At 47.1% G+C, this 70770-nt stretch overlaps 5 protein-coding genes across 7 annotated transcripts; 3 read left to right on the top strand and 2 right to left on the bottom strand.

Annotated features, from left to right (window-relative positions):
- Positions 1-13117: 13117 nt before the first annotated feature.
- On the top strand, positions 13118-14855 carry LOC120703277 (WD repeat-containing protein LWD1-like). Its single transcript, XM_039987305.1, has one exon. The coding sequence runs from the start codon at positions 13206-13208 to the stop codon at positions 14451-14453; it is 1248 nt and encodes a 415-aa protein (XP_039843239.1). The 5' UTR covers positions 13118-13205; the 3' UTR covers positions 14454-14855.
- Positions 14856-21632: 6777 nt separating this feature from the next.
- Positions 21633-23501, bottom strand: LOC120703260 (probable BOI-related E3 ubiquitin-protein ligase 2). 2 transcript variants are annotated; one of them, XM_039987292.1, is made up of 2 exons: positions 23297-23501; positions 21633-23148 (listed from the first exon to the last, which is right to left on the bottom strand). In XM_039987292.1, exons 1-2 carry the CDS (start codon positions 23356-23358, stop codon positions 22200-22202), a joined length of 1011 nt encoding a protein of 336 aa, XP_039843226.1. In that variant the 5' UTR covers positions 23359-23501; the 3' UTR covers positions 21633-22199. The 2 variants fall into 2 exon arrangements, with proteins under 2 accessions (XP_039843226.1, XP_039843232.1); XM_039987298.1 differs by having other exon boundaries at positions 21633-23145.
- A 4092-nt stretch (positions 23502-27593) lies between these two features.
- LOC120703243 (beta-1,2-xylosyltransferase XYXT1-like) lies at positions 27594-31684 on the top strand. Of its 2 annotated transcripts, none has more exons than XM_039987274.1 (5): positions 27594-27907; positions 28036-28089; positions 28175-28255; positions 28353-28445; positions 30240-31684. In XM_039987274.1, exons 1-5 carry the CDS (start codon positions 27766-27768, stop codon positions 31418-31420), a joined length of 1551 nt encoding a protein of 516 aa, XP_039843208.1. In that variant the 5' UTR covers positions 27594-27765; the 3' UTR covers positions 31421-31684. The 2 variants fall into 2 exon arrangements, with proteins under 2 accessions (XP_039843208.1, XP_039843217.1); XM_039987283.1 differs by having other exon boundaries at positions 27596-27907; positions 28181-28255.
- A 6819-nt stretch (positions 31685-38503) lies between these two features.
- Positions 38504-40483, bottom strand: LOC120703234 (probable BOI-related E3 ubiquitin-protein ligase 2). Its single transcript, XM_039987266.1, has 3 exons — positions 40212-40483; positions 39661-40093; positions 38504-39554 (listed from the first exon to the last, which is right to left on the bottom strand). Exons 1-3 carry the CDS (start codon positions 40472-40474, stop codon positions 39012-39014), a joined length of 1239 nt encoding a protein of 412 aa, XP_039843200.1. The 5' UTR covers positions 40475-40483; the 3' UTR covers positions 38504-39011.
- Positions 40484-47168: 6685 nt separating this feature from the next.
- On the top strand, positions 47169-50663 carry LOC120703228. The gene is made up of 4 exons (XM_039987252.1): positions 47169-47685; positions 47835-49034; positions 49119-49207; positions 50233-50663. Exons 1-4 carry the CDS (start codon positions 47425-47427, stop codon positions 50486-50488), a joined length of 1806 nt encoding a protein of 601 aa, XP_039843186.1. The 5' UTR covers positions 47169-47424; the 3' UTR covers positions 50489-50663.
- Positions 50664-70770: the final 20107 nt, after the last annotated feature.

Below are 70770 nucleotides of genomic sequence, written 5' to 3'. Positions count from 1 at the left end.
ACAGGAAAACTTGTTTTGAAAATCCTTTCTTTCAAATGAACCCCTGCATCAAAATTAGCTTTCCGCAAATTAAACCCTAGCCTTATCCTTGATTTACCCTGTGCATTATATTCTATTTATACCCCCTCCGTGGGTGTGGTTGGACTTGATGAGTACGTTTGTACTCACCCCATTCTTAATTTTTACAGAGGAAGATCCAGACTTCGTCCCCGAAGACGTTGAGTAGAGGTTCCGTCCTGCACCCAACCTTGCCTATGGATAGGGTCACCCGCAGGAAGTCCCGTATGGCGCAAGACTCTGATGACCCCCTCTTCGTAGTTAATATCGTTGTGTGGGTGTTAGTTGTTATCCTCGCGATAGTGGCGCTTCACTGCCCACTTCCGCGTAGAATTGTACGGTGATGTACCATCTGATGTAATAAAAGTGTTATCAACCTCCTAGGACTGATATTGTATCACTTTTAAGTCTTCTCTTATGAGGGGACGCTTCACCAACCTTTTACAATTTTTAGTTAATGATTTGCACACGGGGTGGTGCAACTCTCCTATTAGGTAGGCGGCCCCCTCCTTTTTTCTCATGCATTTTTTCGCCTGGTTTTATAATGCAGCAGCGAGACATTTGAAAGGGGATGCCCCTACTTTTGTTGCAGTAAAAAATTTCAGCTAGTTGCAATTTTAGTTAATGATGCGTTGCATTTGTGGTCACGCAGTGGTTGCAATTTGCCTCTGGTCTGGGCAGAGGGGATGCCCCTACTTTTGGCAGTTTGTGCCATTTTTTGATATTTATTTTATTCGTATGATGCATTTTGTTGTTTTTTGGTTGATGAAAAGAGGGATGCCATCCTGTCGGGCACTGCATTACTGTAAAATAGTTCATTCATGCCAACAATGTGTTGCATTTTTTAGCTAACGGTGTGTTGCATTTACACTTAAGCACTGGTTGCAATTTGTATATCCAAAGGTTTCTCATGGCTTTTTTTTGCTTTTTTTTGTGTTTTTTTTGTTGCAGTGTTTACAATGGATGCAGCTCCAGATTCTCAGGGTGGCGACAATCGAGGTGAAGATTGGGGTACAGAGAATAGCAATGACAGAATGAAGTTCAAGAACAGAAGGAAAGCATTAAGGCTCAACAGTCCCACCCTGCAAAACAGAGGCAGCGATGTGAGCAATGGACATGACTCAGATTATGTGCCACCTTCTCCTGGTCAGGCTGGTGATGCAGCAGAGGGCAGCAATAGGAAGAGGCAACGCAAACAGTCTCGCCGTGATGCCCGCCGCCGTGCTGCAGGCCCTCGCGGTGCTGTTGGTGGGCAAGATGTGCCGAAGAGGAGGCCTGTTTCCATTCGATGCTCTCCCATGAAATTCAAAGAAATTGTCGCAGCTCTCGGCGATACTCTGAAAGGTCAAGTTGTGGCAAAGAATTTTGGGGGCTTGCTGTAGTTCAAGCCTCATGAACTTGATAGGCATTTGCTTAGCTGGCTTATGCGGAAGCTGAACCCAGAAATAATGAAATTAGAGATTGGTGGTGGCAAAGAGATAGCAATCACCGAGCACAGTGTATGGTGTGTGTTCTAGATCCCCAATGCTGGAAGTGACCGACCCCATATGACGGACGATGAAGCTCGTATTATTCGGAGGGAGTTGGGATTCCAAATTTGTGGTAATGCGTATAACCCAAGGCGGGGGTTCAGTGCTGGAGACATTTTGGAGGGTCTGAACAAAAAGACGCTCAAAGGAAGTTTGGGGCTTAGGGCGTTCTTCATGTGCGCATTCCAGTCGCTGCTATTTTCCAACACTGACTCCTAAATCAGGCTGGAGGATGTAAAGTACACCGAAGATTTGGAGAACATTGGCAATAGGAACTGGTGCAAAGCAGTAGTTGATCATCTTCGGAAAGCTGCTCGTTTGTATAGAAAGGATTTCCAAGATAAAAGTATTATGGCACCGATAAGTGGTTGTGGGATCTTCCTAATGATTAGTGTTTCTCCCATACTTTTTTCTTCTTTTTTTCTGTTTTTGTGTAACTGTGTCCATTTACTGATCATGTTGCAATCAGAGTAGTTATCATGTTGCAATCAGAGTAGTTATCATATTGCAAGCAGAGTAGCTATAATGTTTGTGCCCCATTTTAACCTTCCCATAATGTCTGTGTTTGCAACCAGAGTAGCTATCATATTGCAACCAGAGTAGCTATCATGTTGTGCCCATTTTAATCTTCTATAATGTCTGTGCTCGTAACCAGAGTATCTATCATGTTGCAACCACAGTAGCTATGATGTTGCAACTAGAGTAGTTATAATATTTTGTGCCATTTTAGTCTATAATGTCTGTGTTTGCAACCAGAGTAGGTATCATGTTGCAAACAGAGTAGCTATAATGTTGCAACTCGAGTAGTTATCATGTTTGTGCCTCATTTTTAACCTCCCATAATGCATGTGTCTGCAACCAGAGTAGCTATCATGTTGCAACTGCTGTCACCTTTTTAGTTTGCAACTGGCACATTTTTTTCATGCTTTCTTCAATGATAGCCAATACTTTTTTTCTAACTTTTTTGTTTTTGGTTTTTTCATTTTTTTTGCAGATGCTCTATGTTGACAACCTGCAGCATGGAAGAAAATCCAGCAGGGGGATGTTTTGCAATTCAGATATGGTGGGAAAAAACCTGCAGCACCTACATGTTTTTTATGTCCTTCTCTGTAAAACCCCACATATGCCTACCATCATACAGATCTGCCATCACATTTAATGCTGCTTGATGCGGAACACCATTTCTTGTCATTATATTGAATATGTCACACATGCCTTCTTCCATGTTCTTGTGCGCATGCATGTATCTGGTCATCCTAGGAGACGGTTCCAGTTTGTGGTTGTGGGTTTGCTGTACATGATCAAAGTACCACAGCCCCCGGTTCTTGTCATGCTTTACTTTGACATATGTAGGGCATCCGCGTCTTTTCGATCCCTTTTCAGTTTTGTTGGGTTCCTCTCCCTTCTTGTCTTCATGTCACCCCTCCCTGAAACACACCCAATGATTGATTTTTTTGCTAGTCCTTGCTGTCCTTAGACTGGACCCAGCTAGCCTTGCATAGTCTCTATAAAACATGTAAGCATCATTTTCTGTAGGGAACACCTGCCTCACTATTGGCACAAACACAGGGGCTATATTTGGATCCTGCCGGGGGGGGCACAAAATTGAGTTTGCAATCCATATCATTCTAAGTTGCAATTACCTAGTATCACATTACCAGACAAAATTAAATCACATTATGCAACTCGAATCACATTTTTTTTACAGACAAAAATTGAGTTTGCAATCCATATAAACCTAAGTTGCAATTACCAAGTATCTAAACTTGCAACTCGAATCACACCTTTTTTGTCTCAACTTGCATGGGCCAGCATAACTTTTTTCATTTGCAGAGTGCTTACCGGGTAGACAACCTGCGCAGCTAGGGATGTAAACGGATCGGATACGGACGGATATTACTGATATCGTATTTGTTTTCATATTTTTGTTTGAATACGGAGTCAAATATGGATAGTGCTAGTTTTTTACCGGATAAGAATGCAATGGATGTCGACATCATAAAAATATAACTTTTGAGTATTCGGATACGGATCGGTTACGGATATTGAATACTCGGAATCGGATACGGACGAACAAAACCCTTTCAGACCGAATCGAATTCTAATACAGTCAGGAAATATCCGTACCATTTACATCCCTATGCGCAGCGTCTGGAGTCTGCAGCGATCCTGGAGGCAGGGCGGCGAGTGGCGTCAATGTTGTCACATGATGAAGCGGATCAGCAGATTCAGCTCCAGAGTTTTGCGCAGGAGCTTGTGTAGCAGCAGGGGTTGTTGTTGGGGCGGCGACAGTGGACAATGACACCATTGACAACGGCGTATTTGCTTCTCCATCTGAGGAGCATCGAGTTCTGAACGCCGTCGTATAATCCCCAAGCGCAACAAGCACCTGGGAATCGCGGTGGGGCGCTGGGGACGGCGACGGAGGTTGGATCAGCGATGGTGGCGTCATGCTCCCGGGTGGATCCTCACCCTCACCCTCACCCGCACAACCAGAATCGGGGGGCGATCTCATTGGAGGTGGCGGAGGCGGCAGCAGCGGCGGCATCCACCCCCCCTCGTGACCCTGTTGTTCCTCGATCTATTCAAAAAATTTGCCCCCCACCTCATTTATTTTTTCCGGACGCATCTTTTTCTAAGTCATCGCTCAATGTTGCAACTGAATAGCTGTAATCGGTGCAACTGGTAACACAAAATGTTGCAATTTGTCAATCAATCACGGTGGGCCACGCCAGGCGGACCCAGATGCTGGGGAGCGGGGTGGGGGGGCTCGGGTTTGGCCCACGTGCGGGCGGGTGGGACGTGTCTAGCCGGGGCGCGCAGGCCGGGAGGCGCGCGGGGGGCGCGTAGGCCAGGACCGGAGGGGGTCCGGGCATTTGCTATAGCAAATGCAACAAGATGCATTTTAGCCTCGCTATATATATATATATATATATATATATATGTGTGTGTGTGTGTGTATATGTATATATATATATATGTATATATATATATATGTGTATATATATGTATATATATGTGTGTATATATATGTATATATATGTGTGTATATATATATGTATATATACACATATGTATATATATACACACATATACATATATACACATATGTATATATATACACATATATATATATATATGACCGGTCTATTTAGCATTCCGGGTGTTGAATAATATTCAACGCCCACGGCGGAGCGCTGCCCCACATCCGGCGAACTGAATTTACTCCATGACACAGTCCGGGTAGTAAAATCTGGCTACGAGATGTTTTAATGCAGACTTGACCAGTGGCATTACGGATGTATTTTAATGCACATTTGACCAGCTCCAGCTCGCACAGTCATAAACATTTTTTAATTGGGGTAAGGATGAGTCACGGGTCTCCCATGGAAGTTCTGGATCGCTGGCGGCGTACCCACCGGACCTCCAGCGAGCTGGATGTTTACTACGTGGGGCCTGTTTGGCAGGATTCCGGCTCCTCCAAAAACAGCTCTGGCTCCGTTGGTGGAGTGGCTTTTATGGTGGAGCTAAAGCTGTTTTGGAAAAACATTTGGCAAAACAGCTCCATCTACCTTTTAAAATATAAAGGAAATATGAAATGATCATAATACCCTCTTCTCCTTTTTTCCATTTTCTTCCTATTTTTCTCCTTCCTTTCTCTCTCCACCTTATCCTTCTTCACGGGCTCACAGTCACCTCCTGATTCCCTGCACCCCTGCCTCCCGAACTCGCCGCACCAGCCTCCATGCTCGTCTCCGGCCTCCTCGGAGCCCGCAAGCCGCCACCACGGCAGCTGCCCCGCGCGCCTCCCGTACGGGCCGCAGCTGGCCTCGCCATCCGCCGCGCGGCCTCGGCAGCCGGCCGCGCCATCCGCCGCCCGCAGCTGGCCTCGCCCGCCGCGCACGCCTCCCGCAGCTCGCCCCGCCCGCCGCCACGCGGCCTCCGGCAGCCGGCCGCGCCATCCGCCACCCGGCTTGCCGCAGCCGCATCGCCTTGAGGAAGCGGATCGTGCGAAGTGACCGGGGTAACGCTGGAGGAGACGAGCGCAGCGAAACCGGGGGCAAAGATGACAGTCGCGATGAAGCAGCCAGAGGAGCCGCGCGGAGCTACGTTTTGGGGCTCCTCCTCGCGTGTGGAAGCCGCGAGGGGCTCCAGGGGCAGCTCCACGCTGGGAGCTGGTGCAAAATACACCGTTTGGCAGAGCTCCGGCTGGAGCCCGTTTTGGAGGCGGAGCTCTGACAAAGAGGGCCGTGGTGTTGTAGAGGGAGTAAAAGGACGTAAAGGCTTAACATTACTAGTACGTTGGAGTTCTGGGAAGTAAAAAGCTACGGTTCCGTCGCCTTGCATGGTTTGGAGAAGTAAAAAAACTAGAAGGTAGACGTAAAAGTTAAATATTACTACTCTTCCAGCTCCCTACGCTGAATTGTTATCTGCTTTTATGGGATTTTTTTTAAAAAAGTGGACGTTCCACGGCGGATTAGTGGCAAATTTGTATGATCCAAACATTGCATGAGGGTAGCTAGAAAAAGGTGGCCGGAATTTTTTATATTTTGCGCTGTGAATGCAGATCCTTGTGCGCCGATCTATATGCACTTGGTCTTGACAGCACTCCGGAAGTAAATTTTCAACACATGGAAAGTTAATTTCTCAATAAGTAAATACACGGAATATTCAGAGAGTAAGATTGGATGTTTTTTTACTGCTGCATGTCCATTCATATTTTAAAAATTGAATAAGCAATGTCAAATTATAGAAATCATTTTTTTCAAAATTGAAATGAAATTTCTCACTGTTTGTGTAGAAGTAATTTCCTGCATGCATTATAGCTGTGTGGTCGGACACTCGGACTCACGCTGGCCTGCAAAATGCGCGGTCAAGATGTTTGCATGCGAGCTTGCGGCCTACATGGAGGCTTTATGAATTTAATTTAAAATTGCACAAAGAGACATTCCAGGGTGTATTTATTAGCTACTAGTCGCTAATGTGAGAGAGATTTTAGGAAGAATATACGGATGTGTAATGTGTTTGGAATTAAGTCAATAGAGAACTAATTTCCACTAATTATCTCAATATGTATTATTGCAGTTCAAATAATTTTCAAAATAAAGAAGTAAATATTAAATATTAGAATGGTATTTTCATAATGACTTGACAGTAATATTCTTTCAATTGTGTTGGTCTCCGCCATCAATTAGGGTGTGTTTAGTTGGTGAAAAAGTTTGGGTTTTGGTACTGTAACATATTTTATTATTACTTAACAAATAATATTCAATCATGGACTAATTAGGCTTAAAAAATTCATCTCGTGCTAATCAGTTAGACTGTGTAATTAGTTATTTTTTTAATTATATTTAATGCTCTATGCATGTGCCCAAAGATTCGATGTGATGGAAACTGTAGAAATTTTTTTAGAAACTAAACGGGGCCTTACTCAATTGTTCCATTACAATGGGTTGTGGCCAAGCCCACCACCGGACATGTTCTCTATGTTCCAACGATCTGACACAGATTACAGTTAGTAAATAAGTGTAGGAGTTAGGTTACTGCAGAGGGTGGGACCTCGACTGTTGTATTCGAGTAATATAATCACTCCATTTTAATTTTTTGTTATTTCAAATAACATTAATTCAGAAGTAATTTCTAAAACTTAGTTAAATAATTTTCTAGAAGAAATTAAACTCACAATTATACAAGTCCGCGAAATAGGAAAAAGACTTGGACAAGTAATTTATTGGAGTAATTTTCCAAAAGTCGAGAAGTAAAATTAATGACGACATCAACTCAATGATAGAAAAGCTATCTCTGTTACTATTATTCCTCTAATTCTATGATAATACTCTTTAAGATTAATAACATTACTACTTGGCATCAATACTTAGTTACTGGGTTTTGGAAATCGAAGTTAGGTTACACTGCACAAACTGATTTGATTACTCAATCAACTCCCACTCGTCTGCTTACATCTTTTCATTCCTGCAAGCAGATCTCAACAAAAATAAAATGAACAAATTCTAGTAAAATAGATCACAAGGGAAATCTCTCACATCCGCATGCGTGGGCAGAGCTGCGTGGAATGAATTTCTGTTGGGAATAAAAGCTTCTCTACCACCGCATCTGCAATAGGAGATTGATTTTTAATACAGTAAACTACATGATGGGCATGTGACTAAAGAACACCATTGTGCCAAGTACTCAGCAGTGCTGGAGTGTCCCCAACAGGATCTTGGAGGAAGAAGATTGCTCAGATCGAGAGGGCACCTAACCTGTATAGTGGCAAATTAGTACACCGTCAAGGACATCATGAAGGGAGGGCAGATTCAAGGAATCAAGGTTGCAGGCATGGAAGTAACCGTGGACACTAGACAACAAGCCATGTGTGGCCGCTGGACAGCAAGCCGCTGCACCGCAAGGCCTGTTGACCTCCTTGGATCAGGACAGCAGCAGAAGGATCTCGCTTTAGCCGCCGAGGATCCTGGTCAACAGTGCCGCTGATGGGGAGGGAAATAGAGCTGTGGCCGCCGCCTACGGCCGCTTAGGGGCTCCACCGCCCACACACCACCGTGCTGCCGGTCTCAACGCAAATCCACGCTAACATATTATAGATGAGCAGAAAATATGAAACATTAGCAAATTAATTGACGAGGCCGGACCAGCGATGGGATTCGTGGGGTGGGGGCCGGGGCTTGCGAGAAGCCGCCACCGGCGAGACAAGGATGGCGAGGCGCCGCGTAGGGGATGTCTGGCGGTGTGGTGGTCTGGCGTCGAACTCCGCTGGTGGTTCCGGCGGAATCGCCTGGGCGGTGGGCGAGTGGGTAGGAGCGGGGCCGGGGATTAGATTTGGGGAGGGGAAGGCGTAGCAATCAATGGCGTGATTTCTAAGATTTTAATCAGGTATATTTTATCCATAAACCACTCCCACCACGCCACCGTAAAAGCTAGTATTTGGACCGTAAATTGTTTGCATTTGTTGAATGTTCACGGTGTTTGTTTTTAATAACGTTGAATGCGGTGTGCACTAGTGAGTAGTAAATATTGGATGCCGTGGGTTATGAATTTTACTCGCCGGAGTAGGGTCAGCGCCGTCGGGGTGTTGAATTATATTCAACACCCTGTGAGTTGAATAGTATATATATATATATGGCCAGATTCAATCCCTACTATTTGAGCCCATATCCTCCGCGCGCACCTGGACATCCCGCACGGCTCAAGCAGAACGGCTCGGCTCTCTAGGTCGAGCCCACCACCCTTGACTCCTGCACTGATCAATAATTACAGAAAAAAAACAAAAAGTCGATCCCCAATTTTCATCCTACAGTAACACCGCTTCCCTGATTCTCCGTCGAGGAGGAAGCTCGATGCGCAACCCACCGGAGATGCCGCCGCTCTGTCATTGTTGGCTGAGATCCCCTGATAGTGATTGCTGCAGCTTCCTCAATGGCTACCCAATTTCACCGAACAAAACCCAGATTCGTTCCCCACCATCTACTCCCTGGAGGAACCTCTCATCGTTGCCGTTGGAGTCGGTCCAATCCTCCACCGGCGACGATGCTGGCGAATTCCAACTGCATCCCCGCAGCCCCCACCACCAACGCTGGCTTCTGCAATTCGTCCAGAGATTGCACCGGCGTGCCTGCTAGAGCTGTTGGTGTTTAGGACTGACCCGCCGATCCAAATCCAAGCCAGCAGAGGGACCCTGAGGTAAGCATTCACGCCATTCAGCCTCGCTCATTCCATCTGACGAATGATGCCTTTTTTTTAGGGATTTCCACACAGTACGTCCATGTGTTTTTAGCCTTTTTTTAATTCTCTCATTAGCCGTGTGTCATCCTGGATTTATTTTAGTTACACACGTTCTCTACTTTTCAATGATCGATCAATCTTATAAAAAAAATGGCAGCCTGCATATTTCATAATTTATTGTACTAGACCTTCAATTCACTATGCTTACCGTCAATCTTGGATCATGATTTTTTCCCCTCACGGAGTCCCCGGAAAGGTGAGAGAGGAAGGAGAGGTGGACAAGGAAGAAGATGGCTGGGTTCCACTAGTTATAGAGACGGAACAACCAGCAATGTGATACGGCAGGGGCAATGTGGTCTTTTCGTGTGCCCCTTCCATGCTGACTGGGTGGCTTGGCGTGCCACGTCGGCAAAAATGATAAATAATTAGTTTCTCATGAAAATGGGTGGCAAAAATGTAATTGCCAAAATAAGGATGACAAACGAGCAAGTACCATCATTAATAACCTAATGGATCTTGAACTGCTCCGTTTTCTCTCTTCTGAAAAAGAAAACAGAGAGTAAAAACAAAAGACTGTGCCTAATTCGAAAATGACTTTTGATATCTACTAGCAGAGCCCATGTGCACGCACATGTTTTAACAACGCCCGCGCGTGATACTATTTTTTATATGATAATAATTAAAACTTTAATATAATAGAACAATCCTTTTTTTACTCTTAAAATATACAAAAATTAATAACCTTAGATTCAAAGAAACATAAGACCTACATAGATTCGAGATATGCAAGCAAATAAAATAAATAAAAACACGGAGAATTACTCATGGGGATCCTGAGGTCAGCAATGGGAAGCGTGAGAGCGTAAGTGGTGGAGAGGGATCAGGAGAGGCGATGCGACGTCACACGGGGAGGGTTCCCATGATCAACACAATTCTATTATTTATAAACTATTTACTAAGCATTAAAAAAGTTAAATCATTAATACAGGCATGCATATACCAATAAATTTGAAACTTTGACCAAATTAAATGAATCTCATGAATAGTCTACCATAAACATTTCACAGCAAAAGGAGCAACATAACTACAGATATGAATTTATCTCTAAAAAGCCTAGGTAAACATCTAGAGCAATATTTTTCTACTAAAAGATACAAGATTATACCTCTATTGCATATATCTACTCATCGTGATTCCAAAATAACTTCACTTTCCTTTCTATGATTTTTTTTTAAGATTGCAATGAAAGTTGTAGATTTCAGAACAAGGAATCCAACGAATTTTATTTTGTATTTTTCTGATTTCTCTACGATTTTATGTTGATTTTGCTAGTTCACAGATTCAAACCACATTATAAATCTTAAGTCTTATGAACAGGCCCCTATGTTTTGCACTACAGACCCTAAAAAGAGCTCTAGATTTGCAATATGGCCCCTCGGTAAGGCTGTGGCGGGGGAGGCTAAAATTCGGAGAGGGGAAGGTTCGCCAGTGGGGTGGGAGCGGGGGAGCACGAGGGGTTCACCTACGACCGATTTGATGCGGGAGTTGGAGCCAAGGCTGGTCGGAGTAGGGGCGCCGGCGGTGCAGCACATCGGGTGGCGGTGTCGAGCCTCGTTCTGGCGTGGGGGTGGCTGGTGGAGATCAGTGAAGGGGCTGAGGAGGATGAGGTGGTTGAGGGGATATCACTGAGGGCTCGACTCAGCAGGGAGTTGGTCGGAGGAAGGACCGCGATGGCGGTCTCCCTCGCGATGCTGATGGCAACGATCTTGGGACAACGGCAACACGATGCATCCGGCGACAATGGTGAAGGGACCTACGTTAGGAAGGATCGTGCGATCAACATGCGATGATGGTGGGTGCGTCGGGTGGGTACGCAAGCGCATAGTGTCAAAATTTTTTGAGATTCGACGAAAACATTAGGGTTGGACAAGTAGGGTTGTTGTGAGGGGTACAACAGGGTGCTTTGCGTAGGTACATGCTAATTTCAATTGTTTTCGTTCTTTATAGTATACAGATATAGATAGATAGATACTACAATAAAAAGAACGAAGTTCAGTCTACCGCTCGCGTGGGTATACCTTCTCGTGGATCTGCCTCCCCATGGTTCTACCACTGCTAGAAAACGTGGGTCTCCCCTATCCCTTCTTCCTGAGTCATTTATTTGTGTGCCATTATAAAGATGCAAATGGCCTACATACAATCAAAAATTTAAAAAATTCCTCTGTACCCATGTTCAATGTTTGTTTTACATGTGTGCCACTTCCATCACATGTACTGTTAAATTCTAACAGAGATGCTTTCAACTTATCCTAAAATTACTCTTTTGCCCATCGCATCACTTCTCCGGTCATTTTCCCATCCACTTCTCCGGTTTGTTCTCCATTCTCCACCTAAAGGCAAACCCTACATACATGCAGCTCGCCCTGCCCCGGCTGTCACACATCCTTTCCCCCGCCATCTGTGTCACATTGCGTAAGAGATCCAGCGGTGGCCAGCGAATCCAAGTCCACCCACTCGTGCGAGCATCGGTGAGAGTGCCTCGTGCGGTAGCGCAGTAGTGGCATGGGCGCCCTAGCACGGGAGCGGCCAAGGGCGCCTAGCGCGGGGGAGGCAGGTCATTTGCATCTTTTATAATGCCGCATAGGTAAAAGACTCCTTCCCCACCCGCCCCACGCAGCCACGCCTCTCGACTGTTCTGCCCACCACACCAAGCCCCGACGCGAGCCGACCTCCCCTCCACCGCAGACCTGCGCCTCCCTCTTCCACCGAGCGCCGACCCGCGCCCCTCTCTCAATGCTAGTTGAGGCTGTCGCCCGCTCATCTCCGCCTTCCACCCATCCACGTGCTCTACCTCTCACGCCGTCGCCGCCGACGTCGCCCTCCGCAACGCTCCCACATGCCAGTCTCGCCGGGGTAACCCAGACCCCGGCCGTGCGCCCCCTTGATGTACCTCCACGTGCTGAGCCCAAGGGCACGCAACGAGAGGATAGGGTACAGTACAACCAACCGCGACCCGTAGAAGGTGACATCGTCGCCCCGCTCCGTGCGGTGGAGCTCGGCGCCCAGGGCGCGGAGCTCAGCCTCCGGGGTGAGCAGGTTTTGCTCGGCCCTCTCATGGTGCTTGCCGAGGGTATAGGTCGGCGGGTGCTGCAGCGACAGATGTCGTTGACGCCATGCTCCCTCCCCTCACACCAGCGTCACCTCCGGTCTCTGCGGGCTTCTTCGCGCCCGCATACGACGTCCATCCATGGCTACCACCATCTCCGCCGCACTCGACGCCCTCGCGCCGGCTAGCGATGCCCGGCCACCGGCTCACCCCCTCTCCCTCGTGCCGCTCCCTCCCCTTCGCCCTCGCCCTCATGCCTTGCTGAGGGCCCACCCTCCCCTTAATCATGATAGCATTGTGTAGACCCAGGCTGCTATGTGTAAACCAGTCAAGGAGATCATTTTTCGATATCACTAGTCCAAGGAGCCAAATACCCGATTTTTAAGTTCAGAAACGTAAATTCGGCCCATAGTTCAATAAAATAAATAAGATTTTTTTTCTTTTGGAATATAGTCGAGTCCAAAGTGAAAAGCCCAACAGCTTGCAAAGCAATTGGGCCATCCGGCTTCTCCTCACTCACTCCACCGAATGGGCGCAAAGGCCCAACCCAGCCGCACAGTGGAGCAAGACGCTTTGCCCTCCTCCTCCCACACCGCAATCAAATCCCCTTCTCCACCAGTCAGTCGGTCAGTCGACTCGACTCCCCTCTCCTTCCCTGAACTGAACCCCCCCCCCCCCCCCCAATTCCGCAGCGCTTGCCCTATCCACCTCGATTCCGTTCCTCCCGTGGCGGCGGCGGCGGCGGCGGCGTCGAAGGCGAAGGCGGCGGGGCCATGGGCGGGGGCGGTGACGGCGACGCGTGGGCGGATCAGGAGCAAGGCAACGGCGGGGGCAGCCGCGGTGGGGGCGGCGGCGGGGAGGCCAAGCGGTCGGAGATCTACACCTACGAGGTCGGCTGGCACATCTACGCCATGAACTGGAGCGTGCGCCGCAACAAGAAGTACCGCCTCGCCATCGGCAGCCTCCTCGAGCAGGTCCCCAACCGCGTCGAGGTCGTCCAGCTCGACGAGGCCTCGGGCGACATCGCCCCCGTCCTCGCCTTCGACCACCAGTACCCGCCCACCAAGACCATGTTCATCCCGGACCCGCACGCGCTCCGCCCCGACCTGCTCGCCACCTCCGCCGACCACCTCCGCATCTGGCGCATCCCCTCCACCGACGACGCCGACGGCGACGCCCCCTCCGCCAACAACTCCGGCTCCGTCCGCTGCAACGGCACCCCGCAGCCGGGCGTCGAGCTCCGCTGCGAGCTCAACGGCAACCGCAACAGCGACTACTGCGGCCCGCTCACCTCCTTCGACTGGAACGACGCCGACCCGCGCCGCATCGGCACCTCCTCCATCGACACCACCTGCACCATCTGGGACGTCGAGCGCGAGGCCGTCGACACCCAGCTCATCGCCCACGACAAGGAGGTCTATGACATCGCCTGGGGCGGCGCGGGGGTCTTCGCCTCCGTCTCCGCCGACGGCTCTGTCCGTGTCTTTGATCTCCGGGACAAGGAGCATTCTACAATCATCTACGAGTCTGGTTCAGGTGGCGGCAGCGGCGGCGGCAGCAACAATTCTGGTGCTGGAGATGGCGGGGCTGCATCGCCAACACCGCTTGTCAGGTTGGGCTGGAACAAGCAGGACCCAAGGTACATGGCTACCATCATCATGGATAGCCCCAAGGTTGTAGTGCTTGATATCCGCTACCCGACACTGCCAGTGGTAGAGCTGCATCGTCACCATGCACCTGTCAATGCCATTGCGTGGGCACCTCACTCTTCATGCCACATCTGCACAGCTGGGGATGACATGCAGGCTCTGATATGGGACCTATCATCCATGGGCACTGGGAGCAACGGTGGCAACAATGCAAATGGTAATGCTGCTGCGGCTGCAGCAGCAGAGGGTGGTCTGGACCCCATTTTGGCATATACGGCAGGAGCGGAGATTGAGCAGCTGCAGTGGTCGGCGACCCAGCCTGACTGGGTTGCTATTGCATTTGCCAATAAACTTCAGATTCTCAGGGTCTGATTGCCTAAGCCCACCTGGCTTGCTGAGAAGAGTTAAAAACAAATGGCAAACATGGATGGTGAGGTTAGTCCATGGGAGGAGGATAATCTTGCAATTGCTTTAGTGTTGTTTATCTATGCTTTGCACAACTGATGTTCAATGGTGGGTTGTTTCTAGTGATAGAACATAAGATTTGCTAGTTAGAAGCTGGAATTGGCAAACATGGTTTGTAGATTGAAGTAGCTGCTATGGTAGTAGTGTTGGTGATAATGGGAACTGAAATTAGCTTTCTCTTTGTGCTAGCTTGTTCTGCATCTGCTCAGTAGTATGTAGATTGACAGCTTAAATTGCTCGTTCAACTCAATGGTCATATGTGCCCAATAAGTCTATAACCGATAAGCATTCTTATGTGTGTTGCTGTTATTTCAGTTTCGTGGATTTTGTGCGGGTATGTGTTCTGTGTGATCCTGCCAATGATATTCGTGGTGGGTTATATCTTGTGATTGAACCAGATTGTTTTTAGTTATTTAGAGTAAGTAGCTGCGCCAGAATTTGTCTTGGTAATAATTGGAATTTGGCACTGTGTTTAAGTTCTTCGTGCTAGTGTGTTCTTCGTGCAGTAGCTCTTTAAGTTGCCTGTTGGAATTTGCAACCATCTTGTAGGAGCTATAATCTTGGTTATGTGTTAATATATTATTTTCTATTTTATGAATTTTTGTGTTGGTTGCCTTAGTGATCATACTTGCAAACCTGTAGCTAAGTTGTCTACGTATGTTATATCTCTCTCCTTTTGGATTAATTTGCATCTTATAGAACATTTCTCTTCGATTGTTTTAGTCCAAAATGCTGGTGTGGGCACATTTGATTTTAACCTTCCATGCAATATTTAGCTCATAGCTTCTGCTGAGTTAATGTAACAGTTCTTATTGCTGCAACAAAGGATTAGTAATTTTTTGTTTCCAAAGAATATTCATGTTACGAGTTTCATTCTAGGTGTTACATCAGTTTACCTTTAGTGTCTGCTTTGTGTGTTCCTTTGCTGTATTTGTCAAATGAGTGTTACTGCATGCATATGAGTTGTGAGCAAGAGGCGCACTTCCCTTGTTGCATGACATGACACTGGGCTCTTGTAAAAAATTCTTCGACATGGGCATATCTCTTTGTTGTGAGCTGAAGTGTCGTCCCTTCATGTCAAAAATTCTTCCATACTCAATTTTTGTTTAGCTGCAACTATAAAGTTTCTTCATTTGCAGTCTTTGGTTCTGTTTGATTGCTGTTCCTATTTTGGCTTCGAAGTTTCAAAACTGTATGAACGTTTGTGTGTGAGCTATTCCAGAAATGTTTTAATTTGGACTGCTATTCTTCGGAGCCAGATAGGTAAGTAAAAGCTCTTCTTGTGAAGTTCGCATAACTTATCCAGTCCCCTTCTCTATGGTTTCTTTTTTTAGTAGGCTATTGGGGTGATTGATTTTTTTTTACTGGTATACATTAGCAACCAGAGTACCTTTGTATCTGGTTCTGCTTGACTTTATATACCCTCTTACTTTGGGACGTCCCTTACTTTGTACATTTGGTGGGGAATCAGAATAAGGCTGTTCCTTTTGGCTTGGATCATCCAACAGCTACAGCTATCTACTTTTAATGGAGGGATATTCAAAAACCAAAAGAAGATACAACCCGGATTAGAAACTATTCTGGAAAAAATAAAAAATATTTAAGTGGATGAAATCTTTATATTCTGTTTTATTTTTTGTTGTATTTCAGGTCTCTATCCACATAATCCGTTTTTTTTTGTCGCTGTGTTTTTTTATGAAGTTAGATTTGCTATAACAATGTTTTGTTGCTTCAACAAAGGGATGTGATTTTTGTCGGCAAAGAATATTAGAATAATGGCGTGATTAAGTTGATGTGCATGTAAATACACAGTATAAGTTTCATTCTAGGTGTTATCTAGTTTATCTCTATTGGCAGAATTCAGGTTTCCTTAGCACAATCTGTCAAATGTGTGTTTGCCACTGGACTTGATGTCATGCATTCGAGATGTGCTGTATTGGTAAGCTAAATTGTTGCGCATTTGTTAAAGCATGGCCACATCAGTGGCTTTCTGATGGGATTTTTCTCTCTAGGATTTGTGTCTCCACACAGTGAAGCATGGTCCATTCATTGTGTTCATAGTTTCTGTTTGCCAACTCCATGGTTGCATGCCTGCAACTCGAAAGTTTCTTCATTTGCAACATTTTTTTTTTTTGCTTCCAGATCCTATTTTGGGCGCGTCTACACAAAATATTATAATGTGAGCTTGTATGTTGGTGCATATTGCTCCCTCCCTGTACCTCTACGTGCAACCTTTGCCACTTGGCTTCACATGAAGCCATATCGTCCTCTGTCGCAGTACGGTACCTGCTCAACAAAGAAAGGTGGTGATTGCAGGAGACTGGAAACGTTGCCTTACTAGTCTAATCAGTTTCAGAAAAGATGAACTGTAACCGAACATTTCTAATCTCTCAAAGGCTCACAATTTTTATAATTACACGGTATAATTTAAACACTGTATATACACACTCACACTTCTATGAACACACATACGCCACTCTATTTTTGAGATTGACGAAGTCATCACGGGCCTTTCGCTGTTGACAGGGATGTCGTCTACTATTTAATGCACAGCACCATCAAAAACTAAGATATTTACTCCCATGAAGAGTCAAATCCAGAACTCTTGCAACCACTGGCTTACAAGTCATATTTTGTTAGATGATGAGCGAAGAATCTGCAAAGCAGAAATGGCAAACCGGTGTGGCCCAACTAGCAAGCAAACGGGGCGGCCGGCTGCCGTGGGAGTACTTTCCTCATGGCCCACACAAAACGTGCTTCCTCAGTTTCGGCCTTTCTGGTAGATCAGGCCCATCTCTCGGTACTAGTAGTGCCTATCTTGGGCCTGGGCTGATCGGCTGTCGAGCAGGGCCTTAGCTGCTGGAGGACGTGGCTACGTACGTACGTAGTGATTGATAGTAAGACGTGCGCGCGTGTACCTGAATGTATACAAGTATAATACGCGCGTGGACGTATTTTTGGAGTATAGCAGCGGTGCACCGCACAGCCGTACCAAAAGTTTGTACGTCAGCACGTTGCACACGCTGAGGCTAATGTGTCTCACTGGGGCAGTTAGGAAAGTAAGCCCACTAGCCCAGCACAGGTTGGAGGTGTCATTTGAACAGGGAGGTGCATGTGGAATTGCGGATCGTCTGATGATCGAACAATGCAGGGCCAACGGTGCTGCCGGCAGCGCATGAATGCGCATTTGTTGTCCCCTGGACCCCACCTCGCACGTTTCGTCGTATTCTTTCTGCGCCGGGTACAAAATGTTACTAACCTGCACGTACCGGGTACAAAATGTTAAACACAAATACGAGCATTACTCAGCCGGTGCAAATCCGGATTCGAATTGTCGACTCGGCGCGTGTGCTCGTATATATTCTTCTGAATTTATTTTTAAATGTAACCGGTGTTATTCTTTCAGCAGTAAGTAAGTGACGTACCCATCGATAGCTTAATACAGAAGGAGTATATATAAAACAACAATACCTACATTCCTTCAACTGCTACCATCCGTCGAGACCGTAAGTACCGCCGCTACACCTACATCAAACAATCAAACAGGACACGTCTCAGGCACAGTATCATCGATCGCGGCAAATGTGGCCACAGTATCCAGCTTCAGAACACGGAAAGTAGCAGCACTAGCATCGATGCTGCGGGCTTCTCGGTGGGACTCGATCTACACGCGAGGCCATCGATAGATCCACCAGTGGACACATGCTGCTCGCTGCTCGGCGCTAGCACATCTTTTCCTTTCCCTTTCGCAGCGCCTTTTGGAAGGTGGCCAGCAGCTGCAGGCTAGCGATGGCAGCAACACCACTCCACTCCACCCGGCCTGTTGATGCTAGCTAGTGTAGATTTTGCTAGTTGCTACCAACACCACCCCACCAGGCACCCACGAGCTGCGAGCAGGAACAAGTTAGGTCATCCTATAGTGGCCAGTGATGAGCTGAGCCCTAGGAATTAGCTAGGCACCCGAACCCAAACCCGATCAGTCGACTCCATTCCATTCCTTGTCGTCCATGCTTGCTTCTGATGCCCTACATCCTAGGTGCGTGCACATGCACTGACGACTACCAGCATTGAGGTGGTCTGGGGCTCTGAGCGGTTTGGAACTGGCACCACCACCACCACCACGCTACTGCAACTTCCTTGCTGGAGAGACAGTATTCAGATGCAAGAAAGAGGCAGGAATTCAGTTCCAAACGGATCCAGACACCACCACCACAATGCCAAGCAAAGGTGTCACCATGAGTGTGATCCTTCATCATAAGATGGATGGTCTCTCCAAGGACTATTGGTAGATGGACGCATAGATTCCCAGGCGCCCAGGCAGCAGCTAATAGCTACTAGCTAGAAAGAAAAGGATGGAGCGAGATGCAGAAGAAACATGCACCTAAAGTGACGTGCAAATAAAGATGGAGGCCGGTGTGCGTGTCCTTGTGTACCGATCGATGATCATCGATGTGGGTGAGTGACAAACAGGGGCATCATCTCTTTGCCCTCATGGTCAGGCCCAGGACACGCTCAAGTGGGGGCATGAACAACCTTGGAAAAAGATGAGATCTCCTCGGCTCACTTTTCGCGCTCTCTCTTTATTAATTTCCTGCTTGCATTGCCCATGGCCTGCGCTGCACCAGATCAGGATTTGTTTGTTTGTTTTGGTTGAAGAGTCACTGCCCATCATGCATGCATGGGGGGGGGGGTGCTTCAAAAGCGCCCTTTTCCTTTTTGCCTCCAGGCCCTGCATGCATTGGTCAGAGAAGAGCCTGACCTAAATAAAGGCCATGAACAAACACCCATGCTTTCAGACGGGGAATACATATGCCACCTCATGTGGGGGCACAGTTGGGCTAGCTGCCTCCCCTCCTCCTTTTCTTGTTGCATCCATCCAAAGCGGTTGCGTTGCTTTGTTGCAACTTCATCAGCGGCTCCCATCCCTCGGCAGGCACACATGCACATGCACCGTGCGTTTACATATAGCTAGATAGATGACACCTTGGCTTGCACGCCAGTGGATGAAGAGATCTAGGTTAGAGCAGCTTGGAAAGAGATGGGTCATGGGAGAGCAAAAAGGTACTTCTCCAATTTGATGAGGCACGTTGCATTGCCTTGTCGTGTTGGCTACCACCTCGTTAATTTTCTCCTCTCTCTCTCTCTCTCTTTTTTTTGGGGTTCCCTCTGCTACTGTCTCCACCCCCACCATGGGAGATCTTTCTTCTTTCTCTTCTTTAGAGTGATCATGGTGCAACAAGAATGACTTGTAGCCTCCCTCCTTTCTATCCCATTCGATTCCCGTAATTATTCGGTGTATTCGGTTCGACGGAGGCGTGCGTCGAGCAATGCAATGCTTTCCACTTTTCCCATGACGACATACAATTAACTTTGATGTAAAGAAGTGTATTAGGGGCAATTAATTTATTTACTTCTTCTGTCAACTTGATTTGTCACAGTGCATGGAAAGTATCACGCAGGGATACATTGCAATTTATGAAAAAGTATTGAGTGTAGAAGTAGAGCTATTTAGATTATGTGTATTTTGCTAAAAAAAATTGTCTAACATGTGTGTCACAGGTTTAATGAAATTTCCGTGAAACACAACTACTCCGAGTCCAAAGAGCCTTGAAGTTTTTCTGAACCCACCACACACACACTTGCACAATTTTAGACTGCTCGTAGTTGAGGTGGCGCTAGGAACGGACCCACAGATGGAGACACGTGGAAACATCGTCCAATGATAATCGCTTGCTGGATGGATGAATGGCTCTCATCTCCTCTCGATTGGTGGGCCCACGTACACACCAAGTAGCCAGGCCGTGGCCGCGTGGGAAACTTTTTCTCGTGAGATTCCGTGCCTGCCGGTAATCCTGCCAGGCAGCGGGCAGTGCCATGCTCACGCATGTCTGCTCCAAGCAAGGTTGATGCATGATGGAAGTCCGTTATTAGAGCAAGTTTTATGATTCCGCCCACCGCCGGCTGGGATGCATGTGACAGAGGGAGAGAGATAGTGGCGGGTCCCACAATCTGGCCAATAGCAGCAAGAGCAAACTCTTTTTGCCGGCTTGAACGAGCGCGTGGGCAGTCGCCCGAGTCCTTCTCTCTCCTCGGCCACGTAGGCTCTCAGCCCGTTTCCGGCCACCTATAATACATGCTCTTACTCGCCAGTCGCCAGGGCTGATCAAGGAGGGTCCATCAGAGCATAGCATAGCTTTGGCCAAAGCAATGCAACTTGAGAATGGCTTAGGTGGTGGACTGGCCACGCCCATGCGGGCAAAACCAACTCACCCAGGTATCCCCGCCGATCCTCTCCGTATGCCCGTCTCCGCCGGCAGCGCCTGCGCCTAGGGCTGGCGGCATCATTGCATTGCATTGGACGATCGCTGTCTGTATCACAGTATCAGTCTCACTCTAGGCCATCTGGTCCCTCCTTTACAGTCTCATTGCATTGGCGTGCATGAGATGGCAGAGAGGCGGAGACACTCGAGCCGGGTAAACTGAAGAAGAAACGGAGGCCGCGGTCGTGAGATGGCAGATGCATAGGTGGGGTGGGGGACAGGAGCATCTGCGCCGGCGTCCTGCTGCCCGGAGCCATTTATATGTGCGTGATCTCCAACAGCAGGCAGCTGCGGATCTCGCAGGCGTCCGTCCCGGTCCCTGCTCCATCGGTCACCACCCGGCATGGGCACCTGCCACTGCCGATCGATTCGATTTCCCCCGCCCGTCCGTTCTGGCAGTGGCAGCTGCTACGAGACATACACGACGCACGTTTTCCTGTCGATCAAAGTAGAGTGGTTGTTGCCTCTAGTCTCACTCCAGGCTCTCCGTCTCCTCTGCTCTCGGCGACGATCCAGTACTGGACTGCTGGGGGTAGGGTGTCTGCCGGCTGCAAGACCACTGATCCGTCGCTGGCGAAGATGCGAATGCTGCTGCGTACTCTGCGATGTTGTATAGTGACCGCCGACCCTGGCTTGCATCTTGTATAGCGTACAATGTTGGGTGACCTGCACGCCCGTACGTGCGGTGCGTTTATGTAAACGCAAAAGGCCAGGAGGCACCGTGTGATCGCATTGGATTGCCTCAGTCAGATGGAGCCAATACAAATCCATCGAATCTCTTCACCATTCCAACAGAGCCAATACATATATCTAGATACATAACAAAATATATGAATTTAGAAAAGTCAAAACGAATTATATTTTGGAGTAGAGGGAGTACCATGCAAATAACAACATTGAAAAAGCATCAAACTAGGCCCTGTTTAGTTCTAAAAAAATTCTACAGTACCTGTTACGTCGAATCTTTAGAGTTTGGACACATACATGGAGCATTAAATGCAGTTAAAAAAATAACTAATTACACAGTATAATTATTTCATACGTGATGAATCTTTTTAATTCTAATTAGTCCATGATTAGATATTAGTTATCAAATAATAACGAAATGTGCTACAATATCAAAATCCAAAAAATTTCGCCAACTAAACACAGACTGAGGAACGCAACCCATAACAAAAAAAAAAAAACACTGGTTGGTTTTATCTGGTTGATCATCAGGTTCTACTAGTCTCGAAACAGAGAAACAAAAAAATGGAGGAGGACAAAAACAAGAGGACGCGACCTTGGAATGCACGATCAGTCGGTCCAATGAAACTATGCATTGGCGACGAGGTCACGACAGGAGGACGTGGAGCGAGGCGTTCTTGGCGGCCGCGCACACGGGGCACGCCTCCGCGGCCGCCTCGCACCCGCCGCACAGGCACAGGTGCCGGCACGGCAGCAGCAGCACGCACGCGTCCGCCGCGCCGCACGACCTGCACGCCCCCCGGCTCCCGCCGGCGGCGGCGGCGGCCTGGGCGCCCTTCTGCGCCGGCCCGAAGCAGCACGACCGCGCGTCCTCGGCCTCGGCCTCGGCCTCGCCCCCGGCGCGCGGCGCCTGGAGGAGGAGCTGCTCGAGCGTGGCGCGCAGGCCCGCGGCGGCGGCCTCGTGGCCGCTGGCGATGCCCCGCCACGCCTGGCCCTCGGCGCCCACCTGCCGGAGACGCTCCCCGAGCTCCGCGCCGCGCGCCAGGGCGCGCTCCAGGTCCGCCTCCGCCGCCCGCAGGCGCCGCGCCGCCGCGCGCTCCACCGCCGCCACCACGGCGCGCGCGTGCCGGCGACGCGCCTCCTCCAGCCCCGACCGCAGCCTCTCGTTCTCGATGCGGACGAGCGCGTCGATCTCGACGCTGTGGCGGTAGAGATGCGACAGGACGCCGTGCGAGGCCGTCGGCGGTGCGGAACCGGGCAGGCGCCCGCTGGAGGACGCGCCGACGGAGCAGAGGGCCCTGCCCTGCTCGTCGTCGTCCACCGGCGCGAACGCCCGCGGCTGCGGCACCGGCACGGGCAGCAGCGCGCGGTGCCCTTCCATGGTCAGGCCGTCGCCCGCCGCGTCGCCGGTCGGCGCGCGCTTCCTCGGCGCGAAGCAGACGCCGCCGTGAAGGTTGTTGTTGTTGTTGTTGCAGGTGAGCTCGCTGCGCGGGTCGCTGAACACGGTGGTGCCGCCCACCTGCTGCAGCAACAGGTGGCCGGCGGCGGGCTCGCCGAGGAACAACGCCGCCGCATCGTCGTCCAGCGCTGGCCTGCTGCGAGACACGACACGCGCAAGCGATGAATCGATCGCGGCGAGACACCGATAAATAGTAGACCGAGCGAGGTGGGGAAGGCGGGGAGCGCAGGACGCGTGAGCGAGGGGAAGCGAGGCGAGGAGCGTGTGCGGTGGTGGTGACGAACCTGATGGCGCGGGAGTAGTCATGGTGGAAGGCGTGGGCGAGGTGCTGCGCCTGCACGGCCATCCACGGATCCGCCCAGAGGACGGCACGACGAGGAGGATGCGGGTGGGGCCGGCAGGGTTGATGCCGTTGGGCGGTGTGGCTGCAGGTAGGGCGACGAGTCGACGACGGCACGGCCGTGGCTGGATCGCGCACGCGAGTAGTGGGAGCCTGGGAGGAGTAGGGTGGGAGAGATGGCAATGGGTACCCGAAATCCGAGTACCCGACGGGTTTTACTCGATAAAAAGATGGGTATGAAATGAGTTTTCTACCCGTGGGTATATTAATGGGCAAAATCTTGTACCCGTCGGGTATGGCGGGTACGGGTGCGGATGTATACTACCCATACCCGCGGGTAAGAAATACCCGCACAAAAAAATAAGTCATAAGTGTCTAACTCATTTTGGCCCATATGGCCCATGAATTTGGCCCAAATCCAATTAATCCCTCTTAGTATATATATTGTTGAACTCTCATTCAAATCCTACTCCACACTCACTCCAATTTTAGTTTGAAATGAATTATTTTTCATATGAATATGTGATATTTATATGTAATTCTCGGGTATGCTTTTCGGGTACGGGTTACCCGTCGGGTATAAATTACCCGCCGGGTACGGGTATGGAAACATTTTCCTACCCGTGTACGGGTACGGGTAACCCGACGGGTAAAACTTAGTTCTAGCGGGTACGGGTATGGGTGGCCAATACCCGACGGGTATGTACCCGTTGCCATCTCTAGGTGGGAGGCAGCGCGAGGTTTTATACGGCGGCAGGGGCCCGACCCGTCGGGTCCTGCGTGGGGTGTGGATAGGGTTGAAAAACGGACGGAAATATTTTGTCCGTCCGTTTTCGTATTTGTGGGATCTCGTTTCTATATTTACGGAAGTAGAAATGAAGTTTCTCCGTTTCCGAGGAATCCCGTTTTTACATGGAATTAACCCGTATTTATTCCATTTTTCATCCCGTTTTTAATCTACATAAGATATGTCTAAAAATTGATATGTTCAAAAACATACCAATTACTAAGTATGCATGTTAACATGTTAACACATGGCATACTAGTGAATATTGGATTAATAACTTCGTACGTGTATATTATTTTGTGACTTTGTTAATGTATACTCGAGAATATTTGATCGCGTTATTTTTTCCGGCTCAATGTCCGTATTAGTTCGTTTATGTACTTCTGTGTAATCCGATCCCGTTTCCGTACCCGTATTTTTCGAACCCGATTCCGTTTCCGCAAAAAAATATAGAAACAGAAATAGAAATGAAATTTTTCCATCCGTTTTCATCGCTAGGTGTGGGGCCTACCCCGTCGTCGGATCAAGAGGCGCCAAATGCTGCGACAAATGCTGCCCAGTTTGGACTAGGGGCATCGCATACCCCCACCCCCCCCCCCCCCCCCCCCCCCCCCCCCCCGGCTTCTTGGGAATTCTCTCTTGGCCCTTTCTTTCCCCATCCAGCCTTTTTTTTCCCCTCCCTTTCCCAGCTTTCGGTTTCGGATGCAGCCATGCTGAACTGACGTGGATTCAGGACCAGATGAGATGACTAGGCGTCCGCGTGAATCTCACGTTGTACCATTGCATCTTCCTTCTCGAGGGAAAGGATTGAAATTTTATTGAAAAATAAATTATCTGAAACCGTATGAGCGTTAACAATGAATAGGAATATTTGCATCTACATTCCGTTATAAAATCTTGCTCTGTCAAAATTTGGATCGGCGTCCAGATTTGTTAGATATCCTATGGATAGATGCGGCCTACCCAAAGCATACTATACATATATTAATTTTTTTAGTTTGAAACTGACATATTTATGTAAATTATTTTAAAATACCTTATTCTATTTGTCTGTTGATATAAAATTATTGTTATATACATTTATTTATTTACTTATTGAGATACTTACTTATTTTAAATATTTTTGTTTACCATTGCTATATCTAATTATTGAAATATTTATTCAAAATTAATTTATTTTCAGCGAACTATCTTTTGTTGACAGGTGTTATATTGTTATGTAGTCATTCTTTAATTCATATGAATTAATTCCTTCTTACATACTAATTTTGTAATTCCAAACCATCAATAAAGCAAGTAGATAATCACTTTCAACTAAATTTAGAATATATTCTGAAATTAGAACTTCTGGACCGATTCTCAATGGTTGACGGCACATTCAGACATCTGGCGTCCGAGATGGGCCATCTTCGAGTACCACCGTGGCACTGACCTCGCCCCACAAGATGGCCTGGAGGGATATACATTTCTATTAATCGCACATGGGAGCGGGCACCTAGGCATCGCAGAAATGTCCTCACGACCTCACGCACCTAATATGTCGTGCAATACGTACATATTTTCAAACAAAAATTGCTCTATTTCACAAATTAACTAGCAAATTAAATTCCAATTGCATTGTTGCGTTTTTCTACAATGAGATCGTCAAAACTAGATCACATTTGATTAGATTTAGATGATATTTTTCTAAAACATCTTTATTTGTTCTAGAATATTTTTTTCTTGTTCTAAAACCTTTTGTTTTGTTATCGGATCAATTTCTATTTATTGATGAAATACATATGGAATATTTTTGTTTGTTCTAGAGTAATTTATATTTTAAGGTGGAATATAAAGTTTTTAGTTTAAAGTTTTACCATTTGTAGTCACTTGTATCTCTAGTCCAGAGCTACAATTTCCATATAAAAATGATCTTCATCCAATTTTGTATGAGAAAGATTTTTATTTTTCTAACATGAGATCTTATCACCCCGGTGAAATTGGCATGACAAGACTATACGGTTGTACAGGGAGAAGATGGCGTGACAAGCTTGACACTTTGAATATGCACTGACATGAGTGGCGTGACAAGATTGATAGGTGAATATGCACACCTCTCCAATGTGTACCTTGTCACGGCGTTACATGTAGCGCGATAACATGTTTTTGTCGTGTCACGCAGATCGGGGAACAAAAAGAATATATTTGCAAATATTTATTCAGGTAGGTTATTTTAAAATTAAATTTTAAAAAGTTAAAAATTCCATATGCTAGTTTGATTTTCTGCCTAATCTTAGGCAATGAATCTCGGCCGTCTAATTTTCATCTAATGGTCTGTTTGTTTTCTTCTTCCTCCTAGTGATTCAAGTTTTCGTTCGCCTGGTGCCTCGCCCTCGCCTCTTGCCCAGCCGCCCCCATCCACGGCGGTGACCTAGCCGCCGTGTCCGTAGCCCCCGCCCCGCAACCTGGTGGCTGTTGTCGGCCGGTGCGCTTCCCATCCCCCATCCGCCTGCACTAGCCGCCCCATTCTCCTCGAACCACCGCCACCGCCACCGCCGGTCCTCCATTCCCCAAACCATCCTTTCTAAGGCCAATGATTTCATTTTTCTTCTCGTTAGCCCTGGTTCCCTAACCCCTCGACCCTAATCTCAGACCTCCATTGGTGGCTTGCTGTGTTCCTCTGTCGCTTGAGATCCTTGAAGATTTTAGGCGTCTGGAGAGAATAGGAGATGTGAGCATCTCGAACAGTCTTTTTAAATTTTACTCTCTAAATCATTATTTGGAAGTCATCTACCTAAAAAATTATTTTCTATATATATTCAATTTCCAACAACTTTTCTATATCCTGTTTATAATCTAGAGAGCCATTTTTGCTATCTATCTTTGGTTAGCGAGAAATTTGAAATAGATGATACCTATATTTGGATAACCACTTAGAGAAGCTCTTGGATGATATTTTTCTATTGAAATATCTATTACTAACAATTGGAATGGAAATAAAAAGTCTCTTGGAGTTGCTCACGCTAACTATAACAGAACTTTTTCAGGATTTTGTTATGCTGCATCTGTTAAAGCAACACTTGAGCAGTCAGGACCTCAACCAAGTCCAACTCTTGTCACCTCGGCAGATAAACTCAATGAACTTATATGGTGAATTGGTGAGCAAAGCAAGCCTGAGATTAGGGTATATCATTTTTTTTCATGATATAGTTGCTACGATGCCTGCGTTCCTAATCTGAATAATCAAGGCCATGTCCATTCAACGCCTTACACGCATCAATATCACATACTGCAATGCCAAAAGATAACAAACTGGCCCAAACTCGAATTGCTGCAACTTGCATGTTATTTTGACTTTTAACCTTTCTAATTTCTCATGGAGCTTTGGCTGGTCTAGGGAGAAGAATCGTATAAGAAAGGGGCAAGAGAGAAGGGGGGAGAAGAAGACCAAGATGTGCCGGGTCCCCTAGTTGCTACCGCCCAGGTACTGTAGCAGACGATCTGAAGCACTGGTTTCCGTTCGGACCGCTGCGGAAGGGCCTTAACGCTAATCAAAGCAGAGGATCTTGAAGTAAAATCAGAAACAGAGCAGAGCCCGAGAAGTTGACTAGCTTGCGAGGAGGCCAGGAAGGAAAAATAGTGGCGGCATGGGGTCGCCCAAGGCCGCCAAGAGCATGGTGAAGCAGCGCATCTGCCGCCGCCGGCTCGGCGCGCTGCTCGCTGCCACCCTCGTCGCGGCCGTCCTCGCTGTCGTCGTCTTCTCCGACCTGTTCGCGCAGGATCCAAACGGTGAGCTCTCCATGGTATTGGTTACTGAGCTAAATGGCAGCTAGTGCATCTTTCTTCTGTTGCTTTCTTCTTCCCCTATCACCGAATGTGTATGTGCGTTCTTACTAGATGTTTATTGGGACTCGTAGCCTCCTCGCAGTTCGACACCCTCCGGCCAGTGCGCGATGCGTCGGAACCTACAGGTAAGCCAAGAAAATAAAATCGAATTTATGTGGGGGTCTTGGAATCTAGACCGGATTGGTCGGATTTGATGATTTGGTTTGCAAGATGCAGACACCGGAGGATCTCCCAACAAGGAGGACCTTGCAACATCGACATCTGATCAAGAACTCGATGCTGGAAATTCTGGTGTGGCCTTGTTACTTCTCACACTACTGCCCATGTCCCAACCCTGAGGGGATTAGGTAATTTGAAGTTCTGATTCTTGTGAATTGGCGAAATGTAGAGCCCAATCAAGAAGAAACCACGCCTGCGGAGAGCGACGGAGGGACAGCAACGTCAGTGCCGGACCAAGGAGAAAAAAGCACAGGAGGATCTGGTATGTCTCCCTGAATCCCTGATCTGATTGTGAAGTAGTTTGGAGATGCTACTAGTGCAGGTCACACTGTCTGTACTTTTTTGTTGTTGTTGTTGTTGTTTGGAGTTTGGATTCACATGTAGAACCTGTGGAGAAAATCAATCTTCCCCTCAGGATCACCTGCTAAGTCAAGTACTGTGCAGATACATCTCTCTTTGCATTGTTTGTTTCTATACCTGTGAATATACTGCTGGATAGATCAGTAGATGTGTGTACCATAACTCTATAAGTTCGGAACTAGTACAACACAGACAGTGTTCCAACTTCACCCGTGATATCCGGCACCACGAGATAGTAAAAGGGGGTAAGCACTTCCTTGCACTGGAGTAAAGATAAAGATAAAGGCTAGTGACATGCTTTAGATGGACCACAGGGGAATTAGCATTTGGTGTAGACTACATTTGTACTGGTGGCCCACGTTTAGGCAGGCTTGTGCTGCCCACCACCAAAATTTATTCAAGGAAAATACCTGTGAAAACTAACTAGGTTTCATGATTCTGGCTACATTTGTATAAAGAATCGGATGATAAGATCGTGATAATTCTTTATATCTACCTATGGGAGCACACTTTAGATATAACAAAGTCAGCTTGTTTATCTGAGGACGACAATTTAGTTACTCTAAGGACTAAATATTGTAGGAAAATAGGATGCGTATAATGTGGTCGATTTATTGCATTGAGCCAAGGGTGCTTTGAAAGTTTGAAGTGGAAGGGTGTAAGTTTGTACAACTAGAGGAAAACATAGATATTTTTACAGCTGTACAACCAGTAGGATCACAATAACATCCATGCTTTGCTGGTTTTTTGGATTAGATCTACTTCAATAAATACATTAACATATTCAATGTTTCCTAATCTATGCAAATGAAACATGCCTTTTCCATGAATATTGATTTCTTTTATTGAAACAATGCATGTGGCTTTGGAAACTTACACGCTTCCACTTCAAAGCTGTCCAACAAATATCTATCAATAAATTGGGTGCGGGGAATCAATGCCACTGTTTGGTGTGTCATATACTCATATAGAGAATATTGCATTTTGAGTTTTTTGGGAGTAAAATATTATTTTCTACTTTGGTACCGACTCATTTCTATTTTCTTATAGTTTAGGACACTGATACTTCCTCACTTTTTTCCATTTCTATGTCTAAATATACATTAACAAAATCATAGTCAAACAGAAGTACTTTTGAGTTTGAGCTTATTGATATTATTCTCATATGACATGTACACATTTCGATCAATAATTGTAATCAACATTTAAAAGTTACATTGCACACAATCAAAAGATGAAATGTATTTTGCATTGGATATATTGATCCAGTCAAGTCCAGCTGTACATTTTGGTTCAGTTTGGTTGTGTTTTACAAGTATGACATGGTACTTTTGAGACATTTTTAATCTTGTATGATATTGCACAATGGAATCAAATCTTACCCTGTCAGATGTTTTGTTGCTGATGTGATCTAATGACCATTAAAGTAAATGGCAACTTTATCCTGATACACCATAACAACTTATTCCTTTTAGTTCCTCCTTTTTCTTCTCCTAGATGCTCCCATGATATGGTGTTATCCCTATACTCAGTCCTCTAATAGAGTCCTTAAATGGAACAACTCTGTAGCAGCCAAATGCTTCCTTTGGTCGCAATTGCAATTGTTCATTGAATGACCAAACAGAAAATTCACAATTATTTCCCAATGACAGGTACTAACATTTAAAACTGGTGATTTCATATTATTTATCAACAGGTTTAGTTCAGTACACAAAATGCACACCTGGAACTGGAACAACTATCTGTGATCTTTCCAACCAGCGCTACGATATCTGCAAGCTTTGTGGTGATGCTCGCATCATCGGCCACTCCTCCACTGTAATGTATGTGCCACAGTCCCTCACTTCCAATGGTGAAGAGTGGAGCATTCCGGCACAGTCCCGGAAAAGCCTTCCATGGATCAAGAAGGTGACTGTCAAATCCCTAAATGCTTCTCAACTGGAGCCAAGTTGCACATCCAGGCATGCCATACCGGCCATTGTCTTTGCATTAGGTGGGTTTACAGGGAACATTTGGCATGACGTCAGTGATGTTCTCCTCCCTCTGTTTCTTACTGCCCACCAGTTTGATCGAGATGTCCAATTACTTATCACCAACAATCAGCCCTGGTTCATCAAGAAGTACTCAGCAATCTTTCATCGCATCACAAAGCACAAAATTATTGATTTTGATACAGACAACCAGGTCAGGTGCTATCCACATGTCATTGTTGGACTCAGGAGCCACCGGGACTTTGGTATTGATCCTAACGCTGCGCCACATAATTACACAATGATGGATTTTCGTTTGTTTGTCCGGGAATCCTTTGGATTGCCTGCACCCGAAGTGGATATACCATACAGGGCTGACAAAGATGACCCTGAGAGGAAGCCTCGGATAATGCTCATCGACCGGGTCAAGACTCGGAGGTTCATGAATGCTCCTGATGTTTTGCAAGGGCTCGATTGGTTTGGTTTCGAGGTGGTTAAGGCAGACCCGAGGATTGAGTCCAATCTTGATGAATTTGTGCACTTGGTCGACTCATGTGATGCAATCATGGGTGCTCACGGCGCAGGCTTGACCAACATGGTGTTCCTGCGGTCAGGTGCAGTGTTGGTGCACATTGTACCGTATGGGATTGAGTTCATGGCTGATGGATTCTACGGCGCACCTGCAAGGAACATGGGCCTCAGACACGTGCAGTACAGCATCAGTCCGGACGAGAGCACGCTCCTGGAGAAGTATGGCTGGAACCATACGGTAATCAAAGATCCAGAAGCCATCAGGAACAGCGGATGGGAGAAGGTTGGGGAGTTGTATATGTCCACGCAGGACATTGTGCTCAACATGACAAGGTTTGGGCCTAGCTTGTTGAAGGCGATAGAGTTCATTATGTAGGTGGATGAGACGAGGTTTCTGTTAGCTACGGAAATTCACCAGTTTTCACTGAAGAAAGGATCACATTCACACTTTGTTTTATTTCTAGGGCTTATTGTTTTGTTTTTATAGGGTTTATTCTGCTTGTGATGCTCCTGTATAGAGTTGAAAATGTAATTCGATTGATAGTGCTGTGGATGTTAAAGAAAAGATGATAATAAGTCCATTATGTATGATTTTCTGGTGTTCAGTTTTAAACTTGTCCCCCAGAGTGTGCTTTGGGCATCTTGGTTGCTCCTGTTCAAATTTGTAGTCATTGTCTTGCTGGTGAACAGACACATCGAGACTAATAATAATAATATACAAACAAGAATATGATGCAGCATCAGTTTTTCCCTTGCTCTACGTGCGTGCGTGCGATGACTATCGACTATCGTGCTGACAAATTGTGAGGGCGTGTTGGGGTAGCTAACCACTTGACACTTGGTCTTGCAGCCCTGCACACTACATTGCTGAGCCACGGCACGGATCTTGCTGTACGTCTTCTCTTTTTTTTTAAAAAAAACTGTACGTCTTCTCTTCCATAGTTCCTTTCGTCGTCAGCTACACGCGACGCGCATGCACTTGCCGATTGAGTTGCGCAGTCCCGTTGTTCCGTTCATGGCTTTGTTTCCAGCGGATCGGATCGGCCGGAGTGCGCGCGGCCACCCACGGGGCACGGACGGCTTGCTCGCTATCGTTTAGCTGATATCTCAGGTCCGGCCTAACGTTACTGGTAAGTTTCAGCAACACGTACGGGAATGAATTTTTTTAAACAAAAACAAGGGTTAGTACCGTACCCGGCCCCCTTCTTTGTCTTAGCCCTACCAAAAACTGGAACACCTGGAAACAATGCATGAAGCATTTTCACCCAAAAATTTTCAACTCCCCTTTAAACACATGTATGAAGCACTAAATGTAATTAAATAATAAAACTAATTACACAGTTTGGATGTACATGACGAGACGAATCTTTTAAGCCTAATTAGTGCATGATTAGCCATAAGTGCTACAGTAACCCACATGTGCTAATGACGCGGTCAAAAGCCTCAAAAGATTCGTCTCGTGGTTTCCAAGTGAGTTCTGAAATTAGTTTTTTAATTAGTGTCCGAAAAACCCTCCCGACATCTGGTCAAACAATCGATGTGACCTTTGATCCAAAAATTTTCCCTAACTAAACACCCTAGTTCCAGAGGCGGTACGGTCCTTCTCTAGCTAGGTCACTTTATTTGGGCTTCCCTTTCCCGCCAATTAGATCAGGCAGCGTAGTAGTACGTGTACCCGCAGGAAATAGGCAATCAAGGCCGTGAATGCCGCAGTGGCCGTTGGGATCAGTCGTCCGTACGTTGCCCTGCTGATCTGTCCAACTAGTTCAGTACTAGTCTATACGGTGGATGTACATGTGCACATTTACAACCTTGTCTCGGTAGGAGGAGATCAAGCCCGACTGAGAAATGCTACCCCCACTATTTTTATTTACAGATTTAACCTAAGTTAAATTTGCCAAATTTTGATCAAATTTACAAAAAAAATAACAACATTTATGATACCAAATTTATTTTATTGAATCAGTGGCGGACCCAGACATTACATAGAGCTTGCGGTTAGCAGAGCTGGCCCGGTTGTGTGCTTTGGCAAGTTGCCCATGAGACATGCCGAAGGATTTTTTTTTTTTTCGCCCAGATCAATTGCATGCAGTGCCCAGGGTCGCCGGGCTCTGGGTCCGCCCATGCATGAAATCCATCATAAAATATATATCGATAATACATATATTGGTAGCAGTATAGTTGTTACTATATTTTTCTATAAATTTAATCAAAATTAACCAAAATTCGTCATGTTCAGCTGTCTGGCTGGCAGCCAGCCAGCCAGTGTACATGTGTACATCTACTTGTAGTTCCATCCCACGCAGTGGCGGAGGACGGATGAAAATCGAGGTATGGCGAAATTGAAAACTTAAATCAACAAAGTAAGATTTAAACAAAAACACCTATACACATGTAAATGCAAGATGTGATCCGATAAATGTGAAATTGCCGTGCTTGCTAAATTAACCAGCCAATCAATAACAATTAAATAACTAAAGCAATAAAGTACTACTTCCGGTCTTAAATATAAGTCGTGGTTGACTTTTTTTTTCAAAACTCTAATCATTTGTCTTATTTAAAATTTTTTACAAGTTATCATTTATTTTGTTGTGAATTGGTTTATCACTAAGGTTAGTTTGAGCATGACTTTTTATGTGTTTGAATACATTTTTTGAATAAGACGAATGATCAAAGTTTTGAAAAAAATTCAAACGCGACTTATATTTAAGACTGGAGGGAATACTAAATAAGATTAAAAGAGTCATGAGATTAGGGGTGTGAATGTGCTAATGTATGGGGCACGTATGTGCGTGCTGCTGCGTCATCGGCGGACAGAGGATGGCTGCGCTGCTCATCTTTTCTCACGTCGAACTTGACGGCTAGCAGCACACTCACACGCCGGCTTGCGGCCCCAACCGCCAAGCAGACCCACAAGTTTACATGGGCTGCAAGAATAGAAGCCGAAATAAGACAAGCAGTCACTGAGCCCACGGCCCACTATCCTGCTGCCTCTCTTCTTCATCGAATCGTTTTCTGCAGCCTTGAATCTCTCTCCAGGACCTCGTCGGCCAATCCATGGCGGGCGGACGCCAGCTTGGAAGCGGGGACCAGCTATTTGCAGGGGTGTCCGCGCCAAACAAGATATGGCGAGCGCCATAGCTCGCCATAACAGGTCCTCCGCCCCTGATCCCACGGTCTCCTCTTTCCTCACGTACGTACTACCAGTAGGTACCACCAATGTCGGTAGCACATCAGGTTTGAATGCTTCTGTATCTTGATGTAGAGACGACGAGGCAGTGTAATACACTACTACAGATTCAGCCTTTTGTCCCGGTTCCAAACTGGCTTTTGTCCCGGTTTTGGAACCGGGACAAGGCTTCCGGGACGGGTGGCAGAATCGGGACAAAAGGTGCCTGACGTTAAAATTTTTTTTGCACACCACGGGATTCGATCCCAAAACCTCTTGCTTAGCGCATGGTTTCCTTGCCAACTCACCTAAATAGTACACGTGACTCAGTATAGAATAACTTTCTTTTGAACTATCACGTGGAGGGGCCTTTTGTCCGGGTTGGTAACACCAACCGGAACAAAAGGGTGACCCTTTTGTCCCGGTTGGTGTTGCCACCCGGGACAAAAAGCCCTGTCCCCCACGTTGGCCCGGCTAGCCGTTGGACTCAGGACAAAAGCCACCTTTTATCCCGGGCCCAAAGGTAACCGGGACAAATGGTCTGGAACAAAGGCATATTCTGTAGTAGTGATACACACACAGCTTGATATCGTTGAATACTGATCTGCATCTAGTGCCCATGTTCACAACACGCATGCATGGAGTACTGCTGCGACTGCTACACCGGCCAGATTTCCGAGACTGAACACAAGAGACCCGAATTTCAAACCGGCAGTAAGCTGAACTGAAGCTCTCAGCACAAACGAGGCAACGAGCTGCAGCTTCACATGCGGCCATCTCTGACTGCATCTTAATTCAAATTTCTCCTGCTGGAGCTAGCGGTTCACACTGCTGTGATTCGTGAATTGTTCCCCCGCGATTGGGAGATGATCCGGCTTGTTGTTGATTATGCTTCCAGCACTCGGTCTCGTCAACATGCACGACGCATGAAAAAGGCCAATAATTAGGGCTAGCAGTCGAGACCAATGCAAGTCGGTCCTGGTCTAAGTTTCTCGAGAAAGATCAGTCATCGAGATGCTCCTGGCGGCGACATATTTTGGTTGTTCTCGCCAGTTCGATCAAGTCTCATTCTCGTATGATAAAGATGGCGGTCAGCATCCCGGCCATGAGAAGGAATTGGTCCTCGAAACTTTTTTCTTCTCTGATCGTGCGTCATGCACAGTGTAGTGGTTTCGAAATCATCGTCGTTGAACTACGTTACTGTCCGTTTTTTATCATCAAGTTCCCTGGCGTTACCAAGTCCGCATGCATGTCAGCTAAATTCTGCCGGCTGAAGGAGACAGTAAGCTAAATGGACGTGAGAGTTAAGTTAGAACCAATGACTGCGAAAATATTAGAAGTCAAACCGCTGTGATGTGATGCGCAGATACGTATAAGCAACTATAACTCAGTCTTTCAAGTGTTTTCTATAGCCATGTTAGGCATGACAAGTGCCACTCCCTGATCAACTAAATAGTTCAGCAGCAGCAGCAGCATGAAAGCAAAGAGAGTCTTCTCCTTGAACTTATTTTGCTGAAGGTTGCCCAATAATTTAAATTTTCTGCTACTCAGATTTGAGTTCACCTCAAATATGCTCGCTTCCCCGGCCAGGTCCCGACTACATTCCTTTCGTTCTGACCTAGTAGTGTTGATATCTGCACCTAATTCCCTTTTGTATTCCTTACATCTATAGAATTCAGTGGCATTGGCAATCTCGATGGATGTTAAGAAGCTATAGAATCTTCATTCAAAAGCATTGAGTTAGATCAAACCCGTACCTCATGTGACACGGAACAACACTATAGACAACACTGCTGGTACAGTGGTGACCACCAGTACGATCAACTTTGCTGGACCACATCACCATCTCTCACTCCCAACAAGCACATATAGTGCAGTAGTATCATCTAATAACAGCATCGCATGCAACGCCATAAACATGCTACAAGGGGCCCCTAAACAAAGCAATCAATCGGGACGAGCTAGCTAGGTGCCGTACTGCCACTGCAGGGATGATGTCCCCTTTTCCAAGATCTCAGATCCCCTTCATTTCCGGCAAAAATTGAGCCCTCAATAACCTACCGCTGAGTCAGTACGTCCTCCCTCTGCTGTTTGCCCTCTCGTCCCCATCGATCGCCGTCAGAAACTGATCGATCCAGAGCTGCCGCCTCTCGATCGGCCTGGTCCCTCGCTCCTCACCAGTCAACGTTAGCTCATTGCACGCCCCACCTCACGCTCTGCCGGTCCAAGAACTCCGGCCGTGCATGCGTCGCGTGCCTAGCCACCACCACCGGGTCGATCGCGATCCGATCCGGCCTCCCCATTCGCGCTTGGAAAGCTGCGGTCGAGATGGTGCGCGCGATCGAACTGACGTGCGCTCGAACCAAACGACGCCATCGATCCTGTAATTATAATTCAGAGGGCGTGCTCGGTGGGATAGGCAGTGGCAGCAGCATTTCTGATCCGTGACTGATGGACTCCACTGACTTGGGGATGGGCATCGCATCGCATCGCATCATGTTCCGGGCGGCCCAAAACCTGATGGCGACAAAACAAGGTGGCCTAGCTAGCTGCTGCCGTGCTCATTGCATTTGACCTGACTTGCGGGAGCCTGAACGTGTGACCGACCGGCCGGCCGGGCCGGAGGCCAGAGCAGGCGAGAGCCCTGCCTTCACGACGCCGGCACCGGGCACTAGTTTATTGCTCCCCACGCCACTCCCCGGTGGTTTGGTCTCCGGTCACCTTCTCGTGGACACGGACTCTATCTATTGCTCAACTCATCTGATCGCAACGTATAGGTTTGCATCGGAAGGAACACACACTGGCTATTAATAGTTTAATAATTTAATATGAATAACTGGCTAGTGGTACGTACTCCTCATGTTCAGACATAGCATCTGGTGTCTAGCTAACCAAAGATTATCTTAGCTGAGTAATGGGATCCTGATGGATACTGTCTGACCAAAGACGGTATGGCCAAAGCAATTTTTTTTTTTGTTAGCATTAACAAATTGGCACGGAGACTGCCGGATGCTTGGTTGCAGCTTCCATCCATGACTCTCCGCCGGAGCCTGATGGATCAAGTCATGAGCGTCAAGCATCATCTACTCCTAGGACAGGTACCGAAGCGTCCTCTTGATTTGGCTGAGCACTCACGCTGGCAGCTGAAAGGTTCGCATCCGAAGCTGATGGATCCGGGGACGACGACTTGTTCTTGAATTGGCAGGTGGCGCTTTCTTCCTCGATGGAAACGAAACCAACAAGAGACGTTCATGCATGTAAGGTCTGCACCCATGTTTTCAAGTCGTCCGATTAATCGTGATTAATCGCCCAGGTCGGTTCTCCAAGTCCGACCAGCACCACCGACCCGACCAAAGCGACCAGAAATCTGGTCGTCCGATTAGTCGTCCACTAATCGCGATTAGTCGGTCGACTAGGGCATTTCTCGACCAGGGCAGCGTGAAGGTTTCTCACTTTCTCCTAACAACTTCATTATTTTTGTTTCAGCAGCAGGGATTCAGCAAGAAGAATATGGAGTTTTGGACAAGAAGCTGGAGTTCTGGAGAGCAAATATCAAAAATAAGTCACAAAACATACAGAATTGCTTGCTGTATACTATATTGTATATATATAATTATATATACACTATATAGTATATACTGAATATGTAGACATATGGACGATTAGGGAACGACCAGGCTCAGACCAGGTCGTCGACTAATCGCGATTAATCGCCTGGTCGGTCCCTAGGCGACCAGGACCGACCAGCCGATCCGATTTGAAAACATTGGTCTGCACTGAACATGTTAGGTTCGCCGTTTGCCTCTCTGCGTCGGTCAGCCGTGGTTTTCTCCGGCGATCTCGGATCACCATCACCTAGTGCCGCCGGCCGGGTAGGGGGCGAGCGGAGCCAGCACCGACGGCCGGTTGACCTGCCGCTCGCTCGCGGCAGACACGCGTGCTCGACACTTCACATCACGAGCGCAAACTTGCCGCTGGCTAGGCTTCCATCGAAACAGCAACATGTCACTGTGTGTGCCGCCTTGCTTTTGTTTTCAGGATTCTGCACAAGGGTCAGAGGCATCAACAACAGCGACACGGTCGTGTCGGTCACATGCGACGACACTAGCGATGGTGTGTGTGTGTATCGCACAGACACAGTTGGGCGTTGGCACCAGCAACAGTGCATGACGACATTTCAAAAAGAAACGGCAGGTGGCACGTTGAAGCGAATGACAAGAGGGCGGCCGTGGCACGCGGGCAAGTTCTCCGGCATCTACTGTGTGTTTTGTTTACTTCCTAGTGCCTGTCTTAACTCTGAAACTCTGTCTCAGCAGAAACTTTGGAATTCGAAAACTATTGACAGTCTCATCTTGCCTTGCCACGGAGAAGAATAAGAAGATTACGTAGTATAGTATCTCTACAAGTTGAGGCTTGGCAGCACTCTACTCCTACTAATTTTCCTAGAAAAATTCTAGTTCTTGTTCCATGTAGCCGGCCGTTTGGCTCGTAGTGTGCACGTACTCAAGCTCTCGTCTTTCTACGGGCGTTTGCTTCAACCACTCGGCGATCGCCTTTATTTCCTGCGTCGTTTCCCGTACCACCACCAGTGTTGACGTCCGCTCGATCGGAGCGATGACCAGCAAAGCCAGACTCCAATCTTGATTTCTACGTGCCTTCGTCATCCATGGCCTTCATCCAGGCTGCGTGGACAGTTTCCTCGCGCAATGCAAATCTCTTCCCTGACGACTCCGAACCGACGCGCCGATGGCACCGTCTTGGATCGGGAGATGGATGCACAGCCATCGGGGACGTGTGGTCATGGCAGGAGGACGTGGAGCGAGGCGTTCTTGGCGGCCGCGCACACGGGGCACGCCTCGGCGCCGGCCTCGCACCCGCGGCAGAGGCACAGGTGCCGGCACGGCAGCAGCAGCACGCACGCGCCCGCCGCGCCGCACGCCCTGCACGCCGCCCTCGCCCCGCCGGGCCCGGACGCCTCCGCCGCGTCCTCCTCCCCCATCTTCTCCTCCTCCTGCTCGAAGCAGCACGACTCCGCGTCCTCGGCGTCGCCGTCGCCGTTGCCCTCGGCGCGCGGCGGCGGCGTCGACCGCGCGAGGCCGTCGAGCGTGGCGCGGAGGCCCGCCGCGACGGCCTCGTGGCCCCTGGCGACGTCCTGCCACGCGCGGGCCTCGGCGGCCGTCTGCCGGAGCCTCTCGTCGAGCTCCGCGTTGCGCGCCACGGCGCACCCCAGCTCGGCTTCCGCCGCCCGCAGGCGCCGCGCCGCCGCGCACCCCGCCGCCGACACCACCGCCCGGACGTGCCGGCGCCGCGCCTCCTGCAGCCCCGCCCGCAGCCTCTCGCTCTGCGCGCGCGGAGTCCGAAACCAAGCCGGGCCCGGTGGTGAGATGGCGTTCGCGGCGGAAGTGAATGCAAATCTTGGCGAGGAATCGAGCGAGCAGCGCACGCACCTCGATACGGATGAGCGCGCCCGTCTCGACGGCGTGGCGGTAGAGGAGGGAGAGGAGGCCCTGCGACGCCGGCGCGAGGGCGGCGAGGGTCGCCGGGCGGCCGCTGGTGGACGCGGCGCCAGAGCAGATCAACCTGCTCTGCACGTCGCCTGCGGGCGCGAACGCCTGCGGCACCGGCGGGAGCAGAGCGCGGTAGCCATGGCCTTGCGGGTCCGCGATAGGCCCCGCGCCGGCCGCGTCGCCCACCCGGGCGCGCTTCCTCGACGGCCCGGGGAAACCGGCGTCGCCGTTGCTGTTGTTGATCATGCAGGTGGTGAGGCCGCTGAACGCCGTGTTGCCGCCCACCGCGGCGGCGAGCGGGTGGCCGCCGGCGCCGGCGCCGGGATCTCCGAGGAACGCCGAGGCGCTCATCATCGCGTCGTCCAACGGTGACCTGCGGAGCACGGCACGCACGGGTGAGCAATCGTGACCCCGTGGTGTGGTGGTTTTCGCGGAGGATGAATAAGTAAGAGGCCGGCGAGAGAGAGAGAGAGGAGGATCGGGAGACGAACCTTGTGGTGACAGCGCGGGGGTCATGGGGGAAGGCGTGGGCGGCGTACTGGGCGTGCACGGCCATGAGGAGGGGAGGCCGGCCTACCACCAGGAAAGGACGGGGCGAGGAAGGAAGAGGAGGAGGCAAGGATGGCGTTGGGCGGTGCCGTAGCAGTGCGACCACGCCGCGCGAGGACGTGGGATCATGTAACCGTTGGGTGTGGGGTGGGTGGTGGTGGTGAGCAGGGCTAGCCGAGTTTATATATGGCAATGGCAGGGCCATGGCGGATTCCGCGGTATGCGCGGCAAGAAAAGGGAAACGTCTCGCCTCCTCCTCCTTGGGTTGGATGGATCAAGAGGCGACAAGTGCTGTTTACTTGGGCGAGGTCAGAAACTATCACGGAGAGTGGAAAAGGACGACGGTGCTTTTTTTTCCCAAGGCAAGCAACAAGCATGGAAAGGTGTCTTGGTCGCGTTGGGTTGGGTTGGGTTGGGTGGTGCATTGGATTGATACCTTGCCTTTTCTCATCTTTTTTTCCTCTTCACGGAGACTTCGTCATTTTCCAGACCAGTATAGTGTAGTACTCCATTAAAATTGCTGGTTGGCCTCGTGTTATCTATTATCTTAATTAAATAGTGTTAAAAGAAGTCACCACGTTCGCCGAGAGAGTCTAGAAATTCTCACGTTAATCAGAAAAAGAGAAAGATATACACAATTGGATTTTATGAAGATCTAACGGTCTAGGCTAGCCTGAAGATTCCATATCCAATACGTCATGTCAAATATCAAATATGATAAATAAATAAACAACTATATTTGAAATTTAGACCAGAAAGCCAAGAACGGAAAACAAAGTTCTGCATGACTTAGCTTATTGTATGTACAAGGGACTAATAATACGAGACGGACATGCATGTAAGTTTTGTTTTCCAAAATACGTGTGAGCACAAGTGGAGATTATTCGGCCAACCAACAACCCTAAAGTTCGGTGAAAATATATATGGGCCAACAAACAAAGTCTAGATGTCACTGCCGAACAAACTAGAGATATCTCTGGCTTCTCTCTTGAGGTGGTTGCAGTTGCAACAGAACAGCTATGCTCAACGCATGGGTCACACCTTTATCTCTGTTGTCTGCCGTTGCCTATGTAAGGCCTCTAGGTTCTTAAGTACAAGTTTTTTTTTCGATCGTGGAAGCTCTCAGAGGAAACAGCTATGAGTCCGACTATGAAGAGGACTCCATAGATGGTGACGACACAAAAAAAGAAAGCATCACCTAATAAATACATATATAAATTCAATTTTTTTAAAAAATATATTTTTTCCTTTGCTAAATTAAAAAGTGTCTTGCTGGACCTAGATTTTTAAGTTCCCACGATAACCAAAAATATTTATGTCTATCGATAATCCTTTTTTTAACATTGTGATCAAGCATAATGATGAAGAAGTTTAATTCGGTCGCATCATCTTGCCGGTGCACTAAAATAATAAGAAGAAAGCGCGTGGAGCACAAAGCATCCACTACATGGCTCAAAAGTTGCAAGGAGAAAAGAAGAGTAAGACAAGAGAAAAAGCAGATGCATTTCATTGCATAAACAAAACCCATCAAATAATTGAACTTAGAATTTTGCACAAAGAACCAAATATCCAAATTGAATTGTGGCCGCTATGGCGCTGCCTCGCGAGCAAGAGGTTACTACACCACAACCGCACACTTATACATTTTCACTAAGAGTCAGTAATTCAACGAACCGAACAACTGATAGCTTACTATAATAATTTGTTGAATGATGCTCTGACATTAATTTTGGTTGTGGTGTAGTGAGTGCTCCATGTTCGATTAGGCATAGTAGTAGCATGGTACCAAAAAGAAATTGCAGGATGTGACTAGCAACACTAACATGCAAAGCTGCGCTTGACCAAGGCTTTAACTAGCCGAGAGAAAACCAGACTCTTGTGGCGCTAGGCGGATTGGATCAATAGCATGCTTCTGAGAGAAAATCAGACTATTCTAGCAATTTTTGTTACAACAAACGTGGATCACTAGAAGCACTTATGGAAGGCAACACATATTTTACTTACAAGTGCACAACTTACAAACTAGCTAATTATATGGATAGCTTCAGTGCAGATCACCTTGATGCAATGATGGTTCACATGCTCGAATCATGATTTTAACTGATGTTTATGGCACATATGCTTCCTATGACAAGGAATACTTAATTACAGTTTTCGCTATCCTAGGAGGCACACCTGCATATGATTTTTGGAATTGAAGCTTAAACATTGTGAAAAATTGCTCATTGCCATATCTTCGAACTAAAATGTTTCAATTATTTTTTACACTAGCTAGAGCCTATATGGGACGTCTGCCCCTGCACTATGGATGTGCAATGGAGGAAAACATTTGCCAAGTTGTACAATATATATTATGAAATAACATTTGGAGGCATGACTGCATTAGTATTATGGCTGGGCAAAATACTCGAAACCCGGAGCCCGAACCCGAAAAACCCGAGACCGAACCCGAAAAACCTGAACCCGAAAAACCCAAACCCTAATTCGGGATCTAACCCACGGTACCCGAAATTATTACGGATAATTCGGGTATGGGGCCACGGTACCCAAACTACCCGAAAAATAGACCAGCCCATATATGTTTACTCACTCATTGCAGCCCAGCCCACCAAACCCTTTAACCCTAAGCCTAGGCAGCCGCCCAGCCCAACCCCAGCCACGCAGTCACGCCGCCACTACCCGAGTACCGGTCGCGAGTCGCCCACCAGCGCCCCTCGCCCCTGTGACGGCGGATCTAGGAGCGACGCCAAAACCTGCACCCACCGACTGGCGGCGTCGCTGTCCTCGCCTCCACCCATCTTAGCGAGCTGCAGCAGCGCCTCCTCTTGTCCGTCGCCATCAGCATCCGGAGCCCGGCGGCGCTGCAATCAGGTGCGAGCGTGCAGGGGGCAAAGGGATCCTCTGGATAGCAGCGGATTTTAGCAGCTCCAGATAGGCATGCGGCTTGCCGGCTTCTAGCGCTGCAGCTGGGGGCGTCTATTCATAGCACGTGCGACTAGTCGTCATATCATCACACAAGTCCGTCAGAGTTAAAATGTTCCAGAGATGCAAATTATTTCAAAACAAAATAAAATATTCCGAAACAAAATAAAAATATCCCAAACATAGAAATTGTTCCGGAACTAAATAAAATGTTCCGAGACAAGATTAAAATTATTCTCAAGATAGAATTTTTTCAGAACAAATAAAAATGTTTTTTAAAAAATATCATCGAAATATAATCAAGTGTGGTCTAGTTTTGAAGATCTCATCGTAAAAATCACAACGGTGCAATCAAAATGTAATTTGAATAATCTGTTTGTAAAATATAATATTTTTTAGTTTGAAATACACAGGAATCAAGACACGTGAGCTGCCGCACCCGCCTCTGCGACGCTTGGTGGCAGCTCGCGCGCGCGATGAATATCCTTCCCGCTGCAGCTTGCAGCCTTGCACCTCGTGAATTCATGACATGCATCAGCCTCTTTTGCCTTCGCTAATCCGATTACCACACGGCAACGGTGATTGATTTTGGATATTTTTATATGATTGGATCTTTGTGTGGCTAGACGGAAGGAACAGCATGGTGTCTCGGTGATTGATTTTGGATTCCTTTTCATCGTATTTGGTTATTTTTTTTCCTCTAAAACCTCATTCTAGAACCTGGACGCCAGTGACATCACGGCAAGCAGCTCGCCGGCTCGTTAATTTCGGGCAATTCGGGTAACAATTACGAGTATCCGAATTGTCGGGTTTTCTTTTTTCCAGGTAATTTTCGGGTTTCAATTTTCAAAACCCGAAAAACCCGACCCGAATATTTCGGGTTTCAATTTAGCATGTTGGCCATAGAGAAAAGCACAACTTATAATAGAAGCAGCGTATATGGAACTACGATAAAAAAGAAAATAGAGAAAAAAATATCATGGGTCAGATCCCAAGATGACCGGATAATGACTACCATAGAAAAAAGTAGTGTTTTGTTAGCCCCAAAAATATTTATTAGCCGAATAACAGCATACAGAGAAGAGTCGCATTCCAAAGAAGCAATTTCAATCTAGAAATCAATGAGCCAATAAGAATCTCTAGACTTTAAAAGTGCAACAATAACATGGGTATGAAAATTAGCGACATGTCAATGATAGCACAATGGTGCAGCCATGTCATAGGCACGATATGATCTCAACCCATTCACCGGGTTGAGTATTACCCTAGGCGGACTACATTGTTGCTATTACAAAGCATGATGATCACCACTAGCGACAATAATAAGCATTGTGATTAGTCAATGGCTGAGAGCTGAACAATTTAGGATAGAAAGAAAGATGATGCAATCACGCTAGAGTATTGATGCGATTTAGAAGAAAACATCTAAAGAAATTGATGTTTGACATGCATGCAGTATGTAGCAAGCCATAGGTAGTGTTTGACCAGATGAAACTACATGCACAGTCAGGGGTCCATATTCAATGACCGTGGTATAGGCGTATAGCTATACCTATACAGGAGCAGCATGCATATAGGGTGATTGGAGGACAATGAAACTAAAGTATATTGTTACTCCTAGCTGTATATATTGAACAACACATCTATATCTTTTTTTCTAAAAGTCAGAAATAATTTATCATGCATTGTATCTAAAATACGTACTCGAGACAAAAATCATATATCACCAGCAAAAAATAAAAAATATTCATATCACAAATAAATATTTAAATATTTATTGACATTTAGTAAATACAAAAGATGTGTTTCTATACAAGATACTCATTTTCTCTCCTAATAAGCCGTGTCCAAAAAACAATGAAAAAACTATATAGATGGCACCGTTGGTTGTACTTTTTAGGGCAACAATTATAATAGCATGTCTAAATAAAATTATTCGCATCTTTTAGTTTGGAGTAAAAAAATTCTAAATTTTGGAATAAAAGAACTAGGTACCCGCGCTATTTGCGCGGGCCACCTTGCTAGTTCAGAAATACAACAACTTCTCTGATGTGCCGAGTCATGAAATCAATTGCCTTTCAAACCATAATTAATTGGCTTATAAATTAAGTCCGTGGTTTCCACTTACCATCTAAACTGTAATTAACTGCTTTCTAATCGGTGTTTAAAATATTAGGCTATAGCGTTGGTACACTGTTTAATTTTGATGACGCCGCCACTATATGATATATATAAATCCCATTCTTCTGCCATCGTCCGGTCACAATATTTTAGCAGGTGCTAAATGCCAGTAGGCTAGCAAATTGCTAATTAACTAAGGTCCATATATGAGTGTTGTGTTAGAGTTGCAACAAATTAGAGAGCACTAGCAACGTCAGCAAAATTGATTATTAGCTACGGATCCTAATTTTTTATCACTACTCTATCAATCCGTTTTCCTGCACCGGCTAATATTAATATAAAATAAAATTTATAGCTAATAATTTAATCATCTATCCGATGTCATTTTTGTCTATTAAATATTTTAACACATACTCTAGAACACCTCCGTATGTGTTGGATATATCTTTAATTGAACTATTTGTTTGTGAATCGGTATTCTTATCTCATCTACCATACACGAATATATTCTGACACGTATCGTTAGGTAGTATTTTTGTATAAATAATAATATTCATAACATATTAATGATGATATAAATAATAATTTAAAATTTTATATTAATGCACTTAAATATTTTATTATAATTATATAATTTAGATTCAGATGTTGTGATGGCTGCTGGGTTTAATTCACCTGCAAACGTTTAGTAACTGTATGTGTGGTGCTAGCTGTACTGTGTGTACTGCACGACGTTGTCGTCGATCACCAGTCGTATGTCGTACCAGCCGGGCCGGCATTGGAATTCAGATGCCTTTTTTTTCATTTTTATATAAAAAACAAAATTTCAAAAATATATGTCGAATAGGGAAATTTTCAAAAATGGGTGACTGTCGTGGGCGACAGGACGTAAATGTAAAAAAAATTACATTTAGGTCCTGGCGCTCAGGGCGCATTAAATAGTGAACTTGTAAAATCGATATAAAATCGTAGAAAAATCAGAAAAATACAAACTCAACTGTTCTGGATTCTATGAAATAATATCTACAACTTTTATTACGACGCCGTGTGAGCCCACGCAAGGGTGACCGTGACGAGCGTGCAGAGGTGGTGGACCAGCAGGCGGTGTTCCAGAGCAGCGGCGCCCGAATGAGTACGGGAGGGGTCTGGGAGGAACAGAAGGGCACAACGGAGCTCACCAAGGCTTGATTTGGGCGGTGGGAAGGCGGAAGGAGGAGCTTGATGTTAGGGCGGAGCTTCGAGCGAAGCAGTATGGTGGCCGGCCAGGGGTCCATTCGGGCAGGGTAGGGCTCGGCCAGGCTAAAGGGGGGCGGCGTGGGTGCGGGGTGGGTCGAGGACGTTCGGGGTGTGTCGAATCAGAGCGGGGCAGTAGGGACTGGAACGAGGCGCGGCGGCCGGCGGTGGACCGAGGTGGAGCTCGCACCTTTCTCGCGGACGGAACGAGGCTCGCCAGATCGAGCGCCTTCGCTCGAGCCTCTCCTCGCTCGTCCGCTCTGCAGAGCCTAGCGCCTGCCTCCTCGACGGCTCTCCTCTTCAGGCTGCTGTTGCTCTAGGCTCGGCATGCGTCAGAGGTGGCCTCGGCGTGCGACGACCTCGCCGTCGGGCGAATCGGCGGCGGGCGAGCAAAGTAGGGCTGCAGGAGCGAGCATAGCTGCGGATGGGCCCGACATGTCAGGACGGACAAACGGCAAGAATTAGACGTAAGGTAAATGGAGTGGTACGTAGAGAATGAAAATTTTATTTGATGGTACCGAATGGCTTTAGAAATTTTCGATGGAACACAGATAGAAAAAAACAAAATTTGTAATGGCACATACTCCTAGTTAAAAGACTAAATATCCCGAGACTCCCGTACCGCCCTCACTCACTCCCCCGTTCTCCGAAAGAAAATGTTGGTCTCCTCGGAGCCGGTCCGCCGCCGACGCCGCGCGTAGTGGCCGCGCTCGCCGTGCCCAAGGGCCGCCGAGGCCGCCGCCCCTGCTGCCGTCGCTGCGCTGTCTGCGCTCCCAAGGGCGGCCCCTGCTGGCGCAGCGCTCCCAAGGGCCGCCAGATGCGCTTCGTTCTTCCTCCTCAGCAACAAATTCTAGGTTTTCCGCTGCCAATCTGCCGCCGATGCCCGACGCCGAAGAGCTGGAAGCCGCCCGGCGCTTGGCGTCCCTTGCTTTAGCAGAGCTCTCCCGGCACGATAAGTCATTTTCGACGTCCCCGCCTTGCGCCGGCCTTCCGGCTCTCCTCCGCCACTGCCTCGGGTTGCTGCCCCTTCTCAACGCCGGCGACCCAAGGCTAGCCGCTCGATGCTGCTGCGGCCTCCTCGCCTTCCTCGGCGCCATCATCTCCCGCAACCCGTCCCCCTCCCTCCTCCCCTCTCTCGAGGTACTCGTGAATTGCCCTCTCTGTAGTTGGTTGCGTCAATTCCTTTACGAAAGATTCAGAAATTTGTTTGAATTGTCGATTGCCCCTTTCCACTTGAATGTGCTGTGAGCTTATTGTTTGGATAAGTGTACTTTTTCTGGTTCTTGCAGGTGGTCGTTGAAAGCCTTGCTTTTAGTGATCGATTGAGGACTTACTTGGCCATGGCTGACTGTGCTGCACCAGAAGGGTCAAGAATCTTTAAGGCCCTGCCATGCCAGGGTGAGCATCACGTCACGCTGGAGCTTGTGTGCTGCCATTTCATTTCATCATTGCAGGATGAGGGATCATTGCAGGATGAGGGAGGATTTGAGGTGTTTCTGAGTGCACTTTCTTGTTCATGGAACAAGTCGCTGGGGAATCCAGAAATTAGCTTTCAGGGGGCTCTTCGGCTGATTCACATGACCTGCTTGTTCCCTTTGCCGGTTGTTGTCCAAGCACATCTTTTAATGCTGGCTTCAAGATGCTTCAGTGATCAAAATCTGGACTTGCATTTGCATGCATTTGAGCATGCCATGGATCTTTATGTGAGATATTTACCGGCATTGGATGTTTTCAATAGAACTAATGGTAAGAAAATCCCATGGAGTTCTTCTGTCAACCAAAGACCTTTCAGTTGTTTTATCAAAGATGCCACTGATCAGAAACTCAGAAGTCAGATCGCTGGGCTTCTTTCGTTTTGCCAATTGCACTCTGGTGATGACCTGCCCACCAATGAGAGTGACATTGATCGCCTAATTGAAGAGAACCAGCATATCCTCCATGAAAAGTTCAGGCAAGAATCTATTGTGGTTTTGAAGGACATATTGTCAAACATCATGTGCTGTGCAAACCAAGAGGAGGTGCTTGCATCTGATACTGAAGTATCAGATGGGATCATTTGCCTTGCTGCAGTACTTAGGTTAATGGGTTCCTCACTTCTACACATCCTGCACTGTTTCAGTCAAATGAGGTCTGCCAGTGACAAAACAAATGTTATAACCCTCTGCATGGAATACAATGTTATATGTAAAATTATATGTTTGCTTGGGCAGCATGAAGCAAATGAGCTTCATAGATACAACTTACTTGATATTATTGGGATGCCTGTGGACAGGGAAAGAGCCTCAGTGCTAATGTTGGCTCATTTTGCTACCTTATCAATTTGTTGCGTAAGAAGAAGGGTTGGCTTTCTGTGGAAAGGTTGCGTTGTCATGATGATAATGTCGATAAATCTTATTGCTGAAGAGGAAGGTCTGGGTACATTTCAGCTCTCTACTGATGTTTCAAAAGAATCTGCAGTTTTCTGCAATACTGAAGAGAGAACCTTAGAGGTAGCATTTCATATTGATTCTTCCTGATTCATAGTGACTATTTTATTTCTACAATTTCATTTTATTTGAATACCGCATACTCAGGTATCTGGACGTGCTAAAGCGTTAGCATCACAATATGTAACCATACACAAAGTTCATAAAGGCAGGCACGTTGATGGAGATGGAAGCAGGTAACCTCTAAAACGACAGTTTCAGTTGTTGCAGCTTAGGTCAACAGTTGATAAACTTGTCTTGGTTTTGTATGTTAGATGTGGAAATGAAGTAAAAAAAACAGTCTTCTAGTCTATATCTTTGTAGTTTTGTACATCAATGGGTTAAATAAATTTTGATGGCAAAGGTAATGCTTATTGCTCCATCTGTAACTAACTTATAGAAACTGTCGAACTATTTTACTAACGATGTACAAGGGCATGTACAACTACAATGGTGCAACATCAGCCATTTTCATTCCTTGCAGATTAGCGAAGTATTAGTTGGAGTGTGTTGGACACTAGATGGAGGTTGGGAGGGTTTCATAACCTTGCAGATTAGAAATGAGACATTACAGTTATACATGCCGTAAAGTACTTGCCTAGTTTCATTTTATCCGACAGAAACAACATTACTAGAATTCAAATTAGTACACCCATACATTATTGTTTGCATTGTTTTGTAATGTATAAGTAATAGTAAAAAGGGCACCATGATACTTTCTGACATCAATTCAGTATCCAATTCCTTGTTATCAGTTTTTCCTTTCCCTTCCTCACTCTCCACCCCCACCCCCTCCTCCTCCCTTTTTCAAATATATAGGTGTTATCTGAAGTCTGAACTTAATCGGAACCATGTGTTATTGTGGACTTTGCTGTACTGGGGTCATGATCCCTGGTCCCAAACATGCTACACTCCACCCCATACTTTCTATGAGGACAGAATGACACTTAAAATATTTTGGTGCGCACCAGATGCATTTGTCTGTAATGTTTACTGGTTTGTTCCACTATTGTTTTTGTGTCTTGTGATATATAGACAAGATCAATTTAAGCCCCCCTACCGACAAATTGATGATGGTATATTGTTTTTTGTTATCATCTTTAGACCTATTTTAAACATGTAGGAGTAATACCAGTTTCGTGTGTCTCTTGACCTCGGATTCATGTGTCTGTTAGTTTAAATGCTAGTAAATATTGATTTTGAATTGTGTCATTTGTTGCAGTTTGGGCGCCCCTCAGAAGTGTGAGTCCAGCATACGAAAGGTTGATGGTCAGGCCTTTTTGGAGTGTCACCCAGAATATTCGGCAGACTGGAATGATCTAACGGATTTTATTGAATGTGAAGATGGCAAGAATTATTCAAATACCTTGATCCAACAAAGGAAGTTTAAGAAATTTAAGTATGAGAAATGGTGCAGCACGAGACAACATAACTTGGAATCTACAGTGAACATTTTGGGATTGAAGTGGCGTAGCTAACTTGGTTTCTAACTTAGCAGAAGTGAACTGTTGCTTAGTTCTTTTTTGAGACTTTTAGCTAAGTGGTAGATGAGCAGCAAACTGAGAACCAATGTTGCATAGCAGCACAAGTAAATACTCATGCTTTTGTTCACCAGATGTTCATGCTTTTATTCACCAGATGTTGGATCGACAAGGTCGCGATCCACAAGAGTTTGTACAAAACCTGGGAGGGGATCCATCCATATTGCAGGTTGATCCGGGTCCCTTTGTAAACCAACACACGCTAACTCATGAGCACACCCATTACAAATTCGAGATACATGCGAAAAGCTAAGAAGAACGAAACGCAGGGATAAAAGTGCACGAATCTCCTTGAAGACAACAACCCCCGGCGCTTGATCAAACTTGCCAGAGGTGACAGCCGCCACAAGATTTGATGAGTCAGTTTCGATGGCCACAAGAGAAATTCCGCAATCCATCGCCGCCTCCAGTGCCGCCAAACAGGCTTCCCCTTCAGCTGTTAGAGCGTCATGCACCCGGCTCAAACGGCCCGATCTCGCCAAGACACCGTGGCCATCACAATCTCTGAACACAAAGCCCCAGCCACCAACCTTCTCTGCAGCATGAAAGGCCCCATCAACATTTATTTTCAGCACATCCGGCGGTGGTGGCACCCATTTTTCTTTTGCTCTATTGCCCTGAATAGCCATTTTCGTAGGCTTGTCTTCCAGTTGGTGTGTACAAGTAGAAAAGGTTACAGCTCTTCTTGTGACCTCGTGCACTTATAAGAGGCCCTCCCCCGCGTTGACCTTGTTTCTGTTCATCCACCAGGACCACATCAGACAAATGATTAAGCGTCTCTTCTCCTGATTCATTTGCAGAATCACCTCAATTACCTCACGAGCAGAGTGTAGGTTGATCAGCTGTAACCTCTCCCTCTCAAGATTAAGGCTGTGCCAGCATTTCTTCACATGCTTGCATTTCAGAAAACAATGAGCCCCATCTTCATCTAAACGAGCACATACTGGGCATCTTGTATCTATCTCCATTCCTCTTCGTGCGATGTTCATAAGCAGAGGCAGGCAGTTATGGGATAAAACGCCATATAAACTGCTTAATCTTCGGTATGCAATCCGATTTCCACACCCTCCCCCAAAAATCATTTTCTGCTTCTCTATCTGGATCACTAGAGGAACCGGCCTACTTCTCTCTTAACTGTTCCCTTTTATCCTCTAGAACATGATAAGCAGATTTTGCTGAGAATATGCCTTTGGGATCATAATGCCACGCCACCATATCCTCATAGCCTGACCTGAGCGGGATAGATAAAATGTGGTGTGCATCTTCATCCCAGAAATTTCCCCAGATCAAATCCACATCCCATGTACCCGTAACGGGTGAAATCAGCTCAGATACTTTGGTAAGAACAGACATCCCTCTTGGTGTTATTGGCAATCTTGTAACCCTATTCGTGATCCAGAGATCACTCCAAATATTGATTCTGGTGCCATCTCCCACACGCCAAATTAGACCATCTTTTAGTGCTCCAATCCCTCGAAGTAAACCCCTCCAGGAATTTGAGATCCTGGGTTTCTCTTTCTCATCGAACAAATTCCCTTTGGGATAGTACTTAGCTCTCAGTACTTGTGCACACAGAGATTCAGGATTCATGATTAGGCGCCAATCCTGCCTAGCCAACTTTGCCAGATTGAATAGGTGCAGATCTCTGTATCCCATTCCTCCTTTCTTTTTCCTACTACACAACCGCTCCCATGAGAGCCAATGCATCTTGTTTTCGTTGTCCTGTTGAGCCCACCAATATCTGCAGGCCATTCTTCCAATATCATCACACAAAGTCTTAGTCAAATCAAAACATGACATGGCATACGTCGGGATTGCCTGGGCCACAGCTTTTGTTAGCACATCCTTCCCTGCCCCCGATAAGCACTTCTCCTTCCATCCATGGATTCTCTTCCATACTTTCTCTTTTAGATAAGCAAAGGTTTGGGGTTTTGACCTGCCCATATAAATAGGGAGACCGAGATACTTCTCATTCCTCGCTTCTAATCCAATCTCAAGGTCTGTCATAAGCACCCTTCTTGTTTCGGCTGGAGTGTTCTTATTGAACATAATAGATGACTTGTCCTTGTTTATTGTTTGCCCCTAGCAGTCCTCATACAATGAAATAATATTTTGCAGATATTCAGCACTCCCACTTTCGATTTTAAAAAGGAGTAGGGAATCATCCTTAAACAAGAGGTGGTTGATACTCGGTGCACCTTGACAAACTCGAACTCCAATTGTTTCACCTTGCCTTTCAGTTGCATTCAGCAAGCATGAAAATGCCTCAGCACATATCAGGAACACGTATGGGGAAAGCCCCCCCCCCCCCCCCCCCGCCTCAGACCCCTCTGAGGAATGATCTCATCAGTTCGCTCACCATTAACACAGATCTGATATCGAACTGTCGTCACAAAATACATCAGAGTTTCCACCCATCCTTGATGAAAGCCTAATTTGCACAGGATTCTCCGTAGGAATTCCCATTCCACCCGATCATAAGCTTTGCTCATATCAAGTTTGAGCGCAGCATAACTGTCCACCCCTTTGTTCTTGGTCTGCATATAGTGGGTCAGTTCATAGGCCAGCAAGACATTGTCTGTTATTAAACACCCCGGGACAAGGGCACTCTGATTTAAGGAGATGACATCAGGAAGAATTTTTTCAAACGATTTGATAGTACCTTCGAAGCAATTTTGTACACCACATTGCACAGACTAGTCGGGCGCAAATCTTTCAATTTCTTTGGATTTTTAATTTTTGGTATGAGGACCACTATAGTGTCATTCCACCCCTCCTGCATCGATCCTCCATTCAGGAGGGCAATCACTTCCCAAGCCACATCCTTCCCCACCGTATATCAGAACTTTTTATAGAACAACGCTGGCATGTCATTAGGGCCAGGCGCCTTCAAATCACCAATGCTATCAAGGGCCAGCTTAACTTCCTCCTCTGTGTACTCCTTCACTAGCTCTTCATTCATCATAGCCGTGACACGATTCGGCACACAGTGCATGAGCTCATTGAACCAAGACCCTGCACTGGATTGAAAGAGAGAATTATAAAAATTAATCATGAGATTGTGTATGCCCTTTGAATCCTCCACCGCGCCTCCATCATCCTTTACCAGACAGGTTATCCGGTTTCTTCTCCTTCTTTCAGAGGCCAACTTGTGAAACAAATTTGTGTTACGATCACCATGTTTCATCCAGTGCATGGTTGCACGTTGTTTCTAGTACAATTCCTTTTTATTCTCCGATTTATCTAGCCGGTACTTCAAAATCTCCTCCCGGGCCACACAGTCTTTCGAAATTCCACATCTCCTGCACACCTCCAACGCCTTCTTCGTGTACTTGATGCGTTTCTCCAATTCTCCCAACATATTTTTTGCCCTAATCAAGCAGCTCGGCCGCAACCTCCCACACTGCGTCTGTTACCTTTCCTTCCCTTGCATCCACGGTTAGCTTCCACGCATTTTCCACTACCACCTCACATTCCTCCTCATAAATCCATCCCGCCTCAAAGCGAAATGACGGTTTGGCATTGTGTCGCCGAGGAGCTTGTCGGTCCACCGTACTCACGATCACTGGCTGATGGTCTGAGTGACGAGTGCACCATGCAGCATCCGCCACAGCACGGTATTGACGCAAATGTATTGACGCAAGAATGGCTGTTGTTCCTCCAAGTGAACAAATCCCCAACAAAGCCCAAGTGAAAAATCCCGCACACCTCCAGCGACTCCCTAAATCTGTTCACGCAAATTTGAGGTTTTGGCAAACCCCCCCCCCTCCTTTTCATGACTGAATAGAATCTCATTAAAGTCACCCAGACACAGCCATGGTCGTCTCACCAGCGCACTTGCTGCATTCAGCACCCGCATTACACTCCAAGAGCTTTCCTTCATATCTGTCTTCGGCTCACCATAGAAACCCGTCAACCGCCAAACAGAGCCGTCCTCCTCTTCGACCTCTCCATCAATGTACAACTGAGACGCTGTACGAAGATAGAATTTCACACCGTTTCTCCAAAAAAATTGGGAGCCCACCACTTCTCCCTTCGCAATCTTTGACTACCAAGTTCGTCAGCCCTAATTTACACCACAGCCATTCCATTCTCCTCCAAAAAGAATATCAGGATCCTCCTCCTTCTGAACATTCAAAAGGTCTTGAACTGCCGAGCCATTCCCCAATCCCTGGTAGTTCCATGTAATGATCTTCATTGATCCTTGCAGGGCTGTTCTGGCAACCCTGCTTCTATGATTTGCGCATTGATCCTTTGCTTCTCTCCCTCCACCTCCAGCTCCTCATGAAGATCCTCTTCTATCGATCTCTTTCCCGATCGCGCAGAGCTCCAGATGTCGTCTAGCCAAAATGTCGAACACCTTGACTGGAGCTGAGGGCACATGATGTTCATCGGGACCAAATGAGCCCGCAGTCAAAACCAGCGCGGATGACAATGACCATGGAAGAAGGTCGGCGTTCACGCCGAGATCGTAGGGAAGCGGCACAGCGTTCACCGTCGCAGAATCAGGGTCAAGAAACAGAGCAGAAAGAGGGAGAAGAGGGAGGGAGGGAGGAAGCAGGGGAGAGGACAGAAGAGGCGGAAGCAGAGGGGAGTAAATTGGAGAAGGGCTAGAGTCAACGCCAGCTCTAGTGTGACGGCAGGGCTAGGGCGGCGGCACAAGATACGGCGGCGCTAGAGCGGCGGCGGTGCTAGGGCAGACAATTTAGATTTAGTTGAAGTGAGGTGGACTGACTTGTTGCACGACAGGTATTAAGAATTAATTACAAGTCAATAGTATTAGCAGTGTTAGAGTATACAATGGCACAGGATTATATAGAGTTTGTTGAGATTATGATTTCTTATAATGTCTTGATCCCCAAGTCCAACTCTTTTAACTCTCGTACATAACGTCTGAGAGGTTCAATGCAAAAACATTTATTATACACCGATTCTATTCTCATACATGGTATCACGAGTTTAGGTTTTCGATCTATGGCACAAACCCTAAAGCTTACGCTACCCAACTGTTGGTGTTTCTTATGCTCAAAATAAATATATATTCCACGAGTGTACGGAATTACTAATGTAGCACTTCACCGGTCTAGGGATGGCGCCATAGATGGCACCGCCCATCTGGCGGGCAGTGGAAGCAGGCGAAAAGAGAAGAATGCTGCTTGGCTACAGGCTACAGAAACAGGCTGCAGCACTGCAGCAGCTAGTGTACTATTACTAGTGCCTTGGTGGTGATGGACCGATCGATCATGCACGCCATGCATCAAGGGGGGGCACCGCGCACCGGGCGCGGGGGCCCATGGTCCGCACGAGCGCACGCGCACGTCGTCGTTCTCTTCCTCCCGGCCGGCCGGCACCACCGCCCGGGCCGCGCTTTTGCTCCGAGTGGCCAGCACGCGGCAGTCTCGATCGATCGGTCACCGTCCTATCTATCCTATCCAGTGCGTGACGCACGAGCACGACTAGAGTCTATCTCGTGTCTGTCACCACATGAATTTTAATTTCCCGCATGTGGAAACGTACGCAACGGTAGTTAACAGTCGGCCATCGGTCGACCACGCACCAACTAGTAGCTAGCCGGCCGTGTGATTTGCTAGTGACGTACGTGATGGTAACGAACACCCACTCACCGCTTGCTTGTTCGTTGCTGACATGCAACCACAACCTGCCGCCTGCCGGCCTGCCATGACTCAACAGTGGCCGGGTTCAGCGGGAACGTGATCACGAGTGCTGTCATCGTTTCTGCGTGCTGCTCCATCTTTCGTAAGCATCTTCTTTTTTTTTTCCCCCGGTCACGCCAAGCTCACGCGAGCGACCCCATCGATCAGCTAGCGCTCACGGGCTTGAAGACGACGACGGGTATTACAGCATCGGCGGCGGTGAGTCGAATCATCCGGAAAAAGAATCAGCCACGCATGTATGCATCTTCATTCTCCGGTCGCGCTGAACCATCGTGTCGAACCGCATGCAGTAAAAAGTTCTCATTTCTCTCTCAAGCGTACAGATGGGCTAGAGGTGTGTGTTAGCAAATAATGCGAAAACAAGATCAAACACGAGACACAATTTTTACGTGGAAAACTCTTGCGGAAAAAAAAACCACGGACGCCAACCGGTGATTTTTACTATAATGAGGAGAGCTACAATGCAGGGAATACAATGAGTCGTCCACTCTTCCCGTCCAGCTTACAAGGTGTATATATAGGGTGGAGTGAACTGACTGCAGTCAAACACGAAAACAAATTCGTTAATCATATAACCCGAATCGTGAGCCCTCCAGGCGTCCCCACAAGACACATTATAATTCGGATCACATCTAACAGTGTGGACATGCGTTTCACTGTATACATATATTTGTTTAATCTCCATGCATCGGCTCATAATTGAAGGTCGATTCTTTGAATTGTACACGATTTGGCTATTCTGCGGTGAGGAAAATTCGACTCATGAACTGCTGCCTGGCGATTCCATGATTCGTCTTTTTTTTTCATCACTGGAGATGGCCTTATTCACCCTGCTAATGGGTTGGGCTGAAATGAGTTAAACAATTTGGATTGTACATGGGATTTCTCTCGGTTGGCAGCAATGGTTTCAATCTTGGGCTAAATAGATTTGGGACTACAAACCTAATGGATTGGCCTGATTTGGTTAGTTCTTCATGTCCTAAACAAGTTCCAGCCCGAAATCACACGGCGACCTGGGGGGGAGCACGCGTGCGGCCGTGGCGCGGGGGACAAGCGCTCGGACAAGACCATCATCATCCCAGGCTCCCAGCGAACATTTCATAGCTAGGCCCGACGACGTTACTATGCGATGTACGTACGCGTGCGTCCGTGCGTACCGAACTGTGTCGACAGTGCCCTTGTGCCTGTGCTCGCACTAGGAGAGATCCGATAGCATAGGATAGGAGCTGCTAGCTAGTACAAGCAAGAGCACCACGCCATTGGACAACAGGTCGTGCTGTAGCTGTATGAGTAGCACTAGCACAGCTTTCTTCCTTTCATGCCTGCCAGAGCCAGCCCCGGACACTGCCGGGCGGAATCGCCCGGCGGCTCATGAGACAGTATTTCTGTGTACTGTACCTGCTTTATTTACGTCCTCTCTTCGTTTCTTTAGCGTCGTCTTTTTTAGCTTTTGAGGAGCGAGTGGAACGATTGAAGACACGCTCTGTAACCGCAGCTGACATACAATATCAATAGTCCAATACCATGCCCGGTGTTATTCTTTTATAATTTATTTACCGGCGCTAGCTGCTCACTGTTGCCCTGAAAAAGTTTTCACAAAAACTTTTCGGTGCTTTGACCACTAATTAGGGTATTAAATAAAGTCTAAGTAAAAAATACTTTCACAACTATGGTATTGTAGCAGTTACTGTAGCTAATGAGGCATTTGACCGTACGATTAGGGGATGATTAGGCGCACTGTAGCATCATTGTAGCCAATCATGATGAAACTTAACTCATTAGATTCGTATCGAAAAGTTACACCCATACGTGAAAAAATTTCGCAAATAAACTTCGTTTAGTACTCCATACATGTATTCGTCTTTTTGTGAAAAAATTTTCATGGTGTAAACCAAACATGGGCCTGGCTTTGCTGCTGCCACTGACCTCAAAAGCATGCAGCTACTGATGGTACTCCTAGCTTGCATGGACTACTGGCAGGCGTTGTCTTCCTATTGGCCCGCAGCCCTGATCTCCTGGCTTCCTGCTTGAAGTGGCCCAGGTCCTAGGCCGTGCCTGGGCGCCTGGCAGTGCGTGGAACCGTACCGTATCCCATGCACACGTACGCTGTGTTTAGTTCGTGAAAAAATTTGGGTTTCTGTTTGCAACGACCGTGGGCCGTGGCCGCCGCCGCAGCGCCGCGCACATCGGCGCCCGGCCGGCGGTCGCCACACAGGACCGGGACCCCGAGCAAATCATGACGGCGATCGATCGACAGCGGAGACGAAGCAACCGCAGGCCCGGCGGCCCCCGGTCTCCGCGCCCGATGATCTATCGGTCACAGCCATGTGCATGCGCGTACGCTTTGACGCCTGGAAGGAGGCGCACTGTTCTGGCAGCCTAGCACGGGCGCACCGCGCGCCTCCGTCGTGCGCGGCGGACCACTGTGCACGCACGCACACTTGGTCGTCGATCGCCAGCCTCGCTCGTAACAGCAGGAGCTAGCATGCTGCATGCATCAATGCAAGTAGCTAGCTAGGGTTTCGTCCGTGATACGTGCAGCGTGGTAACCGTAATAATCCCTCCATGCATGTAACATTATTTTCCGGACCCGTTGAAATATGGATGCCATGCACGATGTGCCCGGGTATGTAGATAGGTTCGTACTACGTAACTGTACATGTGATTCCGGCTGCGGCCAGACGCGGCCGGGGGGCTACCACAATGGCCGGCAGGTTGACCAAGCGTATGTGGCTGCACATGGCTGGAAGCAAATCCAAGACGACTGTCCTGTCCACGAGATGCGGGCTGATGACGACGTCAGGTTTAGATAGTTTATCTACCAATGACGGGCGGCTACTTGGTTAACTTATTATTATTAACAACGTACTGTAAATCCTCAAGCTGGTTGCTACGAGAGACAATGGTATTAATTAATTATATAACTACAGACACAACTTACGGCGGCACACACATAAAACATAACTAATAATACACCACATAGATAGATAGATAGATCGCGGACAGCCGGATTATTTCAGCATCTCATCAAATTAGCGGGCAACACCTTCATTCCCTTCAGGCTTCATCGGCTTCTTGGGCCTCACGTGTGACGGAACCGCCAAATTAAAACTCTAATTAAGCGTAATGGCCGTCATTTGAACACATCGGTAGCATTAACTTAATGGCTTAATTTGACGATTCTTTCTCAACCCATGGCCCGATCGAAACAACACCGGTAGTCCCGCGCGAAGGCGGGCGCAGATGGTACAAGCACAACAAATAATTGAAAATATACAATAGTGACATACAATATTAACAAAGAGTTTTACAAATCGAGTTTAAATACACCAATAGTTTACATAATCTACATAAACTAAATACTTTACAAACTATACATTAGGGTAGCCAAGTTCAAATATAAAAGAACCTACAACTACGCTAGTGTTCTACCTCTTCTCAACCGGTCAGACCGGTTCATCCAACCGGTCAGACCGGTCTGCATGGGAACTCTACGAAGACACCGGTCAGACCGGTCCCACCGACCGGTCAGACCGGTCTAAACAGACAGAGAAGCTGCACACATCGCCCACACGCTTGCAACTCGCCAAATCCCTAATCTAAGGGTCTCTATCCACCAGGGGCAGAAATCGACGTCTGGGTGCCCTGAAATAAAATATGGTGGCAACAAACCCTGAGCAACTAATACTCAGCAAAACCTGTCCGACCAGTGGGTATAACTTAGCCCACATATCTAGACATGCAAGGCTTTTGGCTGGTGGTTATTTTGCAGAAAAGCGACTAAAGTAATTCCTAACTTTCAGTATTTTAGCCTCAGATTATATATGAATTCAATTAACTCTAATCTAATATTTGCAGGGATCAACTATAGCAAACATGGTGGCGCAATCCAAATATCTCAATGTGTCCAAGATTATATATATATATATATATATATATATATATATATATATATATATATATATATATATATACACACACACACATACATACATATATAACTTATATTCTAACATTTTGCTACGATGCATCAAAGAGATCAAGGCCCTCATAACCGCGAGACACAGCAAATCGATCCGATTTAACCTTGCAAGGTGGACCTAACCAACACGGCACGAATAAGCCCCGTCGGACCACATGCACCAACCATTCCCCTCCCCGCCTCGAACTACAGGACCGTCCCACCATCATATGGTCAGCCAAGCTCAACGTGAGACCACCAAAAGTAAATACATGCATTCCATTTCTCCACGACTACTCGACTACCCCAGGAGGTGAGATGGAGTCCTGTACTTTCGAAGTGAGGCAGTACTAGGCTTACCGGTTTCGACTACCTCCTACTCCCGGCATGCGGTTAGTACAGTTCAATCCCCGATTAGCACTGCCGACAACGATCGGTCCTTAATCGACACAGACGGGACTAAGACACCCAGGAACCCGGTCCTATTGCCATTCCTATGTATCCTCATCATTTCCCGTCCGGTCTCAATTCTCCATTTATTCCATGTCAAATTCAACATCTCATGTACTGGAATATAATTATATCTCTTATCTTGCGAGTAACCAGAAATTACTCGACTTCTAAACATCCTATATCTCGCGAGTGCAAGAGATCACTCATCTTTTACAGGAAAACCATTAAGCACATCACTTCTATCGTCCTATGCATACTAGTATAACTCAGGGAATCCTAGGGATCATGCAACTAGGGTTCCAAATCATTCCTAAACCTAATGCACAAGTAATAGTTACGTATATAGGTGTCATAATTTAAAATAATAGGATGTGCACCGGGGCTTGCCTTGTGTCTGCTGCTCAGTGCTAGGGTGAATTGGGCCTTGGGCCGGCTCCTCACGATCCTCCTATTGCAGGGCTTGCCCCTGTGGCTCCTGTGGCTCCGCAACCACCTCGTACATAATTTCCTCTGCCGCGGCTGCTACACGTATGCATATGCATATGACATGAGAGAATGCATGCATGATTTATAAAAATTACAAGTAACCAATAACCGAATCAATTTCTATCTATTTTTACTAACAAACCCTGATTTAACCCTCTCAGCCCTGCTAGGACCGGTCAGACTGGTCTGGCCTGTGTGCGACTCGAGACCAAAAATCCGGAGTATCCGGACGCATACCCAGAGTATCCGGACACCTGGCCGGACTGTCCGGACCCCTACCGGTTAGACCGGTCCCTCCGACCGGTCAGACCGGTCCTACCCAGACCAAAACCTAGAATTCCTTGGCGCGGCGAAAATCGCCCACCAACTCCAAACCCTTTCTAGGAACTAGTTCAGGGGTACATGTGAATCCTTTTGACCAGAGGAAATCACCCAGAACCCCCTAGGAAAAGAGATAGGCCGACACAAGTGTATACACCTTGAGTGAGCTCCTTTGTGCACAAGAACTTGAATCCCGGCCACCCCAGGGAGGAAATCGTGGAGAGAGTGACCCACCACGCCGATTTGATCCTTCCTTGAACTTGGAATCAAGTGGAAAGGGTGGATTTGGGAAGGTTTGGGTTTGGGTGAGAGGGAGATCGGGATAGAGCGTGACCTGAGCGTGGTGAGGATGAGTGAGTTGTTGGGAGAGGGAGAGAGGTTTAAATGTTGTGGGGCCCCTCAAAACGGTTCAGCCTAGTTCAACCGGTCAGACCGGTTGGTCCGACCGGTCAGACCGGTCCAGCCTGGGCCATCTCAAGTTTGGCAAAGAATTCAACTATTGGTTTGTCATATCGATTTGAGATTTATGTGTCATGATTATCCTTAAATAAAGGTGATTAACACCTGGGTGTTACAATCCTACCCCCTAAAAGAAATCTCGTCCCGAGATTTAATGGAGGTGCTAAATGGAAAGTCAGAAACTGGTGTGTACCTCGATAGGCTTGTAGCAATTTCGGACATTTAGTCCGAACAAATTCCTCCGTCTCCCATGTAGCTTCCCACTTGGAGTGATTACTCCATTGCACCTTATAGAAGTTGCTAGTTTGATTTCGTGTAACTCGGGTCTTGAAATCAATAATTCTCTCCGGGTGCTCGGGATACACAAGATCGGGCTCCAATTGTAGCTCCTCTATATCCACAATTTTGGTAGAGACACGAAGGCATTTTCTGAGCTGGGAGACATGTAATATATTATGAACCGCGGATAAGTGGGCAGGGAGTTCCAGACGGTATGCCACTGGCCCACATTGCTCAACAATAAGGAAAGGTCCAACATAGCGAGGTGCAAGCTTTCCCTTCACACCGAATCGTTGAACCCCTTTCATTGGAGACACCCGCAAATAGACATGACCCCCCACTTCAAACATGATCGATTGACGTTTTTTATCCGCGTAACTCTTTTGTCGGGATTTTGCAATCTTTAAATTTTCTTGAATAACCCGAACCTGCTCTTCTGCTTCATTTACCATATCAGGCCCAAAGAAAGTTCTCTCCCTAGCTTCTGACCAATTCAATGGTGTTCTACATTTCCATCCATATAAGGCCTCGAAAGGAGCCATTCTGATGCTCTCTTGATAATTATTGTTATATGCAAACTCGGCCAATGGTAGACATTCATCCCATTTTTGGCTATATGTGAGCACGCAGGCTCTAAGCATGTCCTCTAATATTTGATTTATCCTTTCTGTCTGACCGTCAGTCTAGGGATGATAAGCCGAACTGCGGAGGAGTTGAGTGCCGAGGGTGGCATGAAAATGTTCCCAGAACCGGGCAATGAACTGAGTACCCCGGTCCGAAATAATTGTTTTGGGAATCCCATGAAGACTCGCAATACGGTCCATATACAGCTGAGCGTATTGCTTCGCCGTATGTGTGGTCTTTACTGGTAGAAAATGGGCCGACTTGGTAAGACGATCCACAATAACCCATATCGAGTCATACCCCTTGGAAGTTTTGGGTAGACCGACAATGAAATACATACTGATGTCCTCCCACTTCCAGGATGGAATACTCAAGGGCTGCAAAGGGCCGGCTGATCTCAAGTGGCTCGCCTTAACCCTTCTGCAGGTGTCACATTCGAACACATATTTGGCAACTTCCCATTTCATTCTCGTCCACCAGAAATGCTGCCTCAGGTCTTGGTACATTTTATTACTACCCGGGTGGATTGAGTACCTAGAGAGATGAGCTTCATCAATAATTTGTTTTCTAAGTTCCCAATTCTTAGGTACTACCAACCGGTTCTTAAACCATAACACCCCCTCATCATCTTGATGAAAACACTGAACTCTGGGGTCATTTCCACTGAGCCTCTGTCTAATCTTTTCCATGCCAATATTATTTTTCTGAGCATCAACAATTTGATTCCGCAATGTTGGAGTGAGGGTAATATTGGTAAGTGTACCCTCAGCTATCATAACCAGATTCAACTTCTCTATTTCTTGGCATAGAGTTGCATGCATAGATGTTGCTGAGATGCAGTGGCAACTCACTTTTCTACTCAATGCATCTGCAACAACATTGGCTTTGCCCGGGTGATATTGAATCTCTATATCATAATCCTTGATTAGCTCTAACCACCATCTCTGGAGCAAATTCAACTCGCTCTGGTTAAAGATATACTTGAGACTCTTGTGGTCTGAGTATATATGCACAGGGTTGCCCAGGAGGTAATGACGCAAGATCTTTAAGGCATGCACCACTGCTGCCAATTCCAGATCATGGGTGGCACAATTTTTCTTCATGCCGGCGAAGTGCTCGGGAGGCATAAGCAATCACCCGCTGATCTTGCATAAGGACGCAGCCGAGGTCCGTACCTAATGCATTACACACAAACGTCAAGGCCAAAGTAATACCTGGCTAAGCCAAAGGCAGTAATGAGAATGCGGCCAAGACTCGTACCTGATGCATCACAATAAACATCGAAGGGTCGAGTGATATCTGGCTGAACCAGAACAGGTCATAGACACATGGTCAGATAAGGTCATAGACCCATGGTCAGATGGTTTTATGTGCACAGAATGTGCATTAGTGTCTAAAAGAACTCCTTGTTCCTTCATCCAATTAATGCCAAGTATAATATCCACTCTTTGAGTTGGGAGTACTATAAGATGTGCTATAAATCCTTTTTCTTGTAACTGGAGAGGCACTCACCTGACAATTTGGTTGGTAATTAATTGGCCCCCGGGCGAATGAATATTGTATGAATTTTGCATGATTTTTATTTTTACTCCCAGCCTAATAGCACACTCCTTGCTAATGAATGTATAAGATGCCCCAGAGTCAAACAATATGGTTACGGGACGATCGTTACAGAAAACGTACCCGCTATCACTAGAGCTCCCTCCGGAATACCCTCAAGGGTGGTGTAATACACTTGTCCCGGTTTGAAGTGAGCGACTTTACCTTTCTGATTCTGCTGACTGGACGGCTGTCCCTGTTTCGGCGGCATGGGGCAATTACGTGCGAAGTGTCCAAGCTATCCGCAGTTGTAGCATGGGAACAAATTTGGGCGCACCCCCTGCTGCGGCACCCAAATCTTCTGCTCACTCTACTGAGGAACAGGAGGTCTAACTGTGCCCTGTGACAGTGTGTACTGAGGGGGCCGATAGCTCCACTGCTGCTGCAGCTGATGCTGAAAGAGGGCTCGTTGTGGGCCCGACTGCACCAGATGGAACCTCTGAGGAGCACTGCTAGAAGATCCCCCTGCCGGTGCCTTTCTCTTCTTCTCCATCTTGTGAGCTAGATAGGCGTCCTCCTGAATGATAGTCCCGTTGACTAGCTCACTGAAGGTGTCAAATTTGACCATCGCCAGGCGATCCTGGAGCTTACTGCTAAGCCCCTTCTGGAAACACGCCTGCTTCTTCTCATCAGTGTCTACATGGTACCCGACATATTGTGACAAAGTGTTGAAGGCCTGGGAGTACTGTAGCACACTGTTATTTTCCTTCTTCAGGGCCAAGAACTCCGTGAGTTTTCTTCTGATCACCCCTGCTGGGATGTGATGTGCCCTAAATGCTTCTTTAAACTGGACCCAAGTGAATCGAGTGTCCTTAGGGAACATGGCCACGTGATTGTCCCACCAAGTGCGTGCGGGACCCCTGAGCTGCTGGGCTGCAAATCCTGTCTTGTCCCCATCATTGTACGGGTGCAGGGTGGATTTGGACTCGATGGTCCGGAGCCAGCTATCTGCTTCCAGTGGCTCATCCGCCTTATGGAAGAGCGGTGGCTGGGTAGCCAAAAACTCCGGGTATCCAGGTGTAGCAGATCCGCCCAAATTAAACCGGCTTAAGTGCGCTAACTATCATCTAACTAAATAATCAAGTTTCCACGCACTTAAAACGGTGTAATCCGGCAGTCCGTCGGGTAATTCCCGATTAAACTACTGTACTCCAGGATCACAATTGCACTAGAAGACTCGCACGAAGACGAGCACAGGTGATACAAGCATACAGAGATTTTCAAAATAATTTACAATACGGGTTTTACATAAATGTTTTGAATACAAACAACAGAGTTCAAACACAGCGAAAGTTGAAACCGAGTTCGAAATACAATAAAGTACTACGAATGACGATAAAAGTGGGCCTCACATCTTGCCCACGATATGCTGCCAACCGGCCCGAACTTCACGGAGAAGACGGAACCCACTCGACGGTCCACCCAGGAGGAAGCGGTTATCCAATCCAGGACGCACAGACCTCCTCAAAGTCAGCGGGAACACAACCTGCTCAAAAGGGTTACAACAACAACCCTGAGTATACTAATACTCAGCAAGACTTACCCGTCTATGGGTATACTTAGCCCATTACCTAGACATGCAAGCTCTTTGGCTCTGCAGTTGTTTTGTGGAAAAGCTACTAATACTGAATCCTTATTTTCAATATTTTAGCTCCAATTGATTTGACAGCTACAAACTAGGTTCGCCTATTTCTATAGAGCATACATGGTTGATCATATTATCTTTTAGTAACATACAACTCATTATTTCCATTCCAGCCTCATTCAACTTCTTTACTACGATGTGACAGAGAGATCAAGGTTCTCATATCCGCGAGTCACGGCGAATCGATCCGATTTAACCTTGCAAGGTGGACCTAACTCACACGCCAAGTGCAACCCTGCCAAGTCAAACCGAGCAACCATTCCCATGATTACCCCGAAGCCTGAATCAAGCCCGCCAGCACCCGGATGATGAGCCCACACAGCGAACACCAGGTGAACCCGTGGACGACTACACCATCCGTCATCCCTACCCAGCACCGCAGGTCGAGAATCAGAATTCGACGTAATTTAGGTAATTAGCTTACCGGTTTCGACTACCTCCTACTCCCGGCATGTGGTTAGTACTGTTCAATCCTCGATCAATAGTGCCAACAACGGTACGGTCCTCAATCGACACAGGTGGAGTCTCGGTTTTTCCTTTAATCCATAGCCATGTCCAACTTTCCTCCACCCGGTCTCCACTTTCAATCATACAGTACTCTTTTCACATAAACTTCTGAAATAACAACCCTATATCTCGCGGGTGACAGGACATCACCCGTCTTCTACCGAATCTTATTTACGCATAGCAGTGCTATCGTCATGCACATACTAGTAGAGACACTGGCGTAATCTAGGGATTATGCATCTAGGGTTCCATACAACTCCTAGAAACTTAATGCACAAGTACATAATTTAATAACACTTTGTAAATTTTAAGTAAGGGTTATGCTCCAGGGCTTGCCTTGCAGGTCAGCGGGGTTAGCAACTTCTTCGGGAGCGAGCTCAACGGTTTCTGCTTGCGGCTCCTGGACCGGCTCAGCAACTAGCTCGTAGACGGCTTCATTCGCGGCGTCTACACGTATGAAAAAGGATGCCATGCAATAATTAAAATGGTGCAATGAAATGCTACAAGCGTTCATGATGCAATGATATTACCGGAAGAAAGATTATTTGGCAACGTAAAAAGAAAAAATTGCGGCTAGGAGCGAAACACGTACAATAATTCAACTTGCAGACATTAATAAAGCCACAAAATTTTACTAGCATGAAGATACATTGATGTTACATGCAAGAAAAATTTATTAACTTTTATTACAAAAATAAAACATTTATTTTTGCCCTAGCAAAATAAACTAGACAACAACAGATCCACAAACATGCATATAGGCTATGTACCTGAAAAACATTTCAGTGCACTACACACATAAAGAGTAAGCTACCACAAAATTTTCAGGATTTTTAGACAAATAGAACAACCGATACAAAATAAACTAGCTTAAGAACAAAACAAAATTTTAGTAGGGGCAAAAGTGACATTTCACATGCATGACTATTTTTCCTCTGAAGATCTTGATTTAAGAAACCTAACATAATTTAGTTTTCATTTTTCGCATTTTTCTAGAATTTGTTATGCATTTATGAAATTTCAGTCGAATTAAACAATTTCGGAAAACAAAATAAAAACTAAAAGAGGGCTGACAGCCGGGCCCCACATGTCAGTGGGAGCCCCGCTCCCAGCTCCCTCCCCTGTTTTTGCCCGCGCCATGGCCGGCGCGCAGCCAGGCCATCTCGCGGCGGCGGCGTGCCACACCTGCGGGGGCCGGCCGGCGGCACGACACCACTAGCCCGCGGCCAGGGTGGAGCGGGGATGCGGGGGCGTCCGCGGGGCAGGGCACTGGGGCGCATGCAGGGCAGGGCGGCGTTACACGCGGGCATGGGCGGCGGCAAGGGGAAAAGGGTCGGGGAGCTTGAGAGAAGTGCGGGGAAGCTCACCGCGTGATCAATTTGGACGGAGGAGGGCCGAGAGAGGGAGCTCGATGGAGGGACGAAACTCCGGCGGCATCGGCAATGGTGGCCGCGGCATCACAGGCCGATTCGGCCGGGTTTGGGCGTGGCCGAGCTCAGGGAGGTGCGAAGTGGGTGTGGGGTGAGGTCGCGCGTCTCTGGGCGCGAGGAAACGAGGTGGGACGGTGAGGGGCGGCCGGAATCGACGCCGGCGACGAGCTCTGCTCGACGAGCTCGACCCGAGCTGGAGAAGGGAGAAGAAGGGGATAGATAAGGGCAACGTGGCCTTGGGAAGAGGATAGGGATGCATCCGCATAGAGTGCGAGGATCACCGCCGGCCGACGTGTGGAGTCGCCAGCGGTCGGTCACGGTATGGGCGCCGAGCACAGTGAAAGCACAGGGAAAAATAGTGATCCTTTTGATCAATTTTGACTCGCATTTGACCGCCCGAAACTCAAAATTTATTATAGCAACTTGAAATTTGGCCAAAATAGAAGTTGTAGAGGAAGAGAAGATCTACAACTTTTGTTTTGGGCGACAATTGATTCGAGGCTCGAATCAGGGAGAAAAACGGGATCGAAAACGGCTAATTGGATATTTACTATGCGAATGCGATTAGCGCTAATGACATGCTTACGCCATGATTAGTGATTAAACACGTGATTAGCGAGCACGATTAACACAGGTGTGTTACACCAGGAGCAGGTGGCGGGTGGTGATGTTCATGCCGCTGCGCTCTACCCTGCTCCACAATCTCCCGGAGGAGTGCCGTCTGCTCATCGCGTCCGGTGAGCACGGCCGCAATGGCCTGAGCCAAATCGGGAGGGTTCGGGGGCCCTGTCATTCTGCATTCAACCATGATTGGATTAGTTACATTTTTCTGATTATACGAAAACAATCATGACTGCAACTAATATCCGAGTCATGGAAGAAATCGCAGAAAATAAATCATTTAGACACAACTTAGGGGCTTCTGTCCGTGCTCAACCGGTCACACCGGTGCAACTGACCGGTCAGACCGGTCCGCACAGGACTGCATGGGCTCAACGTAGAGCAAGCGGTCAGACCGGTAGCCAAGACCGATCAGACCGGTCGCGATCCTGAAACTATACTTCACTCTAAAACTTGGGCGACAACCCTTAAATCAATCCCCAAATGCAAATTTAAAAACCATAGATGTCATGATGCATGATACGATGCATAATTCCATAAACCATCTCACATATGCAACTAAAAAAACATAAATAGCATGATGCATGAACATCCTGCGTTAATTCTCTCAATCCAAAACTAAACATCTAACTACTCCTCTAACATAACTATATAGGGCTTACTACGAATAATCCCACCCATACTAGTAAATTACATTCATCCTAAGTCAGAAATTCATTTTTACTTTGTAATATCTTAAAATTAGTCATGCTCGTACCACCCCTATGCATTTCGGCTCTGATACCAGTTGTGACAGAACCGCCAAATTAAAACTTTAATTAAGTGTAATGGTCGTCATTTGAACACATCGGGCGCATTAGCTTAACGGCTTAATTTGACGATCCTTTCTCAACCCACGGCCCGATCGAAACAACACCGGTAGTCCCGCGCGACGGCGGGCGCAGATGGTACAAGCACAACAAATAATTGAAAATATACAATATTGACATACGATATTAACAAAGAGTTTTACAAACTGAGTTCAAATGCACCAATAGTTTACATAATCTACATAAACTAAATAGTTTACAAACTTTACATAATCTACATAAGAACCTACAACTACGCTAGTGTTCTGCCTCTTCTCAACCGGTCAGACCGGTTCATCCAACTAGTCAGACCGATCAACACTGGAACTCTACGGAGACACCGGTCAGACCGGTCACACCAACCGGTCAGACCGGTCTAAACAGACAGAGAAGCTGCACACATCGCCCACACGTGTGCAATTCGCCAAATCCCTAATCTAAGGGTCTCTATCCACACTTCCCACCCCTCTGCATTTCTGCGGATAAATTTGACGCAGCAGGGGCAGAAATCGACGTCTGGGTGCCCTGAAATAAAATATGGTGGCAACAAACTCTAAGCAACTAATACTTAACAAGACTTACCCGACCAGTGGGTATAACTTAGTCCACATATCTAGACATGCGAGGCTTTTGGCTGGTGGTAATTTTGCAGAAAAGCGACTAAAGTAATTCCTTACTTTCAGTTTTTTAGCCTCAGATTATATATGAATTCAATTAACTCTAATCTAATATTTGCAGGGATCAACTATAGCAAATATGGTGGTGCAATCCAAATATCTCAATGTGTCCAAGATATATATATATATATATAACTAACATTCTAACATTTTGCTACGATGCAGCAAAGAGATCAAGGTCCTCATAACCGCGAGACACGGCGATTCGATCCGAATTAACCTTGAAAGGTGGACCTAACCAACACGGCACGAATAAGCCCCGTCGGACCACACGCACCAACCATTCCCCTCCCCGCCTCGAACTACAGGACCGTCCCACCATCATATGGTCAGCCGAGCTCAACGTGAGACCACCAAAAGTAAATACATGCATCTCATTTCTTCGCGACTACTCGACTACCCTAGGAGGTGAGATGGAGCCCTATACTTTCGAAGTGAGGCAGTACTAGGCTTACCGGTTTCGACTACCTCCTACTCCCGGCATATGGTTAGTACAGTTCAATCCCCGATCAGCACTGTCGACAACGACCGGTCCTTAATCGACACAGATGGGACTAAGACACCCAGGAACCCTGTCCTATTGCCATTCCTAACTCAGAGAGTCCTAGGGATCATGCAACTAGGGTTCCAAACC

The sequence above is a fragment of the Panicum virgatum genome, chromosome 1K (assembly GCF_016808335.1).
Source record: "Panicum virgatum strain AP13 chromosome 1K, P.virgatum_v5, whole genome shotgun sequence".
In the NCBI taxonomy this organism is placed as follows: domain Eukaryota; kingdom Viridiplantae; phylum Streptophyta; class Magnoliopsida; order Poales; family Poaceae; genus Panicum; species Panicum virgatum.
The sequence above is the reverse complement of the archived record's forward strand: the minus strand, read 5'-3'. Positions and strand labels throughout refer to the sequence as shown.

Excerpts from the sequence above, each read along its gene's own strand:
- LOC120703277 (XM_039987305.1), top strand. The coding sequence starts at position 13,206 with ATGGGCGGGGGCGGTGACGGCGACGCGTGGGCGGATCAGGAGCAAGGC.
- LOC120703260 (XM_039987292.1), bottom strand. The coding sequence starts at position 23,358 with ATGGCCGTGCAGGCGCAGCACCTCGCCCACGCCTTCCACCATGACTAC. Across the intron at positions 23,149-23,296 it reads GACTACTCCCGCGCCATCAG|CAGGCCAGCGCTGGACGACG; the intron begins GTTCGTCACCAC and ends CGTGTCTCGCAG.
- LOC120703243 (XM_039987274.1), top strand. The coding sequence starts at position 27,766 with ATGGGGTCGCCCAAGGCCGCCAAGAGCATGGTGAAGCAGCGCATCTGC. Across the intron at positions 27,908-28,035 it reads GTTCGCGCAGGATCCAAACG|CCTCCTCGCAGTTCGACACC; the intron begins GTGAGCTCTCCA and ends TGGGACTCGTAG. Across the intron at positions 28,256-28,352 it reads ACTCGATGCTGGAAATTCTG|AGCCCAATCAAGAAGAAACC; the intron begins GTGTGGCCTTGT and ends GGCGAAATGTAG.
- LOC120703234 (XM_039987266.1), bottom strand. The coding sequence starts at position 40,474 with ATGGCCCTGCCATTGCCATATATAAACTCGGCTAGCCCTGCTCACCAC. Across the intron at positions 40,094-40,211 it reads CCCCGCGCTGTCACCACAAG|GTCACCGTTGGACGACGCGA; the intron begins GTTCGTCTCCCG and ends CGTGCTCCGCAG. Across the intron at positions 39,555-39,660 it reads GCGCGCTCATCCGTATCGAG|AGCGAGAGGCTGCGGGCGGG; the intron begins GTGCGTGCGCTG and ends CCGCGCGCGCAG.
- LOC120703228 (XM_039987252.1), top strand. The coding sequence starts at position 47,425 with ATGCCCGACGCCGAAGAGCTGGAAGCCGCCCGGCGCTTGGCGTCCCTT. Across the intron at positions 49,035-49,118 it reads CTGAAGAGAGAACCTTAGAG|GTATCTGGACGTGCTAAAGC; the intron begins GTAGCATTTCAT and ends CCGCATACTCAG. Across the intron at positions 49,208-50,232 it reads GTTGATGGAGATGGAAGCAG|TTTGGGCGCCCCTCAGAAGT; the intron begins GTAACCTCTAAA and ends CATTTGTTGCAG.